General features: G+C 44.2%; 6 protein-coding genes and 1 long non-coding RNA gene across 12 annotated transcripts in view; 4 read left to right on the forward strand and 3 right to left on the reverse strand.

Annotated features, from left to right (window-relative positions):
- LOC8065932 (mitochondrial dicarboxylate/tricarboxylate transporter DTC) lies at window positions 2,914–6,658 on the forward strand. Its single transcript, XM_002439397.2, has 6 exons — window positions 2,914–3,254; window positions 4,215–4,298; window positions 4,691–4,752; window positions 5,350–5,711; window positions 5,885–6,099; window positions 6,207–6,658. The coding sequence occupies exons 1-6, from the start codon at window positions 3,108–3,110 to the stop codon at window positions 6,261–6,263; spliced, it is 927 nt and encodes a 308-aa protein (XP_002439442.1). The 5' UTR covers window positions 2,914–3,107; the 3' UTR covers window positions 6,264–6,658.
- Window positions 16,407–21,502, reverse strand: LOC110430054 (gibberellin 2-beta-dioxygenase 1-like). Its single transcript, XM_021446914.1, has 3 exons — window positions 20,899–21,502; window positions 17,643–18,015; window positions 16,407–16,932 (listed from the first exon to the last, which is right to left on the reverse strand). The coding sequence occupies exons 1-3, from the start codon at window positions 21,366–21,368 to the stop codon at window positions 16,663–16,665; spliced, it is 1,113 nt and encodes a 370-aa protein (XP_021302589.1). The 5' UTR covers window positions 21,369–21,502; the 3' UTR covers window positions 16,407–16,662.
- Window positions 29,360–33,176, reverse strand: LOC8055739 (mannosyl-oligosaccharide 1,2-alpha-mannosidase MNS3). Its single transcript, XM_002440737.2, has 6 exons — window positions 32,848–33,176; window positions 31,007–31,956; window positions 30,619–30,880; window positions 30,299–30,496; window positions 30,023–30,171; window positions 29,360–29,942 (listed from the first exon to the last, which is right to left on the reverse strand). Exons 1-6 carry the CDS (start codon window positions 32,944–32,946, stop codon window positions 29,672–29,674), a joined length of 1,929 nt encoding a protein of 642 aa, XP_002440782.1. The 5' UTR covers window positions 32,947–33,176; the 3' UTR covers window positions 29,360–29,671.
- On the forward strand, window positions 36,265–40,477 carry LOC8065933 (nudix hydrolase 15, mitochondrial). Its single transcript, XM_002439398.2, has 4 exons — window positions 36,265–36,714; window positions 36,811–36,953; window positions 39,673–39,792; window positions 39,927–40,477. Exons 1-4 carry the CDS (start codon window positions 36,411–36,413, stop codon window positions 40,152–40,154), a joined length of 795 nt encoding a protein of 264 aa, XP_002439443.1. The 5' UTR covers window positions 36,265–36,410; the 3' UTR covers window positions 40,155–40,477.
- On the forward strand, window positions 40,766–41,556 carry LOC8055740. The gene is made up of 2 exons (XM_002439399.2): window positions 40,766–41,022; window positions 41,119–41,556. Exons 1-2 carry the CDS (start codon window positions 40,907–40,909, stop codon window positions 41,240–41,242), a joined length of 240 nt encoding a protein of 79 aa, XP_002439444.1. The 5' UTR covers window positions 40,766–40,906; the 3' UTR covers window positions 41,243–41,556.
- LOC110430347 lies at window positions 52,724–58,209 on the reverse strand. The gene is made up of 2 exons (XR_002447799.1): window positions 54,196–58,209; window positions 52,724–53,042 (listed from the first exon to the last, which is right to left on the reverse strand). It is a non-coding gene; the product is annotated as an uncharacterized LOC110430347 (long non-coding RNA).
- Window positions 59,837–70,722, forward strand: part of LOC8055742 — a 17,570-nt gene continuing 6,684 nt past the window's right edge. For 5 of the 6 annotated variants that reach the window (XM_021447553.1, XM_021447552.1, XM_021447557.1 and 2 more), the window contains exons 1-3: window positions 59,837–60,038; window positions 60,130–60,381; window positions 60,465–60,609. The gene's annotated coding sequence lies outside the window, so the exon portion shown is untranslated. Of the gene's footprint in view, window positions 60,039–60,129; window positions 60,382–60,464; window positions 60,610–60,869; window positions 60,872–70,722 lie in introns of all 6 variants that reach the window. The other variant, XM_021447554.1, reaches the window with a different exon arrangement.

Genomic DNA, 70,722 nt, shown 5'->3' on the forward strand with positions numbered 1-70,722 from the left:
TTCTGAATGCAATATATTTTATGATTTATATCTTATCTTAGTGTTGGATTTGTTGTGATTAGTCACGAGATTGTGTAGACCATACAACCAAATCACCATTAATTTTGATAAACACAAGTGAGATAGTCTCTATGTCATAGACAAAGAGTAGATCTTAATAGTAGGCAATTTAGATTGCTGCCTAAGCACGGTCTCAAGGCAAGATAATTCATAAAGAATTAAATGCAGCCTTTGCTTAGGACTCTACTACCTTGTGTATAATCAAAATTGTATGATGATATAACAATCCAATACCTTTATTTTGGATAAAACACAATGTAGGTAATCATCAAATTTCAAAGAAAATGATGTAGACCTCTCAGTAATAGGTGATTAAATCACTGCTATGGCACGATCTCTAGGCAGAATAATTCATGAAGAATTAAGCGCAGCCTTTGCCATAGACTCTATTACCTTGTGTATATTTAACCAAAATAATCAAGATATGTATATTGCAATTTTTAATCTTATGGTAATCTAGAAATAATTCTGATTATAAAGATGTCATAGTTAAATTGTGGCTAAGTCAAAATAGAAATTTAACTTATATGTGGTGCAAAATTTGTGGTTTGGGGCACCAACATACCCTATTTCTATTATAAAATTCCAATTGTAACTTTATGTTAGTGCAAAACAGGGGGGTTTTAGGTGCACTAACAGATCACCAAAATAATTATCAAAGTCACAAATATATGTGGTGCAAATGGGTTTGTGTGCACCACATATATCAAAAATATAATAGAAAAGCCATTGCATCACAATATAATCAAGCCACAAATTAATATACAATGATAATATCCAGCAGTACAAGCAGGAACATACAACATAAATAATCTGATGTTCTGCAGAGGATAAACTAAATAAAGCATAGGCTAAAACAGTTTATCCATTTATTTATTTACCACTACTGCTGAAAGAAATAAGAAATAAAAGAAAAGAAAAGAAATCAGCCATGGGGCGGCCCGACAGCCAGCCGTCTGCGCGGCCCAGGCGCTGGCCAGGCGCGGCCCAGTCCGCCGTGGCTATATAAGCCGACGGTTAGGGTTGAAAACCCTAACCACCCAGCCCAACCGCCTGGCCGCCGCCGCCAGCCGCCGGTGCGCTGCCGCCGCCGCGCCATCTGCCGAAGCCCGCCGTCTTTTCCTCCTTCCCCCGTTGCTCCTATGGCCGATCAGAGCCCCTGCTCTCTCCCCGTCCATGGAGATCGGCCGGCAGGGTGAGCGCCGCCCGTCCCCGGCGAGCAAGCCAAGAAACGGCGGGACCCCCCCCCCACCGGCCCCGCTGCCGGCGCTCAGGAGCGGCCGGTCGCCTCCCCCTTCACTGAGGAGGAGATGAAACCGGCGCCGAGGGCGTCCACGAGTGGGAGAGCGCTTCGGTGCCCGTCGATGTTTGCAGCCGTGACTGCGGCGTAGGAGCGGCCTCGGGTCGATGGTGTCCTGATCGGAGAGAGCGGCGGCGGGCTTGGAGGAAGGTTGAGCGCGACGTCGAAGTCGTAGGCGAAGCCCGGTGGCCAAGCCGGCATGTCGTCATTCCGGCGCACGGTCGCAGGGCCACCACCTTCGTTCCACGGGCGAAGAAGCGAGGACGATGTCGGGAGCAGCGCCGTTGGAGTCGGCGCCGGGAACGGAGACGGCTTCGGCAACGACGACGGCTTCGGCGAGGCCACCGATGTTGCCCCAACCCGGCGGACGAAGGTAGTCGGGCCGTGGCGGGGGCAAACACCAGTGGTGTATTGTGTCCGCGATGAACGCGGGGCTTGGCGTGGCGTCGAAGGTCGGCCACCGGCGTTTGGTCCGGTGGTGAGACGGCGGCGAAGGGCGATACGGTGCTGGCCAATGTCCCTGAGGACACGGCGGATGGCGCCCTGAAGGATGAACCTGCGGAGTCCTCCAGGGTGGCTGGTGCTATGGGCGATGGCGGCCTCCACGGCGTCGGTGACCGCGTCAACCATGGCGTTCATGAAAGGGAGTGGAGGGGTCGTCATCTTCTACCTCTCCGGTGAGTCTCCGGTGGAACTCCGGCGAACTCTTTCTTTCTGGCCTACTTGCTTTCGAGTGGACAGAGCACGTGGCTGATAACGTGTTTAGGCCTTGTTTACTTCCAAGATTTTTTACAAAATATGAATAATGACACTTTCGTTTGTATTTGACAAATATTGTCTAATCATAGACTAACTAGGGTCAAAAGATTCGTCTCATCAATTTCGACCAAACTGTGTAATTAGTTTTTATTTTCGTCTATATTTAATACTCCATGCATGCGTCTAAAGATTCGATGTGACGGAGAATCTGAAAAGTTTTGCAAATTTTTTGGGAACTAAACAAGGCCTTAGCGAAAGTGAAAGTGATGGATATAATGATTGATTATTACTGTTGTGTACAGTAGATGTTTATACACAGAAGAAGACGGTTAATCATTGGTGCCGAAAGGGCCTATCCGAAAGGGCCTGTGCGGTTGTACCCTTCCGAAGAGGTCTATACAGTTATACTATCGATGATTACAGAATTACAATAATTGATCACTAATTATTATTCCTAATAATAATTCTTAACAGTTTTGACGGAAGCCTAAAGGGCACGGGCGAGCGCGGACGTGAACCCCAGTGCGCCCCCCCTGACCCACACTCGGCTGCGTCTCCCACCGTAGCCGCAAGTTGTATCTGTCCTTGGAGCCCACTCCGGCGCTCCCCAATCGCACTCGCTCTATACACCAACCCCGTACACCACAGCTTGCCTATTGGCTCTTACGGTCTTGCCTCCCGTACTGGACCCCGCACCGTCCGTGCACCGCGCCCACGCGCCGAAACGGCGATCCCGCACGCGACGTCGCCCACGAGGCCGCGGCGGCGCACCTTTGCTTGGCTCCAACAACCATTTCTTTTTTTTCTTTTCTTTATACCTATCTATCTCGCGCAATAAAGCGCGACGCCACCCAGCGATCTAGGCCGCCGCCTCCTCCTACTGCTCCATCTCCCTCGCTCTCGCCGCCTCGTTCGCTTCGCCTCCGCTCCGCTCCCCTCCGCCCCCCGAGCCGAGCCGAGCAGAGCGCAGCCCGATCCGGAGGTGGGGATGGCGGACGCGAAGCAGCAGCCCCAGCAGACGGCGGCGGCGGCCGCGGCCACCACCGGCGTCTGGAAGACGGTCAAGCCCTTCGTTAACGGCGGGGCCTCCGGGATGCTCGCCACCTGCGTCATCCAGCCTATCGACATGGTCAAGGTACCGTACCACCGCGCCGCTCTGCCAGTCCTCTCCGTTCGGCTTCCTTTGTAGTGCTCGTGTCGTGTGTGAGCTGGGGTGGGGTGGCGGGATCGGGGGTTGGCGGGCTTAGATCTACGGGAATGGTGGTTGCTTGCCACGCGAAGCAGTCGGTCGGATGCGTACCCGCGGAGCTTGCGCTCTTTTGGTTGGATCTGATGATGAATCGAGCGTGGCCTTGGGGTCAGCGTGGTGGAACTGAGCTAGGTATTTGGGTGGGGTTAGCTTTAGATCCGTCGGAATTGCCGTGACTGGATCATGTATGCGTCGTGGGTGGGTGGGAAGGCTGGTGGGAATTGTAGTTGTGCGTTTTCTGGGCCGCGCGATCTGATTGTTATGGATGGGACAATTCGCTCGCTGTAGTTACTTGGATCCATGGAGATCGGTTTCTGTGCTGTGATTTTAATTCATGTGAGGTCGGCATCTGTGCGTTGCTGCTCGGTTCTCTTTTGGTAAGATCTGAGTATCTATGGAGGTCGTTAGCTGACCATTTAATGGATTTTCATTTGTAGTAGGTGGTTGTTTTTTAATGCCCTCTGATTTCCTCTTAGAAGAGGATAGACGCAATTTGTGAACTAGTCTTTGTCATTTGATTGCCTCTATGTTTGAGTGGACTCGAGCAAATGAAATATGTTATCATAATACAATTGTAATTTGTTGGTGAGGATCTACTAGTTGGAATTGTTTCAGTCCCCCACCCCCTGCCATGGTTTATTGATGCTTTCACCTAAAAGAACCTTAGGTCATAGGTAAAGGGAACCACATGTTTTAACTTCTATTCCAACTTGATAACTGGCTTAGTAGATGTCAGATGTCACTGTCAAAAGTCTTGATGGCATGCCTTTTTGGAGCTTTATACTCTAGGGCGCTTTGCAAGTGGAGCCCATCTTATACTAATTCTTATTATTGTTTTGGTTTCAGGTGAGGATCCAGTTGGGTGAGGGCTCTGCTGGTCAGGTCACAAGGAACATGCTTGCAAATGAGGGTGTCCGTTCCTTCTACAAGGTTTGTTTTATTTTCCTGGTGCTCTGTAACTTTTCCTTATAAAAAGTTCTAATACTTGCAACTTTGTTACTGACTCTATGCTATTGCAATTGAAATATTTTATTCTAGAGAAACTGAACCATGTATTAAGTTTGAGTATTTGACCTTGTGAACGCCTATTTTGTTCTTAGATGTTTATCTATGCATATTTTCAATCCAGCACATGATGCTGCATACTGCAACACTACAATATTTGCTTGACCTTAAATGCAATCCAGCATATGGCGATTTTACTCTATCCTCCACATTACAAGACATTAAGCCTGCATAATTGTGTTCATCTGACATTTGCAATTAATTGGTAACTTGGATTGACATATAGCTTAATTTTCTCCGACGCTTTTCATTGGCAGGGTTTGTCTGCCGGTTTGCTAAGGCAAGCGACGTACACGACTGCTCGTCTTGGATCATTCAGGTTTGTATAGTCTGTTGTTTTACGATCAATCGACCAGTCATTACTTTTTGATTTGCTTGCACAAAAAATATCTGAATCAGCTTGTTGTAACATATGATTTCCATTTGAATGGGTGCCTGTTGTAGCGTTGAGATTGCACCTACATATTAGTAGCTAGTGGTTAGCCCCTGTCAGATATATGGTTGCAAATACAACTTTGTTTAAGCTGTGCTGTCTTCAAAATGACTTTACCCTTTGAGTGCCTTGACCCATGAGGTTGATGGTTGTTCATTTATCTGCACCTTCTTTTGTACAAAGTTTTTCTTGAAGGAATGATGCTACTTAAAAGTTTTGTTTGATGTGAATATAAAATTCTGTTCCACAAAGGGGCTTATATTTTTTATTTTTTTTATTTTTGGTGTTAGGTGAACTGTATGATCTTGGAGTTACTTAACTACTATATAGCGTGAACAAATGTTGCAATGTCCAATTAACTACTTTTATCAAAGTCATGAATGCAGATCTAAAATCAGCAGTGAATATTGGAGTTATTTTATCTTGGTTTCCAACTATAACTAGTATTTAATTTTAAACGAATATCTCGGATACATTTTTCAGGGTTCTAACTAACAAAGCAGTTGAAAAGAATGAAGGGAAGCCGTTGCCTCTAATTCAGAAAGCTTTTATTGGTCTGACTGCTGGAGCAATTGGTGCTTGTGTTGGTAGTCCTGCTGATTTGGCACTCATTAGAATGCAAGCTGATTCGACCCTGCCAGCTGCACAACGGCGCAACTATAAGAATGCTTTTCATGCACTCTACCGTATCACTGCTGATGAGGGAGTCCTTGCGCTTTGGAAGGGTGCAGGTCCAACTGTTGTGAGAGCTATGGCACTCAATATGGGTATGCTTGCTTCCTATGACCAGAGTGTCGAGCTATTTAGGGACAAACTTGGTGCAGGAGAAATTTCTACTGTTGTTGGTAAGATTCTAGTGCCTAGAAACCTTGTGCATTTTGTGCTATTGTTATTGAAATTGAATGCCCGTTTTCTTAGCTTATGCAACTGTCTTTGTGCTTAATTTCATCCATTTCTATATGTAGCTATGTTAGGCCTGCTGTCAGCTTCCTGATGCAATTGTCCAATTTGATTACAGGAGCCAGTGCTATTTCTGGATTCTTCGCCTCAGCTTGCAGTTTGCCCTTTGACTATGTGAAGACACAGATTCAGAAGATGCAACCTGATGCGAATGGCAAGTACCCATACACAGGGTCTTTGGACTGTGCCATGAAGACCTTCAAGAGCGGTGGTCCATTCAAGTTCTACACTGGTTTCCCAGTGTACTGTGTCAGGATTGCACCCCATGTCATGGTAAATAGAGAATGCCTGGCTATACTCTGCTGGACAAGTCCACCTTTTACCTTATTTTCAATCCGTTAACTTTATAGCATATTCATCCAATGATAATTTGAATGCAGATGACCTGGATATTCTTGAATCAGATCCAGAAGCTTGAGAAGAAGATTGGCATATAGGATTGCCAACCGACCAATACAGGGTTGACCGCTCTATGCTGTTATGGCTTGACTCCTATAATAACGTTCCAGCTGCTTTTGCACCATGGTAGATGGTTTTGGTAGAGACAAGTCTGGTACAATTTTTACCTTAGCTTACTTGCCAATTGTTATGTTGCAATAATCAAATTATTTGTTGTTGGCGGAAATTTTTGGGGGGCGGGCTTTGTTGGCTGGATGCAGCCATGAGGACAGGGGGTAATACATAGTTATGCCATTGAATGGAATTGGACCATATTTTATACAGATTTTTTTTTGCAGTCAGGCTTCACTCCTTTTGAACTCATTGCATTTGGGACATTATTTTTTTGTAATGAAAATTGATGTTTATGAATCGGCTGGGAGATTATGGGCGCGTTTGATTTGTGTCTAAAAGGTGGCCCTGGGCCCCTCAGCTGCAACTTCTCGTGTTTGATTTTCTTGGCGCATCAGCGAGCTCGGCCCATGAGATGCAAAAAAACACTCTCGTCTGGCTCCTAGGAAACGCTCTGGAGCTTCTTTTTTCGCTTTGTTTCTTCGCAGCCAGGCTCGCTTTAGTGCTGACAGAGCGCCGAAGGACCGCTCAAGACTCACCTCCGACTTCTCACCTCCCGCACCGTGAGGCTGTGCGAGCTCCGCGGCGGCCTGCGCACGGATATGCAAGTGGCGGATGCAGATGGCAACAACTACATCAGCTTGCCCATGGACATGGCCTCCGCTGCCACCTTGCAAGCCGGTGGCGAGCAAGTGCGGCAGCTGTGGGTCACGAGCGCAAGCAATGGTGCTGCTCTCTATTCAGCCCAGCATATGTTCGATGAAATGTCAAAGATAAGATGACAAAAAAGATGTATGGGTAACGTTACCAGTTCTACATGCAAAGGTCTTCGTATCTTTCTGAGTAGACAAACAAACACATCTGAGCTTGGCTCTACAGGACAAGGAGAATCAAATAGGGGTACTTGGCCTGGCCCTGGCTGGCTTGAGCCTGGCTCACGGGCCTGGCCTCCCATAGCCTCAAAGGGTGCGTTTGCGAGGGTGGCTTTGGGTAGCTCGGCCTGCCCCCTAGGCCCAGGCCAGGAAAGCCCAGTCTGAGTTGCTGCAAGTGGCCATGTTTGTGGGAAGCCCAGTCTGAGTTGCTGCAAGTGGCCATGTTTGTGGTAAGGGCCTGTTTCAGCCAGGTCCAACTTTGCTGGTGTTTGTGGGTTGGTTACCAGTCTGGCTGGCTAGCCAACTAACTCCAACTACCAAACTCATACTGTGTTTGCTTCTCCAAAACTGAGCTAGGCTGAACATGAGCATGAGCAATACAGCAGCATCAGCAATACAACAAACTCCAATTACGAAACATCATTGGCCAATTCAAACGTACATGATGCACACAAATTTGTGCCCAGCTACAACATAAGTTTTGGGCCTCAGTTACAACATCATAGGCTATTGAAATTAACTTTTTCAGCATACAGTACTCAATCTGAAAGCTAGAAAAGCAGCATCTGCTGCATCCCTAGTTTTGAAACCCTGATACAAGTTACTGTCTGTAAGCCCTAGTTTGGTTTTGGATAATTGATGAAACCTCTATACTAACCTCTATACTAAGTGTGTGTAGACTTAATGAGGTTGGTACATGCCAAGTGATGGAGCAAGTGATGATCATGGTGATGATGGTGATGACCACAAGATGATCAAGTGCTCAACTTGGAAAAGAAGAAAGAGAAAAACAAAACCCTATGGAGATCAAGGCAAAGGTATTGCTTAGGGTTTTGGTTTTGGTGATCAAGACACCATAGAGGGTGTGATCACATTTAGGATAGATAGCCGTACTATAAAGAGGAGAATTCTTTGGCTAAGCGGTTATCAAGTGCCACTAGGTGTTATTGTTCATGTGCATGCATTTAGAACCTAGTGAGCTAACTTAACTCCTTCTAAGAAAAATATTTGTGAAAATGCTAACACACGTGCACATGTTGGTCTACACGTTGTGGTGTTGGCACACTTTGAGAAGGAGGTGGAGTTTGAAGGGTAGAGAGAGGATGAGTTCCTCTCTCCCTCCCGCCGAGCTTGCGAGGCGGGATTCGGCGCTTTTTGAGAAAATGAAGTGTATATTTTCTATTGCGCCTGTGGGAAGTTTGGAGAAGTCACGGGTGTGTTTCTCGCTGAGAAAACACTCACCGGACGCTGGCTTCTGGAGCACCGGACGCTGCGTCTGAGCGTCTGGTGCAGACAGTGCCTGGCCCAGCTAGGGTAAGGCACCGGACGACAGGCACCGGACGCAGGCCTGTGCGTCCGGTGGTCCGTGTCCGGTGTGAGGAGGTTTTGCAAACCTCTCTGCGCATGAGTTCGGTGAGCACCGGACGCTCAGTGTGCGTCCGGTGGCTCGCGTCCGGTGACTCTGCGAGTTTGCGGAGCTCTCTGCGTATAGGTTCGGTGTGCACCGGACGCGTCCGGTGGAAACTTGCTCAGCGTCCGGTGCACTGCTGGTTACCGTTAGACTCTGACACGCGGCTGACCTTGGAGCACCGGACGCCGGTGTTGAGCGTCCGGTGCCCCTTTAAGAGCGTCCGGTGACCCCGTGTTTTGCCCAGTGAAAGAGCCAACGGCTCTATTTGCTTGAGGGGCTATAAATACGTGTTTGGCCGGCTTAGGGCTCACTCTCTTGGCATTCTAACATACTTGACATCCTTGTGAGCCTAAGCAAACACCTCCCACTCATCTCCTTCATAGATTATACATCTTTGTGAGATTGGGAGTGATTCCAAGTGCATTTGCTTGAGTGATTGCATCTAGTGGCACTTGGGGATCGTTCTAGCTGCGGTTTTCTTGTTACTCTTGGTGGTTGCCGCCACCTAGACGGTTTGGAGCAGCGGAGGAGGATTGACACGAGTTGGTAACTCTAGTAAAGTGCTCGTGTCATTGAGCTACCTCACTTGTGGGTAGGTTCTTGTGGTGTCCTAGTGAGGACGAGGTTCGTGCTACACCTCTTAGCCACCGAACCACCAAGTGTTGGTCGACACAACGGGGACGTAGCGTGCCGGCAAGCACATGAACCTCGGGAGAAAATCGTGTGTCTCCATTGCGATTGTACTTTGGGTTTCTCCCGGTGATTGGACTTCATATTTTTGATTGGTTCATCCCCTCTATGTGGTGGTATAAAGTTCAAACCTTCTCTCTTACTTTCTTGCAAACTAGAGTAGCTTACATACTTGTATAGAAACTTTAGGTAGCTCTCTAGTGTAAGTAGAGACATAGCTCTTGTGTGCCTAGTGATTATATCAACTAGAATTGTTGAATAGGTGGCTTGCAAACACCCGTTTAGAGCTAGAGCAAAAAGCTTCGCTTTGTTTTTTTTACTAACCTCTTGCTCTAGTGAGTTTGTAGAATTTTTAAAATAGGCTATTCACCCCCCCTCTAGCCATATTAGGACCTTTCACTGTCCCCATCATCAAGAGCCAGACAAAGTTGTATCCAGTTAGAGTAGACACCAGGGTGCCTACCTCGGTATAGAACATACCAGGTCACCATGGAACAGCTGCAGGGCCTACTTATTTGTAGGACAAGTGCAAGAACAGTTAGATACATACATTAGCATGGCCAGTAAAAGCACAAATACAGATATGGCTATAGGGAGGAAGATGTTCATCCTAGCAATAACTTGCTTGGGCTCAATCATGCCTTGTTGATTTGGAAACACTTTGGTTTCCATGGCATCTTCATCACAACCCATGTACTCTAAGAAAGAGGCTAATGCCTCTTCCTTTGTTGCAAACCCCTGGTAGCTGTTCCTTTAAAACCAGCAACTTGTGCATTGCAGTCAGTCCAGTGTGCATACACTCCAGGCTTGTAGCCCTTGTACACAACATACCAAGTCATGTTCCTTCAAAAAAACCCGAACATCAATTTAGATTTCAATTCTGCTAGTTTTTGAAATGGAACTCAAGAAGCCTCAGTCATAAAGAACCAAATTGAAACAACTATGACTGCGGCATTGAAGAACTCCAGTTTGGTTTGAACCAAATGGAAGTTCTTCCATGCCGCAACCATATGGTGCTTCATTACTACATCATGTGACATCATAGGCAGCAAAAGAACCACTTAGTTGGGGCCTCAGACATTTATGTTTTTTGCATACATTTACCTTCAAGTATGGATTCCACCTATGACTTTCAAGAATCTTAGGGTTGGTGCCACTGCTAGGTGCCTTGATGATTTCATCCCTAAGCTCACCAACAGCATACAACACTTGATGAAAGTGCTTGTGGACAGTTTGAATAGATCTCCTAAAAGGATGGTGTACAACTCTAAACCTCTGGTTGTGCCCAACAACATGGAGAAACATGGCAACTTGCTCCTCCACTGAGACACCCTCCCTGTCAGTCACCAGCTGCCTAACTCTAAAAGTACTGCACAATGCAAAAAAGGTACTCTACTCATCCTAAGCATGGAGATGCACTCTACATCAGTGGAATGGTAGATGAGGCTCAAAGACAACGTGTCCGTTGTCTGTGTTGCTCATTTTGTTCCCTAATAATAGGTGCTAGAGGGTCAGGCTATGTTTCAGAGTCAGGCATCTTTCTTTTCAGCCTGGTGGTAACAAAAGACACCATCACTACTGTCAAGGCAGCAGCTTGTCTACGCATCATGTCATGGCTCATAGAGGGATCCATCTACATCCAGATGAAATAAAAATTACTGTTCAGCTAAAGAAGCCCTGCCAGGCATCAATAAGCTTGCCGATGAAATAATTCAAAGAAAAATGCACGGCTGCAACATCGAAATGAGGCCTCCAGGTGCACAGATTGGACAACATCATTGACCATACAAACAAAAATACGAACTTAAGCAGCACACAGCCATAACAACAGCATAATCTGAAACCCTAGATAAACAACAGCATAAACAACAGTATAATCTCAAACGAAGCATGTATCCCCCCAAACCCTAAATCAATCATGACCCAAGAAAAAACAGCAGCAGCTCGATTTCACCTTGGGCTCGGGGTCGACGAAACGGAGAGGAAGCAGATCTGGAAGTAGGGGAAGCGGATCCGATGGGAGTGGACGAAGACGAGTCGGAGAGGAGGAAGAAGAAGCCACCAACTCGGAGTCCCAGCACAGGCAGCACCAAGGCGGCGCAAAGGTTCTAACGCCGGGAACGGAGACAAAGCCGACGCTTGTCGCCTCCGTAGCCGCGCACTGGTCACCGCCGCCGGTCTCTCACGAGGTAGGGTTAAGGGATTTGAGCTCGGAAGGGGAGGAGGAGAAGCGCCAGGGCGGGTACTACTTATAGCCGAGAGGTTTCGCCAGGTGAGAACGCGCGCGCGGAAGTTTCACCTTCCCGCGCGAGCTCCCGCCAGCCACCCTCGACGCCCGCCCTGCGCCCCGAAATCGTCCGCCGCGCGCCGCAAGCGACCTGGCTGCGAAGAAACGAACCCTAGCGGTGTTTCCCCAGGGTTAGGCGGAGACGGCGCTTTTGGCTGCCAGAAGCCAGGCTTCAGAATGGGCCAGGGAGACAAACACGGTAAGTTGCTGCCCAAAGGCGCAGCCGAGCCGCTGGGCCGCCCCCGCAAACGCACCCAAAATCTATGTTCTCGTCCTGCTCGAGATCTTACCAGAAAGGGGAACGGCGTGACAACAAGCAAATTCGTGCAGATTACGGGATTGTTTATATTCACTTGATGCTTAATGTCTGCATGAGTTTTTTTTTTCATGATACAAATTCGTGGCAGCATGCAAATTCGTGGAGACAAATCTTGTGCTGTGTTGCGTCGATATGTAGGACCTATATATACGAAAAAAGAACATAGTTGCAAAACATAGAAATGGACTATTCGAGCCTTTTGGATTGTAGTTGGATTGTAGGAAACAAATTGCATGATCAAATATCCACCAAGCGATAAAACGAGTTTTTTTAATTTGTTTACGAACAAAAATACTCTTTTCAGTTTTCAGTTCGTTTATTTATTTTGAAGGTGCGATTTGTGTACTTATTAGATGGTCGTCATTTAGCGTAATATACTGATTAACAATTGTCTCATACTCAATAAAATAAAAAGTTCTCTCTCGCACCCACAGGCCACAGCTGCACGTAGTTTTGTTCTCATGTGGCTCTCGAGTCTCGACCTTAGGAGCAGCTTCATTGTTGAGCAAAATCGAATCAATATATATATATATATATATATATATATATATATATAGATGACTTGCAGTCCTTTTTTTAAGAAAACTACTATATGACACTATTGAAGAATCATCATCATCACCACACTATGAAAGAGTGAGTTTTTTTTGGGAGACTATCCCTCTTTTATGACCATATCATTTTTACGCCAGGTTATACCCTTAAAACAACCTTCCCAATTCCCTCTGTCACGTGTCATCATACCTAGGTCTTATTTAGTTCTTACAAATTTTCAAGATTTTTCATCATATCGAATCTTTGATACATACATGAAGCATTAAATATAGATAAAAAATAACTAATTGTATAGTTCGAAATATTTTAAATCTAGTTAATCTATAGTTAGATAATAATTATCAAATATAAATGAAACTACTATGATTATAAAAGTCAAAAATTTTCGCAAACTAAACTAAGGCCTTAGCCCTACGCCCATGAAACTCAAGTTCGGAGCGGTAAATATAGTACTTTTTCCAATATTGGAAGCATGCTCGTTTTGCGCATGGACTTTTGCATGTACGTGAGGAGTAAACATACTTAATACTGAACTCAGACTTCAATGTCCATGCTCGCGTTGATCGCCAAGTTTCTAGGCATAGGCTGAGCTAGCATGGTGATACGTTGTGCTATGGGCCACCATAGAATTTTAATTAATGTTAAAACTACAGTATAAATGTTCTATACTACAATGCAGATTGCATTTAGAAACTATTATTTGGCTTATTAGGCCAGTCTCAATGCATAGTTTTATGATAAAATTACCAAGACTATAAACTAGATAACCAAGCCACATGAGTTTCATGGAGATGAAATTTTTCTCTCATCTGATGAAACTTCTTCATTTAATGACTCTGCTAAGTCAGCAATTTTGCTTATGTGACATCTTATTTAATATGCATGAAACTCTCATGAAACATGCATTGAGACTAGTCTTATATGTAGATGGACTACCCTTACACTGAACCCTAGACCCTAGTTACGCCATTGTTTGTAGGTAGAATTGATGGTGTGCTTGGACCGATTGGTAAGCTAAAATTGAGTGCCAAAATCTAAACTGTCCATGTAGCAATGTACTGATTAGGGATGGAAACGGATTGGATTCACATGGAATCAGATCTGGTTGTCGTCGTTACCATATTTATTTTTGGATTCAAATACGAATACAAATCTTGTCAAATACAAGTATAAAAAGAATATCTTGGATTCAGATTTCTATTCAAATATTTACTCAATTCAACAAATATATAATATTATCAATTAAGTTAGTTTTTTTACAAGTAATCTCATTCATTGATTAACAATAAGAAGCTGTTAGAACCATTTCAGAGTTTATGGTTATATATAGATTGGAGTGCCATGAGAACTGGACACTCTTGTACATGTTGAGGGTAGTGCAAACCTCTGAGAATTTAATATGATTGGTTAGTTAATAATGTTTATCAATTAAATCAATATATCAATTAATAAATCATTAATTTATATAAATATATATCATGAAATTATAAATTGCGTCAAATAATTTACATCAACAAAAAATAAATTAAAGTATTAAAACAAATTCTTTTTTTCACATTTCTTTTAGTTACATGAGTCGACCGACTTCTATCCTTGACTTGCACCATCTCCTTTTAGCCTAAAAAAAGAAAAAAAAACGTTGTTTACGGGGCCAGGCCAAAAAGAATAAAAAAACATAAAGTTGTTTAGATGGACCTACTGAATAAAAAATACTAGATCACAGAAGTATGTGCTAGTAGAGAAAAAAAATACTTTCCTACTTTTTTTTACTTGATAAATTAATTAGTTTAGTAAGTGAATTTTAGAACGCTCTTGAGATGCTCTTAGGCTGAAGTGGAAGAAATTCAAACTTAATCGAAGTTCATTGAAACATGATCCAAAAATTGCGAAAAAATTCACCAAAGATGTCGAGCTGAGTCTCATCGGACTACTTCGGGTTAGTTGGATTAGTCCCATCTAGTCGAACTTAGCAAGTTTAACCGCATCTTCTGTTTTTGGACCTTATAAGATGGATTAGGCCCATCTATCTTTACGACACATGAAATTCTTGTCTTCTCTGTAGTTGGAGTTTTTTCGGGGCAATTTCAACGCTGCAATTGTTCGGGGGTGTTGAGATAATTTTGAGATTTTTTGGAGCATTTCTGTTTTTGTTTTTTAGACTGTTTGCTTGTCTGAAAAGTTGTGGCTTAAAGTATTGTTCGCTGATTTATTATAAGAGAAAAACATTATTGCTTAGTAGAAAAAATTGTGGTAAAACAGGTGTCTTGTGATAGCCAACCTCGCGCGATTTAGATGGATCCCCTTGTATTACTATTTTTTTTTAAAACGCCCTTGTATTACTATTACAGGAGTAACAAAGAGTTCACGTGTTGTTTGTTCCTTAAGGCCAGTCTCAATGCATGTTTCATAAGAGTGTCATACACATTAAATAGGATGCCACATAAGCAAAATTGCTGACTTGGCAGGGTCATTAAATGAAGGAGTTTCATCAGATGAGAGAGGAGTTTCATCCCCATGAAACTCCTGTGCCTCGGTTACCTAGTTTATAGTTTTGGTAATTGTGTCATTAAACTATGCATTGAGACTGGTCTTAGAGCAATTTTAATAATGCAGCCCACTTGCTGACTGTATATATGATTTCTTGTAGCCTTTTTTCTAGCACACTCATACAATAGTTAGCTATTCACTATTAATACATGGCCCACTTATCTCTCTCACAGTTTCTTAGTTTCTGTGTCTAACCTGGCTGTAAATTTACAGCCTGCTTCTCTTCTCTCTCCTTCTTTCTCTCCTTCACCTCAACATTTAGCCACCTTACGACCCACCATAATACTTGCTTTTATAAGCAATGAGATCGGAAGACTTAGGTCATCCTCAATAGGAGTTTCATGACACAGTTTTCAACACATCAATATTTTAGAAACAGTGCATAAGAGTTGCATGGGGATGAAACTCTCTCTACTCCCATAAAACTCTTATCATCTCTCTCTTCATTAATATAGCATTTCTGTTTTTGTTTTTTAGACTGTTTGCTTGTCTGAAAAGTTGTGGCTTAAAGTATTGTTCGCTGATTTATTATAAGAGAAAAACATTATTGCTTAGTAGAAAAAGTACGGCTTATAAAGATAAGCGAACAAAATTGTGGTAAAACAGGTGTGTTGTGATAGCCAACCTCGCGCGATTTAGATGGATCCCCTTGTATTACTATTTTTTTTAAAACGCCCTTGTATTACTATTACAGGAGTAACAAAGAGTTCACGTGTTGTTTGTTCCTTTAGGCTAGTCTCAATGCATGTTTCATAAGAGTGTCATACACATTAAATAGGATGCCACATAAGCAAAATTGCTGACTTGGCAGGGTCATTAAATGAAGGAGTTTCATCAGATGAGAGAGGAGTTTCATCCCCATGAAACTCCTGTGCCTCGGTTACCTAGTTTATAGTTTTAGTAATTGTGTCATTAAACTATGCATTGAGACTGGTCTTAGAGCAATTTTAATAATGCAGCCCACTTTTAATAATGCAGCCCACTTGCTGACTGTATATATGATTTCTTGTAGCCTTTTTTCTAGCACACTCATACAATAGTTAGCTATTCACTATTAATACATGGCCCACTTATCTCTCTCACAGTTTCTTAGTTTCTGTGTCTAACCTGGCTGTAAATTTACAGCCTGCTTCTCTTCTCTCTCCTTCTTTCTCTTCTTCACCTCAACATTTAGCCACCTTACGACCCACCATAATACTTGCTTTTATAAGCAATGAGATCGGAAGACTTAGGCCATCCTCAATAGGAGTTTCATGACACAGTTTACAACACATCAATATTTTAGAAACAGTGCATAAGAGTTTCATGGGGATGAAACTCTCTCTACTCCCATAAAACTCTTATCATCTCTCTCTTCATTAATATAGCGCCACATCAGCATATTTAATGTGCATAAAACTCTAATAAAACTCCATTGAGACTGGCCTTACACCAGGGATTTCCCCGGCCTAACTATATAGTACGCCGAGAGGCATCACGTTCCAGTTCCACCAATCTCTCTACAAATAAAAGCGACGAACTGACCAATACCTTACCAGCCGCCTTTAATTTGCATTGACAGAAAACTATACGACACGCAAACATTTCGTTCTACACTACACACACATCAAAAGGTAGCCGACGACACATTCAAAACTCAGCGCGGCTAGCTGGTCGCGGCGGCGGCGGCGGTCGTCGTCTCGAAGTAGCAGAGCCTGTTGTCGGCGAGCTTGGTCCGGTACGCCGAGGTCTTGTACTCCCTCCACGTGAACTCCCTGTACCGTCGGCGGCCGCCCTCCCTGTCCACCAGCCCCGGCAGCGGCGCCAGGCGCTCCCGCGGCGGCGGCCCGCCGAAGAAGATGACCGACACCCGCGGCCGCCCGCTGCTCACCATCACCCGGTGCCGCACGCTCCGGAACCGCCCGTTCGTCAGCACCTGCGTGCATGCATGCACATCATGCATTATTGTTGTTGTGTTGTAACCGTGTGCGCGGGACATGGTTTTGTTCTGTCAGTCATCTGTGATGAATAGGGCAAGCACCGACCCCCCACCTGCAGCAGTACCGTACGGGTTTCCCACGAAAGAAAAAGGTTTTTGCTTGAACGCCACCAAGGCATCTTGTTTAATTCTGAAAAGATTTCGGATTTCGGTATTGTAGCATTTTTATTTTTATTTAATAAATATTGTCCAATCATAAACTAACTAGGCTTAAAAGATTCATCTCGTAATTTATGGACAAACTGTACAATAAGTTTTTATTTTTGTCTATATTTAATACTTCATACATATGCTGTAAGATTCGATATTACAGAAAATCTTAAAAGATTTTTGGTTTTTGGGCGAACTAAACAAGTCCCAAGCAAGATTCCCTCAAACATCACAGGTCACAGCCAATTGGACACGGATTGACACTGAACGCAAAGGACAGCAGGTGAGCGAGCATCGCCCCCGTGCCGTACAGACTACAGAGGTACTAGTACTGTAGTACCAAAGCTTTTTCGCATCGCAAAAAAGGTAACGGACTTGATGTGTCGGGTCGGGGAACTAGGCACTCGCTTTCCATTTCAAAGTGTCATTAATCAACTAAAATAATAATGTAATTAAACCAGAGTTTAAAGTACTACTGCTCCGTACTACTACAATACCTGCAATGCGTCGCCGACGTTGACGAAGAAGGATTGGGTGTCGGAGGGGACGGAGACCCAGGAGCCATCCCGGAGCGAGATCTCCAGCCCGGCCGTGTCGTTGGACCGGAGCACGGAGATGATCTGCGGGTCGGTGTGCTCGCCGAACCCCGTCAGCCGCGGCCGCCTCACCTCCGCCGGCTCGCCGGCGGCGGCGGCGGTCTCGGGCCGCGGCGGGTAGTGGTTCACCCTCAGCATGGAGTCGCTGTCCCGGTCCAGCACCAGCCTGCTGAACACGGCCGTGTCGTCGTCCAGGCCCAGGCCTTGCGCCATCAGCTCCAGCACCGTGCACGTCATGCGTCGCACCGCCGCGATGTACTCGTCCAGAACATCACTGCACGTATACGAACGAAACGTTGTTAGGACGCAGGCAGAACACAAAAGCGAGACAGCATGAGTTTCACATTTGCTTGCCACGTTGAGCAGGTGGTACGGTACTGGTCTTGTTTTGTTCTGAATTCTTTTTTTGTTTTCGCTACTATAACATTTTCATTTTTATTTAGTAAATATTGTTTAATTATAGATTAAAATTACACTCAAATGATTCATCTCAAAATTTATATATAAACTGTGTAATTAGTTTTTATTTTTATCTATATTTAATGTTTCATGTATATACCTAAAATTTGATGTGACAAAAAATTTTGAAAAGTTTTTAATTTTTAGGGTGAACTAAACAAAAGCTGGAATGGATGCAGAGACGATTGGACATGAGATGAAGAAGTCGGCAGAAAAGGCTCTCGATCATCAAATTCATGCCAGCTCGGAGTAGGGCACACGGTTGGGTAGGGGCTGCACACGTGCACCCGGACTCCTATCGACGCGCAAACCACACGTGACGCAAATTCTACCACTCCTGCTAGCTAGCTAGACCTTGTTTAGTTCCTAAAAAATTTTACAAAATTTTTCAGATTTCTCGTCACATCGAATCTTTAAACGCATACATGGAGTATTAACATAGACGAAAATAAAAACTAATTACACAGTTTGGACGGAATTGACGAGACGAATCTTTTGAGCCTAGTTACTCCATGATTGGACAATATTTGTCTAATACAAACGAAAGTGCTACAGTGTCGATTTCCCAAAATTTTTTGGAACTAAACAAAGCCCTACTCGCCCACTTCCGACACGAAATGCATCTGGTCGGCCAGCTAGCTACCTCAAAGTTATTGTTAGGAGTATATTATTTCGACTTTACAAAAAAGCCATGCATAATAATACGAGAACAACAAAAGAAGATTCAATTCACAATGCAAGAGAGAGAGAGAGAGGAGAAAATGGATAGGAACAGTGACTAAGCAAAGCAGGGGGATGATGAGCATGGAGGGAGGCAGCCGGCCCAGCTGACACGTACGCCTGCGGCCGATCTGCCGGCCGTGAGCAGGAGATGAGTCATGTGATGGCCGCCGAGGTGCATGCATCGGACACCAGATAGTTGTATTGTACTACTGTCCGTTCTATGTTTATGCAGACAAACTCTGTCTACGGCCATTTCCCTTCGTTTCAAAGCATATCGTTAGGTTTAGGTTTTGTTTAGATTTAAAAAGTTTTTAGATTTTGATAATGTAATAATTTTATTTTTATTTGATAAATATTTTTTAATCATAGAAAGGTTTAAAAAATTGTCTCATAATTTACAGATAAACTGTATAATTTTTGCTTTTATCTATATTTAATGCTTCATGCATGTATTGCAACATTTAATATGACGGAAAATCTTTAAAAGTTTTTGGTTTTTTGATGCAAGGCGTTACTCTCGGGCCTTGTTTAGTTCCAAAATATTTTGTAAAATGTGAATAGTACCAATTCCGTTTGTATTTGACAAATATTGTCCAATCATAGACTAACTAGGCTCAAAAGATTCGTCTCGTCAATTCCGACCAAACTGTGTAATTAGTTTTTATTTTCGTCTATATTTAATAGATACTTCATGCATACGTATAAAATTCCGACCAAACTGTGTAATTAGTTTTTATTTTCGTCTATATTTAATAGATACTTCATGCATACGTCTAAAAATTCAATGTGACGGGGAATCTGAAAAATTTTGCAAATTTTTTTTTTAACTAAACAAGGCCTCGGATAGACGGATGGATTCGAGTTTCTCACGATGGGACACTAGATTGCACCATCTAAGGGTTTCTCGCCACATCACCTGTTTTTATTTTTGGGTGTTGCTGGCCCATGGAGAAGGGAAAATTATAAAAGCCACCATACATGTAACTACAGTTTAAGTTCCTCTATATACTTAGCTCTGCTACAAATACCACCCCACAATGCACCCACTCGGCCGATTTGGTTTGTACTTCGAGTGCTACAATTAACCTAAGCTGTCATCGGGGAAAGATGTACGGATCATACTCCTATAACAAAATATATAATAACTCTAAGGCCTTGTTTACTTCTCAAAAAATTTTGCAAAACTTTTCAGATTCCTCGTCACATCGAATCTTTAGACGCATGCATAGAGTATTAAATATAGATGAAAATAAAAACTAATTGCACAGCTTGGTCGAAATTGACGAGACGAATCTTTTGAGCCTATTTAGTCTATAATTGGATAATTTTTGTCAAATACAAACGAAAGTGCTACAGTGTTGATTTTGTAAAATTTTTTGGAACTAAACAAGGCCTAATAGAGACGAGTCCAAATTGCTGAAGCTTGAAGATGGTTAAACCAGCTAAGCGTGTAGTGTTCGCCGCATGTTGTTTGTGTGTCACCTCTCCCAATCCATGTCTCTGCTTTTATGGCACGCTTCGTGAAATCGATGGTCGGATTTTTCTTTTTCTTTTTGAGAAATGTGGCGTCCTACATCACATTTCCCGTTTGAACTACTGAATTGGTAGTATTTTCTGAACAATCATACGTATTTACCGAATGTTGTATCCACAATGTGATACAAGTTTTACACTTTGCTTGCTTTGCTATTTGCCGTTACGGCATTTTCTATTGATAGAGGTCATCATATATTTGCCTAAAGAAATAGACAATGAGCATAATTGCACTCATTCATAAAGGAATAGTGCCCACGTATAACAAAGCATGTGTAAATTTATGCGATTATAGCAACCGCTGATCTAGTAAGTCTGTACGGACGGCTGGACCCACAAGCAGAGACTGCGCTCTTGCTCTTGTTGGCGCCAAGCAATGCGCCATGGCCATGACACTGCAGAATTTGATTTTACTACCAACTAAAGAGTGATGAAAACTCACCGGAAACAACAGGATGGCGCGGCGCCCTCGGACGCAGACGACACTGGCGCGGCGGACAACGCCGAGGGTGCAGCGGCGGCGCCGGCGGGGGTGACGCCAAGCAGGAGGTACTCAACCCAGCCGAGATCGCCGTTGCCGCCAATCCGCTTGCTGGCGTACCCAAACGGCGGGCTCCCGCCAACAGCGGCGGCCGCGGCCTTGTCCTTGTCCCGCTGCGGGAGCGCGAAGAAGGCGGCGGCGGCGGCCTCGAGGCGCGCCAGGAGCGGCGCCGGCACGCCGTGGCCCGTCACCTTGAAGAACCCGTGGTCCTCGCACGCCTTGGCCACCGCGCGCGCGGCCGCCGACCGGGCGGCGACGGACGCCGCCGCCGCGGACAGGTCGACCTCCGGCACGAAGGCCAGCGGCGGCGCCGCGCGTTGCACGGCCGGGAGCGTGATCTGCTCCAGCTCGCCCTTGGTGAGGACCACCATGGTTATGGTTATGGTTACAGACTGGCGCTGCAGCTGCACTGGGAATGTACGTACGTCGAAACAGAGGAGGGAAGCAGAGAGAGAGAGAGAGAGAGCGAGGGGGGGGGGGGGGGGGGGGGGGGAATGGTTTTGGTCGAGCTCGATCGAGAGAAAATCTTGGATGGGGCGGAATGGAGGAGGTGGCCTCTGTTTATATAGGCATGGATAAGAGAGCACAGCGGTCAGAGGTGTATCATACTGTTTCAGATTTCCGACAGTCGCCTGCTTCTGATCTGCGGTACTGTATAGGATACAATGCACTGTTCAGCCACGCAGTTGTATGAATGAATATCTTGCATGCCTAATCTACCTTGTGATTTGTCGATCGAGTGGTGGAATTCTGGGAATTTTTACAGAAGAAGGATTGGTCACCATCAGCCAGACCAAACAACTAGTAGATGGATATGGAGAAGTTTTTGTCGATCGAAATACAAGGTCTTTTGCTGGCTCTTACTCAAAGACAGACTTAGCATAAGAAATATTCTGAGAAGACAACATATGATCTTGGAATCTTATAACTATGAATTTTATGGACAGGGAGTGGAAGAGTCAGTTGATCATCTTTTTCTTCACTGCCCTTTTTGCACCATAATGTTGGGGAATGATAAACTTGATAGTCTCTGATAATATTGGGATCATAGAGAATTGTGTTGCTTTTAACATCCGGTTAAATTCTCAATTCTTTATAGTAGCCTTTATTCTAATGGCTTGGACAATTTGAAAAGCAAGAAATGATATAATCTTCAATAACAATAAGATGAATCTACATAATTGCAGGGTTTTCTTTTTCAAAGAAGTAAAACTAGTTGAACTACGTGTAAAATCAAGTCTGTCACTCCTCTTCGATCAACGGGTGCACTACTTAGAAATAATCTAGTCATCTCCTTTAGTTTTATTTTCTTTGTTTCTTTCTTTGTTTTCTGATCCCCTTCCCATGTTTGCTGGTGCTAGCTTGTTGTTCTAGCCCTACTTCTTTGTATCTTGTAGTTCTGTTTCCGTTTTGTTACTCTTACCTTTTTCATGAATAAATCTCTAGTTTCATAAAAAAAAATCTGGGAATTTGCCTTTTCACTGTTGGACTTTTTCAGCTGTGGAGCTGTTGTCCGGACCAGTGCCGATGAGAGTGAGAGCAAGAGGTTCACAGTGGAGATGGAGCTGGAGTTTTAAAGTTAATCCATTGCAATCAGCTAGCAGGTATTAAGGCAATCGAATTGCGGGAAGTTCTCTAAGGGGTAAGGATCCATCTGGTGAGGTAAAGGATGGATACAAAGCGGAGATATTTGCTGGCTGAGTGATGAGTCACGAGTGATGAGCAGATAAAATTGAGGGTTGGAGCTTCAAATCAACTGTAGCAGCGACCGAACGAGCCCCAAACCGAAGCAAAGCGAAACCCATCTCTATACGTATTTTTCTAGTCAACAAATTTGACCGATAAGTCATGACAAAAAATATTATTCGTTAATTTGTTATAATAGAAAAAATATTGTGAAATACTCCCTCCATCTCAAAAACTATGTAAATCTTAGTTCCCGAGGAGTCAAAGATTTTTAATTTTGACTAAATACAAATAAAAACATATTGATGTTTATGACGTATAATGAGTATAGTTAGATTAGTTATTAAATATAGTTTTATAATAAACCTGATTAGAGATTCAAATGTAAAAAACATGATTTATAAACTTAGTTAAACTTAAAAATTCTTTGACTCAATTAAGATTTATATACTTTTTTGAGATAGATTAGGCTAATAAACTCAAGCCAATAGACCAGGGCAGACACAAATAGAAACGCGAGACTCGCTGGCTGGCGGTTGGAGCTCAGGCTCGGCTCGGCTCGGCTCAGCAGGGTCCCCCATGGCCCAAAGTCGCGCGCAAGATCCGAACGCCGCGTAACGAAACCGAGCCGGCGCGACGGACGCCCACGCGGCCTCTCGCCGCGTGTGCGTGTCCCCAGCCAGGCCACCGGGGGAATCGGCTGGCGTGCGCGCGTGGGCACTGGGCAGTCAGTCAGGCGGGTCGGCCGTCGGCGTTGGCGGCGTGGTCCATAGCGGCCGGGACGCGCGCCACCACCACGGCTCGCGAAAAAAGGCTGGCGGGAGCGTGCGTGCGTGCGTGTGCCCGGGACAGCGAGGCATTGCTCGATCGGCCGCCCATCCTCTGCCGGACCGTATGGCACCCCGCGTGGACGAAGAATTGCGGCACGTTGCCACGCGACAGGGTGGGTGCTTGCGAGGCACCACCACGCCGGCCGGCCCCCGCGGCGCGCGGGGGCGAGAGAGAGAGAGGTGGGTGGGTGGGTGGGCCGTGGGTGGGAGACGTGGCCGCTGCGGGTCGCGGTCGGCGCGGGCGATGCCGCGTTGGCAGTGCTCATGGAACGGACCGCATCCGACCAGCGCGGTTCCATCTGCTTGTCTGGTCACCCGGCGGCGCTACCGATGCTGATGCTGCGCACGTTGTATTTTGCGTCGCTTGCGCGCGGTTTCCACCTATGTACGGAGTTGTTTCAGAATTTGATCCTCCAACCCCTGTGAAACCAGGCGCGCGCGCGCACACACACGTATATATAATATAATTTATATATAAATAAATGCATCTATATCTTGAAGCATGTTCACTGATTTATTATTATAAAAAAGACTACTAGTTGGCAGAAAAAAATACGAAGCGAACAGGCTCTAAGTAGCATATATGTATGGTTACCATTTTAGGGATGTGTCAACAAATTCTTAATATGCTTTTTAGAACATCCTTATCTCAACGGGAGATTCACTGATTAGGCATGCTAGATCATCTTGGTCAATCTCCAGTTCAAACACTGCAAAACCTAATTCAATTAAATAATAAGAACGATTACAAGCTAACAAAAAAAAACTATAGGAATAGAAACGAACAAGATCCAGATAAATTCAAATAGAACATCAACAGATCGAAAACTTTTTTTTCATAAAAAGCTTGTTTCATACTCTCTCTATTCCAAATTAGATTCCATGCAAGTTGTTAACTTTTCAAACAAAAAAAATTACCACCTTAACAAGTTGTTTCTTGGTTGGTTTTGCTCACTTGGCAATGGAGCCCACATGTTAGGTGCCTTTCTTTCTTTCTATTGCATAAAAATATCATATTTCATACCAAGTTATATGAATAGAAGATTTGTATTAAAATTGTAGAGCTCAACGTGATCTATAACTTATGTGATTTACAATATTATAGTTGGCAATTTTTTTATGTAAGACAATTAAGACATCAAAAAATTTGTTTTGAGTTCTCAAACTACCTTCAATGTTAACATGGTCTATAACAAGCCGTAGACCTCAATGTTATCCATTACTCTATAGACTATACTTCACAACATTTTTACCTGTGATCATTCAGAAATTCAAATATTTATTGTAAGTTCTCAGATTTTGAAATTCAGATTATTTGAATTTTGCAAACAACCTTGAACATCAGTACGGTCTATAGCAAATTTGTTGATCTCATTGTGATGATTTACTTTATGATCGGTATTTTTTTTGTTTGAGATCGTTAGAGCAAATCTTTGTTTTAAAGTTCCTTGATTATAAAATTCAATTTTTTTCAAGTGACCTCTGACACACTCTATATTAAATTTTTAGTGCTTGACAAGATCTAGAAACTACCAAACTGAAAATGTTTTCATTTAATATAATTTAGGGTGTCAATATTAATAAAAGATGGCATGCCTAAAAAACAGAGGCATGCGGTGCAGGACACTCACAATGCAAGACTCTATCATAGAGTCCAAGACAATTAATTACATATTATTTATGGTATTTTGCTGATGTGACAACATATTTATTGAAGAAAGAGGTAGAAAATATAAGACTCCAAGTCTTATTTAGACTCTAAGTCCACATTGTTCGAGGTAATAAATAACTTTGGACTCTATGATAGAGTCTGCATTTAGCTAAACCACCATGAAAACCATTTTTAAATAGTTATAGTTATGGAGCCAGGAGTGAGTGAGTGAGTGTGTGTGGGGCGTGGCGGGGGAGGGGGGGAGCGAATCAGACTTCACTCGTGAATTAATAATCTTCCAACCTTTTTTTATGGAAAATGCAATGGATTTGCAGCTTTACGAGAAACGGGAATACGAGTTGGTCATCGGGACATACATTTGCATTGATAAGAAACATAGCAATGCTCACGGTACGTCTCTGTTCTGTGATGGGAGTATGAAATACCTGACTTGCTTATATTATGGCGCCTTCCAATGCCCAACAAGTTATAGTCGATGCCATTGTGAGAGTTTATGACTTCTATGGTATCTTCTATGCAGTTGATGTCATGGTGACTTTGTCACTTGTGTAAGATCCAGAGCCGATCCACCTCAGTGATAAAGTCACCATGATTCGAGTACAGAGGAACCTCGTTCCAATAAGTTTCGATCCCATCTGTCAAGCCTCCTCCTGTAGGCCGTCATTTCTACCGGATTGACATGGTTTTCGGGCCCATTTCAGGTGATTATTGCAGCCTATTTTCAATCCAGATGAAAACTAAAATGTATTCGTTTCAGATCGACTTAGAATGAAAATTGGTCCGAAACCAAAACTGACTTCTTTTTTCTTAGTCTCCGTAGCATGGAATAAAACCGGACCTTCTGTCATTCGGATCAGTTTCTAGCCCAAGTGGAAGAATAAGTGGAGGAAGTGGATCCACTTGATCCTGGCCCGAAACTATTCAAGGGCTGCAACGAATCCTATGGAACCGAACAAGGCATAGTGAAATCAAAAAAGTCCAATGTAGAGAAACCTCATTCCAAGTTATGGTACAACTCTTGCTCATCTGGTCATACAAGGGAGTGCTCCATAATTGAGATATGTGTAACTCTCACGGGTGTGAATTTCAACTTTTGGCACTTTGGTACTGCCTCTTTTCAAAAGTCTTCGTCGTTTAAGCCCTGTACGCAGTGACAGCCACAAGTGCCGATTTTCATTTAATCGCCATGCACGTCTTAATGCCCAGCATCCCATCATTTGCCCGAGTAAACACCGCTGAAAACGCCGTTAGCGCGCTCAAGACCACACACCTGCACTCACGTACACAACCCCGCCCTCCCATAAAGGTTTGCATTCTAAGGCTATCTCAAACAGGTTATGCATCTTGCAACCTATACCCAAAATGAGTGATTCACAGGTAAAAAAGGCCCTCCAACAGAAGAGGCAAACAAATGACCCATTTTGCGTCCACTATGAGAGGAGACCCAATTTTGTGTCCTTCTCTCTCTTAGACGCAAATCTTTGGAGGCAGAGGTCGCTGGGGCGACTGGATGGGGAAGAAGAAGACAGTAAGGCTCACCGTGGATCCACAGCGGCTCGAGCCAGAGTCGGAGCCAAAGCCAGCGAAGGAGGCCGTAGCAGGGCATTGGAGGCCATGGCGGGGCACAACCGGCTCAGTAAGGCGAACCCACGGCCCGCGAACGACGACGACGACGAACAGAGGGTGGCCTCGAGGACAGCATGGTCAAATCGAGCTCGGGCTCACCGGATCGAGCTCGGGGCTCGCCAGATCTACGACGCACAGCCGGCGAGGAGCAGCCCGACGTGGCGAGGTAGGCGACGCTTGGCTGGGCGGCGTTGCGTGTGGCTCTTTTGCGTCTGGCTGTTGGAGATAAAAAGTTTTTGGGTCTCTAACCTTTGTGCGTGGGAGACCCAAAGAGATAAATGTCTCTCCAATTTAGGTGCAGACGGTTGGAGACAGTCTAAACTGGAAGAAACAATAGGGCCAGTGACAGGCAACGGCGCAGCAGTGAATGCACACGCGTACGAGGAGCCAGGTGGGCGCCTCGGAACGTCGTGAGGGCATGGTCCCGGACTTAAACGACGGAGACTTTTGAAAAAAAAAATTGCTAATACGCTGGAGACTTTTGAAAGGAGGGAGTATTTCCCATCAAACAAAAGAAAAGACCATATTGTTTCCATGGAGTACGTAAGGCAAATAAATAATATAAATCCGTCACTTTGAAACTTCTCCATTGTGCATGCTCTAGAATGAAGAATCTACACTGCTAGTTGCAGCGTCATTGATTTGGTTGTCACTTGCCATGATCGTAAACATGTACACCAGAATAAACTGTTTTTTTTTTTGAAAATCCATCCGCCAAGCTTTATTCATCTGAGAACATTGTTACATCATTTGATAAAAGAGGAATAATACAATTAGGGGGTTCATCCACCCAAATACATGAAACTTTTGACATAAACTGGTAATGTTAGCACAATCAAGTATCAACAAATCTAAAATAGGACATGCATCAGTTACAAAGTCCAGTTCATGCCAGGTGAAGTAGCACACATAATCATTTAATCCAATACGAGCACAGCTAGTTTAACTTGTAAGGAATACCATTCAGCAAAGAAAAAATGATATGGAACAAGTTTATAGACTTTCCCCTTCTATTTCCTTGATTTCATACCATCATGTCACAATGTATCATTATTAAGCTCATGGAACAACTTTGATAGATAATGTAATGTGCTTCAGTCAGAAGACGCTCAAGGTGATGGAGAAACCAACCCGTAGTTTCAATGGCATTTTATCAGAAAAACGAGGGTCAAGAGGAAAAGCAAAATTTGTACAACAGATGATCATCTATTCATCTCAAGGAATTACACAAATCAATTAAAAAGACGATAGCAAGGCAATCATTTCCAGACAAGCCAATTTGCCAGAAAAAATTAATTAGGATGAAAAGGGGGAAATTATACTGAAGCAAATTAAAACAATAAAAAAGAAAAATGAATGTCTGCATCAGATTCTTCAAACAATAGGTAAAAAAATCATCTTTCATAAATAGAACATATCTGCATCAACAGATTCTTCGAACAATCAGTAAAAAATCATCTTTCATAAATAGAACATATCTGCATGAACAGATTCTTCAAACAGTTGGTAAACAAATCATCTTACATAAATAGAACTGCTAGCTCCTACAGACACTCTTTGTTACAAGGATAAAATATGCCATCTACACAAAATAAGTAATATCGAACGGTTCATCTATAACCGACTGAGCTACTGGAATACACTGACATAAAGATGTCAAATGATTCACCTTATTTGTTTAATCGATGAAGTCAAATGCCAGACATTCCTTGACTGCATGCAGAGGGCCTGTTTGGAACGAAGGAATACAAAACAGAGGAATAGGGAAAAACACAGGAATAGGAAAGGAATACATGTGTATAACAGAGGAAAGAAAAACGTAGGAATTCTAGAGGATTTGGTGTTTGGAACAAAGGAATATAAACAACATAGAAATGAGTACTTGGCTGTGTATCTCCATAAAAGCCAAGAACAGAAAGTGAGTATTAGTGTGCATGAGCCTTGGACTTCGTGAAGGAATTGAAACCAAGAGCTAGAAGTGGATTCTTTCTTTCCTTCAAAATGTACATGCGCAGGAATTTTTCCTTTGGAAAGGAACTTGTGAATCCTTCATTCCAAACACTGCTACAGTGTTTTAAACTATAGGAATCTGGTTCCTTTAGAATTCCTTTGAAAATCCTGTAAACCAAACAGGCCCTCAAAAGACTAGTCACCATTTAGCTAACTGAGAGACACTTCACCACTCGGTGGCTAAAATTTTAAGTGCTGAATCTAAAAAGCAATACTTTACCATTTAACCATGGCTAAAGCGTAAAAAAACAGTGAAATGGTTCTAATTACAACTAATGCAAGCACTCTGAGATATAATTCTTAAAATAAGGTCAAATATCTGGACAATTTAGTGCAATGCAATAAGATAATTTTATAAAAGAAAGGTTCTTAGTTAATCTTGAGATTAAGGAAATTTACTTGCAATATCCCACATTATGATAACACTGGGGCAGCCTCAAGAAGAGATGAGTAATGTATTAGCAATTACTGGAGATGACAAGGATACTGCTAGTACTTACCAGCTACATGAAGCAATTTCGTGGAACACTGAAGGACAAGAACGAATGGCTGACGCATGATCATACAATTCTTGAAGATAAAAATCTTGGTGTAATTGCTAGCTGATTTCAAAATTTCAAGTTAGGTAGTACAGACTACAGAGTACAAAAGTTGTATGGCCTTCCAATAAATACAAGTAAAAACCCCAAATCCTCAAATCAAGCATGACGTTTCCAGAATCATGAGTTTGCCTCCAAGAACAGGTCACGCAAGGGATTCTCAATTTCTCATTCCTCCAACTATGTTGTGAAGTATATTTGTCACAGATCTGTACTTCTCACCATAGTACAACAGCTATAATCTTGGGAAACTACACAGAATGTGAAGCCCGTTCTGCAGACCGCATAACTGGAAGAGGATGGGCCTCTGTATTGAATACATACTTATCTAGGGGAAGGGTATTGTTTTCATCAAACAGCAAATACAAATACTTCAATGTTTCTCCAAGGAAGAAAGTTTCCATTTTATCTCTTGTAGAAGGAGGTAGGCTTGTGACATCATCCAATGATGTGTAACCACCAGAATCAACTTTTGTGTACTTCTCAAAAGCCTGAAAGATCTGCCAACCCCACTCCCTATACCTGTTCGTGGAAAATGAAGAAAAATATTAGCAAACAGTGACTGATGCAAACTGAAAAGTAGGCAGTCACCAAAATCTTACTTGGGATCCTCTGTGATTCTATACAAAACAAATAGTGATTCCACAGTCTCTGGGCGTAGAAGATTGTGACGGTCAAGTGGTTTTATTATGATATCATTGATATACTTGGAGCTTTTATTCCCACCATCAGGCCCCCCTTCTGTATCACCCTGTAGAAACCCAATATCATAAGTTATTCATACGCAAAATCAAAATATTGAAACAACATTAAATATAAGGTAATTGACCAAAGTCAGGAGTATATTAGGATGCATAGTGACTCAGCAAACCGTTTACCTCAATGTGGAAATAAGCTATTTCAGGAGCAAGGCCGGTAGAGGTCACAAAGTACATCTCAACACATGTTTTGGCAAGATCTTCAGCAAGCTGGAGATTTTCTTTATCTTCATCAGTTAACAAGTTACTTTCAAGAGCTTTTCTCTTTGTGATACCTTTAGTTGCACCAAGAGCAAGGGTACCAGGAAGAAAACACACCTGCAATATGAAGACATTCAGTGCTACCACAACATTAGAAGGTCGCAAAATCTTGGCCAGATAAAGAAGAGACTATAAGAATCTGAGTGCAAGAAAACAGATGCTAAGCGACAGCTGCATACCAGGTGATCCATTTTAGGACTAAACCCACCATTTTGTCCAGATGGAAGTTCCCCAACAAATACCAACCCATTTGGAACAGTTTTCCGAACAAGAAGATGCTTGACCCCTCTCATTGCTTCAGTATACATTTCAAATAGATACTTCAAACTACTGTCACGATATTCCTCTTGCTGAACCCACACTTTTAGCAGATACTCATAATAACTGTCCCCTCGAGATCCTAATCGAATATTCTCACCACTAAATTGACCAGAGGAGGGGCTGCATATAAAGTGAAAAATGAGAATATATAGATTTCCTTTAAAACTTGATGTGTTTGAAGACAATCCAATGTAATGGCATTATGATGAATTATTTGAAAAACATACAAGGGTAGAACAGGCATACTTGATGTAAATAGGCACCAGACCCTCCACCTTTGGGAGTGTATGCATATGCTCTAACACCTTCATTGCTTCCCTGTCATACTTAGGATCCCCTGATACTTTGCTGAGGTAACTGAACTCTAGTTGCAACGTTGAAGCCTCTGAAGTGCTGCTTAAGCCATCAGGGGCTGCATGTGCAGTGTGGTCACGAAGTATAACATCACTTAAAGGTATAGCTGTTGGGCTTGATGTAAAAGCCAATAATAACCTGTCGGCTAAATCCTTTGAAACTTCCAAAAGTCGCTCTGGATTAGCCTTTTTATATGTTACTGGTACTCCGGAGTCACCTGCCCCTGGATGATGACCACCACTCAAATGGTATGCACTAAGAAGCCCTCCCAAGACACGGATGGTAGTCTCGAATAAGTTAACCTGCCCTTTCTCACTGATTCTTTGCATTAGGTTGTCTTCAATCCATTTTGATGCTTCAGAAACAACATCATCAGCACCCATTATTATCGCAGTGTCCAGAGAATCCACAATAGTAGCTCCTAGACCACCTAACCCATCTGTGCCTCTGTGGCTCAGAGGCATAAGCTCATCATAACCCATTGCATACTTTTGGTAACCGGACCATGCATGTTCAAATGCTTCTTTAACTTTCTTCTGCCTGGATGTCCACTCAGATGGAGACTGCTGAAGCAGAGAATTATTTTTGTAGATTTCATTTGGAGGGAGGCGTGGGGGCAGCCTTGGTGGTTTTCTCCAGAATCTGCGTATATTGGGAGCTCTCCTGACGTTTTTATTCTGTACTTCTTTGCCATGTAGCTCACTGGATACAATACCCTCTGAGCCTTTGTGCAGAAATAAGTACAATAAGCCAGAAACCATCAACAGACTCAAGAATTTACCAACAGTGAACTTTCCACAACGGTATTTGCTGCTGTTAGTAGCCAAGGACTGTAGAACTATCTACATAGGAGAAAAAAAGGGCTTCGGCCTTAGGGAATAATAAGAACTAATGAGATCACAACAGCCTTGAATAAAGTTTCATAGTGTAAGAAACAAAAAATAACTGATATAAACAGATCTCGCTCCTCATCAAACAGGATAAACAAATATAGTCAAATTACTATAGTTCTTTCGCAGACATGAAAAATAGTATTCCAGTCCACAGATAAGTTTAAGACAAACAGCACTCAAACATATCATCCAAAGGATAATGGTCATTCTAATTAGTACTCCCTCCATTCCAAATTATAAGACGTTTTTCCTTTTCTAGATACATTGGTATTGCTCTGCACTAAGATATACATTATGTCTAGATACATAGTAAAAGTAATGTATCTATAGAAAAACCAAAATGTCTTTATAATTTGGAATGGAGGGAGTACTTCATTAATGAGTGTGTGAGCATGATCCTTCGGACTAATTAGAATGACCGTGATTAGGCGCGAGAGCTGCAGCAATCATATGAGACCAAACTAGCCACTGACGAAATAAACCACTCCAGGCCAAAGCTACCATTTGATCCAGTGAATGAGCTCAAGCAGATCGAAACAACATAGAGTAGCAGCGCCACAAAACAATTAACCATAGCAAATTCAACAGTGACTAGACCCGCAGATCCGAGGCCAGGGATCCCTCATTCCAACTGAAACCAGACACAGCCCAACCGAATTACCGAAAATCGACCAAATCACTCCACTCTATGAATCGACTCACGGCCGTAAACTCCAGTTCTCCACGGAGATCAAGCTACACACCAAACTAGAGCTAACTCTAGCCTTATTAGGAAAAGTCAGCATATATATATTTTTTTGTAAACAATGAGGGCTTGGGTCGGGAAGGGAGGCGCCGCACCTTGAGTCGAGACCGGTGGCGGAACTTGGCGTTGTTGTAGGCGCCGCCAGCGCCCACATCGCGCATCGAGTAGGGGAGGGGCCCCGAGGTGCCGCTCATCCGCGCGGGAGCGGGGTGAGGAAGGGGCCTTCTAGAGGCTTCTGGAAGGAGGCGGGGTTCGCCTGCGCTGCGTCGCGCGCGAGATCCGGGTGGGGAGTGGGACGGGAGCTGGACGCCGTGCGGACGGGAGAAGACCGCGACCGACGGAGAAGCCCGTTGCGGATCCGGTTGGATGTCCGGCTCCCTGTTTCGTTTGCTTACCGTCGTAATTTACTTTGGGCGTTTGATTTGTGTCGTTATTAGGAGAGAAAAATATCAGATTTTCTAGATAAGTTCAAGCGAACATATTTTGTTTGTATCGTTTGATTTCTTGTTTCTCTTGAGCCTGATCGAGTTTAGATCATGTTTGATAGAATGTGCATATAGATAGAATTATCTTGTATCTATAATATAGTAACGGTAGAGTTTGGAGTCGATAATGATAGAGCTTAGAGCCACCTGCGTGCACGATCACTGGGCACGGTTTCCTAGGTTCTAGCACATGACGACCCTCGCTAAGCTTGTACATGCCATGACCGTGGAGAAAAGAAGATCGCGCTATCTACAAAGAAGCGAAATTGCATTGTCTACTTCACCTCATCTTCCCCAGATCCGACGAGAAGAGGCTAGGCTCACTCATAGCGACCACATGGGAGGGGCACCACTACCACCATCATAGTAGGCATAAGGTATGTGCCTGATCAGGAGCCATGCTGGCGGCACTGCTCGTTCTAGGAAGCAGCGGTGGTAGAGCGCGCGTGTGGTGGTAGGCGCAAGGTGGACCACGTGTGGATGGGCATGTGTGGGTGGGTTCGTCGTTTTCATGGCGTGCATGCGGCAATAACGACAGGGCTGTAGTCGCGATAGCTGTGGCATGCCAAGGGCCAGGGTTGCACGATGGTGGCGACAACAGAGAAGAATACTCGGTGCGACGGCACCATGTACGCGCCCCGCTGACTCAGTGTGGCAGCAAAGAAGAAAGTGGTGGGCTGAGAGACATGACTCAAAGATAGAGATGTCAAAGGGGAATTCTCCGTCGGGGAAAGTGCTTCCCTATCCCTGTCTCCATGGTGAAGAAACTTCCCTCATCCCCGTCCGCGCCAAATGTCACGAAGGAGATTTTCTCCCCATCCCCGCCTCCGTGCGGGGAATAATCCCCGTGGGGTTTCCTGTATCCGCTTTAGTTTTTATCAATTTATGTGATGTTAACTATTCACATATTCACGAATTATTATTAATGGTATACAAACAAATTCTTTCTACAAAGATTCGCATTTGAGACTAAGAAAGTGAAGGATTAGGATTTCAACTTTGCTTATATATCATAATTATTAGACCTTGTAAGTATATGAGTCTTAAGAGTCGGGTCCCCGCAGGGGGCGGGAATGGGGGTATGCATACTATCCCCGACCCCGTGAATCCTGACGAGGACAACTTTAGCTCTGTTTAATTTTCTATAGGAGAAAAAATTATATCATTCCTAGTCTTTAATGGATGAATTCTCCGTGAGGAATCAGAGAACGGGAGGCCGTTTACATCTCTACCCATCTTAGGCTCGTGTACTGAAGCCAGCTAGGCCGCTAAATATGGATTTTGTTTCTTCGGGCGCAGGAGAGGGAAGGATTTGCATGCACACAGCCAGGGTCACAGGTGGACCCAAGAACCGTGTAGTAGAAAAGGCGAATTATTCTATTGAATTGACATTTTTTAAAACTTTAACTAAATACTTCCTCTATACTGGTATTAGAAGTCGCTTAGGACATGATTACACATACCAAGGAGTACCAAAGAGTGATTAATTAGGAGATAGTTTTCCTTCTTTGCCCTTATTAAATATGGCTTTGGGTGCCTCCTATACAACAGATGTTCGTAGCCCTAGTTGGTAAGTGCTCTACGGCCCAAGACTTGAGGTCGAGTGTTTGAACTCGTTGGCCGTAATTTTTTTTGAGATTCAGGCAATTTGCATGGCTGCACGCTTGCGGGAGGTCTCCATCTCCATCTCCATTTCCGTGGCGACCTCCTCCGAGTCCGGCGTGGTCTCCATCTCCATCTTGGACTCCAGCGAGGCATCCATGGTGCGGCGCGTGGCGTGCGGCGCGTGAGCAGCGGTGTGCGCGTGTGGCGTGCGGCTTCTGGCGAGCGGCAAATAGGAGCAGCGGTGTGCGGCTTCCGACGAGCAGCCAGCAGGAGCGTGAGGTATGCAAGGGGAAACCAATATAATACTCTACGACCCAAGGCTTGAGGTCGAGTGTTTGAACTCGTTGGCCGTAATTTTTTTTTGAGATTCAGGCAATTTGCATGGCTGCACGCTCGCGAGAGGTCTCCATCTCCATTTCCATGGCGACCTCCTCCGAGTCCGGCGTGGTCTCCATCTCCATCTTGGACTCCGGCGAGGCATCCATGGTGCGGCGCGTGAGCAGCGGTGTGCGCGTGCGGCGTGCGGCTTTTGGCGAGCGGCAAGTAGGAGCAGCGGTGTGCGGCTTCTGGCGAGCAGCCAGCAGGAGCATGAGGCATGCAAGGAGAAACCAATATAATACTCTACGGCCCAAGGCTTGAGGTCGAGTGTTTGAACTCGTTGGCCGTATTTTTTTTGAGATTCAGGCAATTTGTATAGCTGCACGCTCGCGGGAGGTCTCCATCTCCATCTCCATTTCCGTGGCGACCTCCTCCGAGTCCGGCGTGGTCTCCATCTCCATCTTGGACTCCGGCGAGGCATCCATGGTGCGGCGCGTGAGCAGCGGTGTGCGCGTGCGGCGTGCGGCTTCTGGCGAACGGCGAGCAGGAGCGGCGTGTGCGCGTGTGGCGTGCGGCTTTTAGCGAGCGGCAAGTAGAAGCAGCGGTGTGCGGCTTCCGGCGAGCAGGCAGCAGGAGCGTGAGGCATGCAAGGAGAAACCAATATAATAGTCTGTGGTCTGTCGCAAGAGACTGAAGAGCGAGTTCGCAAGAGACTGAACGGCGCGGCCTAGTAACGCGTGGCCGGGAAACCGATACGACGCCGCGCTATTAACGCGCGGCACGGGAGCCTAAGCGCAGGGGCAGCAACGTCCAATTTAGCTAAAACACGCCAGAACGTCTTCTTTTGATTCAAACTGTGCGGAGGTCGGAACGACATCTATTTTTCTAGTATGGAGGGAGTATGTATAGAAATATACTAATAATTATGGTGATGCATAATAATAATTGTTATATTAATAATTGTATATATTTTATAAAAATAGTATGTTAGGAGATACAAATGTAATATTTATGTAGCTTAATTAAAATTTTAAAATATTTGACTACGAGTATTCAAAAAACCAGATATGATTTTTTTGTGCCGGAACCGGAAGGTACAGTTGAGCACATCGATTGATAGCGGACCCAAATGGCGTTGGCCGTTGCGGGTCACATTCACAATCTTTGTGAGTTGCGACGGCGGCCGGCGGCGACCCCTCCAACTCCCACCTTGGTATCGCCGCTGCTGCGCCGTTATCACCGTCGCAGCCATGAGACCTCTCCTTACCCGCCTCTTCACCTCCACTCACATTGCCATGGCCTCCTCTTCCTTCTCTTCCTCTCCGTCTCGGCGGTTGGCCCATCTCACACGCCATCTCGCCTCCTCTTCTTCCAGCGAGCTCTCCTCAGTGGGCGCCCCTGCCGCGGCCGCCGCAGATGCCGTCCCCGCGAAAACCCCACGCTCGGCCCCCTCCAAGGTCCACGCCGCGGTGCTGGTCTGCCTCTTCGAGGACCCTAGCAGCGGGCCACGGGTCCTGCTTACAAAGCGCGCTTCCTCCCTCTCCTCCCACTCCGGTAGACACCATGATTCTGGCTAAAGCTTTTTCCCCTGTTGGATTTTTTTCTCTGGCCGATTCCTTCTGCTTCAATCAATTTCTTGACAATTGTAAGGGGAGGTGTCGTTACCCGGAGGGAAGGTGGAGGATGGGGACGCAGATCCGAAGGCCACAGCTCTACGGGAGGCGAAGGAGGAGATTGGACTGGACCCGGCCCTTGTTAATGTTGTCACAGTTCTTGAGCCTTTCTTATCAAAGGTAAGCTATAATTGTTGCTCCGGTACTAGCAGGAAATTTATGAAAGAGCTGTATGATTTTACTGACCATTTCTTGTGTAGAGTCGTATAAATATGGTATAGTGTAACAATGTATCAAATGAAACTATTTTTGATATATATAAGAGGATCGATCTCGACTCATTGCAGTGTAAAACCTCCTCAAGTATACATGCTTGCAGTTGCAGCATAGCAGAACAACAATTGTGATCAGGATATCTCTCTTGCTTGTTATATCATTTTGCAAATGAAAACATCAAAATTTGATGCCAAACTTTGATTGGAGGATTGAAAATTCTGATAGTAAACAATCAAATTTGCAAATGTTATCTGCAATTTCAATTAAAATCTTAAAATAAAATTCAAACTTAAATTCTAAAATTGTATGTCTTAATGTGGAAGATGTTTATGTGGTGGAATATTATTTCATTTTTCTTTATATATATCACATAACTTTTTGTGCTCTTTAACTAGATGCCATGTCACCAATTATATTAGGGCAGTCCCAATGGAATATTTATGATAGTTTCTATCCCTATTAAATGTCCTGCTAGCTAAGCAAAAATTTGATGTGGCAATCTAATTAATGAAGAAAGAGAGGGAAATCTGAAGAAATCGTTTCTTTAGAGAGAAACCAAGTCTACTCGTGAACCGAGGTACGAAGAAACCACTATTTTCACATTGCGAAGAAACAGGTGGTTTCTACGCCTACGTGCTGCTGCATTGTCGACCAGGCCACGGTTCTTGCCGCGCTCACCGCCATCGCCCACGCAGCGGTCACTGTGCCGCCGTCCGTCGTTGCCCAGGCCGCGCGTGTCCGTACAAGCCGCGCTCCGCAGTGTGGGAGATGAGAGCACGAGCTCATGCTGGTGACAGGGCCAAGCTCACCGACGATCTGGGAGCCGAGCTTTGCTGTGGCCGGTGGCCCAGCCCCTTGCCTAGTTGACGTCCAGCGGCCTCCCCTGCTGCTCCTCACCAGCTCTGCTTGTCTTGAGGAAGAAGAGAAGATGTGCTACTCCTTATCGTCAGGTGTCAGGACGAAGATGAAGTCCTCACCTGCTCTTCTCATGCTTATTGAGGAAGAAGAGAAGATGTGCTACACGGCTACTACTCACCGTTAGCAGATGGATTTGGGAGAGAGAAACAAGGAAAAAAAGGGCAATATTTATTAGAACCTGTGCATTGTATGAGATAGTTTCTATAGATGACGTAACTGCTATGGAAATCGTGTATAGTTTCTATCACTGGGACTGCCCTTAAGCCAATGGCCAGAATATTAAATGTACAAGTATTGAGGCCTAAGAGGTCGATCTGAATATTTAGGGATGCAAGTGGTATAAGCTTATTGGTTTAGTTTGATAAGAATTAGAGCTTAGCAAATGGTTTTGGCCTAGCCATTGAAACCATGCCTACGGTAAGAAGCAGGGGAAGCAAGTGAGCATAAGTGAAGGCATAATAGGCCAAACATTTTTTCAAGAACTATTTATATCAAGGATAAATTCCCCAGTGACAAAGAAACTCTAGGTAGCGTTTGGTTGGGAGACAAGGTAGAGTGAGATGGTCCTAAGACAGTCCTATCTGATATTTGGTTGAATGGGACAGGACTGTCCATGTTTTCTGCCTGACATGTGGGATTGGGGGCGGAGCTCGCCCGCGCAGCATGGACGACGGCGGAGCTCGCCCACCTACGCCCGCGCTCGAGCGAACTAATGCTTGTCCCTGGTGGGATGACTCTGTCCCTGAAAAAAAAAGAGAGAACAGGAGTCACACAATCTAGGAATCATATTCCCTGGTGGGACATCTTCGACTCTGCATGTCTCAGAATCAAACACCATCTCGAAGTGGGATATCCCACCTAGGATGTCCCCGTCCCTCGAACCAAACACTACCTAAGGTAGGGGACCAAGTAATGCAACCTCAGAAATTAAAGGATTACATGTGCAATTTTCTCAAAAAAAGGAGAAAAATACAACGTTGGGGAAGCTCAGAAGGAGGAAGGTATTCTGAACTTATGACTGCACAAAATACTATGAACAAGAAATAAAACCAATTCCACTTTATAAGGATGTAAATATCAGTATTAACCTACTATCAGGAAGAGGTGTACTACTGTTATGTAAAATCATTCAATCAAAATTAAGGAATTCTCAATGGTCATAACTGGTGAATATGTTGTCAAAGGTTTGTCTGCTGTCAAAGGGGGGTTGTTTCACCCTATTAATCATATCTTTTTTTTTTCTTTGCACAATCCACCCCTCCCTTTTGCGTGTTGATGTCTCTAAGAGGGGATGCTCAATGATCATTCAAATTCATGGGTTTACAAAGTCACCCAAGATCCATATGAAATACAAAACTGACCAAATGAAATCTTCCTCACCCTAGTCAAGCATAGGAAGTTTAGCTTTTACCTATGTCTGTATTACTGTTGCTAGCTGGAGGAAGCTTTCAGATTTTGCATCAGTCTTCCCTTTCAAAGCTTTACTCGTACCTTGGCTCCATCCTTTTGGAATTGGTGACAAGGAAAAAGCTTTTAATCAAATATTAAAAAAATGTCATGCAGGGATTGCTCCACTGAGTATATCAGTTTGACATGCATCTCTACTTTCTTATATAGTTATATCTATGATGTGGCACGTGCTTTTCTAATCTTTCAATGGAAATGCAAGCTGTCCAGTACTTATGCTGCACCTTTTCTTTTGCAGAACGGCCTCAACGTTGTTCCTGTAATTGGCATGATCTCAGATAAAGCCCTATTCAAGCCTGTCTTAAATAAAGCTGAAGTGGAGGACATCTTTGATGCACCTCTGGAGATGTTTCTAAAGGTAGTTGTTTCTCTACCATATGTTGTAGTGTAACAATGTTGTTGATGTTCCTTTCCTTTTTGCTTGTTAGTTTCCTTATAAGGTACGCATAAGAAAATTGCATCGCATAGTTTTCACTTGTATGGCATCAACAGGACGACCACCGGAGAACAAAACAAATGAGTTGGATGGGCATAGATATCCCTGTCCAGTTTTTCGACTACGAGGCAGATGGCAAAAGGTTTGTGATTTGGGGCTTAACTGCACACATCGTGACGCGTGCGGCGGCAGTCATTTTTGGGAGGAAACCATCATTTGACGAACTTCCCAGACCCAAATATGCAAGTGCACCTGTTGCTGGCACTAACGAGTCAAAACCCTGATGCAGCATAATCTGGATGTAAGGGGCTGTTTTGGTTCGGATCTTGGTGCGTGAACCTTGTTTGGTTGTAGAATTATGTTTCCCACTAAGTGATAGCTGGGGAAGGTACCTAGATTTGCTTGGTATATTTATCTACAGAATATAGATAGATGTAAAATGTATTTTGAGTATAGCACAGCAAATAATATTGAAACATTTGCCTGTCTCATTTTGAGGTTCAGGCCTGGCGCTGCATTGTAAGAGGAAATGTACAGTAAACTCCAGAAAATATACTTATGCCACACTGTAGAAATTGAAGCTTGTGATGGCTATCATGGTAGAAGAGTACCTGCTACCAATGTCCTTATCCTTAGATTTAATGTTATTATATTCAGATACTCTTAGTCAATAGTTTTGACTGGCACATTTGTAGCCGCCCATTCTGTTGAACCTGCTAAATCAGTCAATATAGGCGATCACGCAGTTTGTTGACGCGGAGGGTCCTCGCTGAAAGCGACATGGAAACAGCTCCCTCCACTCACTCGTGATTGATTCCGGTTGTTATTAAATCAAATAAAGGTTAAATTAATAAATGATAAATAATAGGAGCAATAGCACACTCAACAAGGCAAGTCACCCACTACCATATATAAAGTAATACAAAACAATGAGACCACCCTGTCAAATTAGATACAAACATTCAAGAATTGAGAAGGATCGCCTACAAATCAAGCAAGCAAAGGAATAGGGGAAAGGAAGACAAGGCAGCCCGTCATGTGCTGCTGCGGCGACGGCGACGAGTGCCGGCCGCTGGGCTGGCTGCTGGGGCTGCCGTTCGCGCTGCTCGCCGTCCTCGTCTCCATCGTCGGCGCCATCATCTGGATCATCGGGTGGGGTAACCTTTCCTAACTTTACTTCGGTTTTTGCCTCGGCTTCCATGCGAATTCTCAGCGGCGACAACATGCCTTTGCCTGTGATCCGTGCAGGCTGCCCATCTCGTGCATCTGCCCGTGCTGCCTCTGCGTGACGGTGGTGCTGGAGGCGGCGGTGGAGCTCATCAAGGCGCCGCTGCACGTCATGACCTGGTTCACCTCCAAGATACCCTGCTAGACAAAGTACTCGGAGTACCACGTCTAGGCTTCATTGTTTGCTACTAGCTCCATGTACGACGGGTCCATGTTAGGCGAGGATGATTCATGTGAGATAAATTGACTTCTGAATGTTTCTGTCGATCAGTATTCCTCTGCTTCTTGTGTTGTTTCCTCTTCTTCTTGTATTGTTTCCTCATGGCTTGATGATTTGAAGTTGAGAAGTTAGTCTGATCACTAATGCGACTGCTTATCGCAGACGTGAACAATCAATTTGTTGGAGGTGACTGGTAACTGAATTAATTATAGTTAATTCTATGCTTACCTTTTTTTTTTCCTTCGTTTCCGCTCTTGTCAGTTTCGATTGTAACTTTCCATGGTGATGAGCACACGGGGTTCGTCAATTGCTGACATGAGGGACATATAGCTTCGTATCGTAGCAATTCAGAGGCAGGAACAACGCTAGGATTCTACGAAGGCAGGAACCCGGCAGTAGCTAACTGCTAGTACTAGTAGCTACATACGAAATGGGTCAATGCATGAACAGGTTACACGAGGTTTCGGTGCAGAGCTGAATCTCAAGCGCGTCTAGAACGACAGAGCAGAGGAGGACTGCAATTATCCATCACCCTGCTTAGGCGCAGTTTTGGAGCAAAGTAGGAAAACAAGAGAGCTAGTTTAGGGGTTTGAACATCCAATATTCTAAGCCTTGTGATTTTTAGTGGCATACGTTATATATGAGGGTATGTTTGAAACAAAAACGGAAATGCAAAAATCTTCAAGCACAAAGAGACCCGAACTATCAAGTCCTGTATAAGATCAAAGATGAGGCAACCCTTTGGGTCACGGCAGGAGCTAAACATTTATCTAGACTCTTGTAGTAGTGTTCTTGATTTCATTTTTTTTCCTTCTACGAGGCGGCTTTGCCTTATGGTTTATAGAGTCTAGGGTGCCTTTCTAGGCTTTCTTCTCATAAATATAATGGGTAGCTCTCATTCTGGTTCCGTTTAAAAAAAGAATGCAAAATCTCAAAGCTTGTTTGGAACAAAATAATGCAAATTAGAGGAATGGAAACAAATACAGGAATAAAGTATAGCGAAAGTAAAAAATAGGATTCCAAAACACAACAATGCATCCGTTGAGCTCTTTGGATTGTAGGAACACAGTGGAATCATCAAATGTTCCTAAGCAACAGATCAGTTACAACCATTGCTGCATTTTAGCGTAAGTATGTGCCTTGTGTGTAGGGATGAAAACGGTACGGATATTTTCCGACCGTATTCGAGACCGAATTCGTTTAGAGAGATTTAGATCTGTCCGTATCCGAGTCCGAATGTTTAACATCCGATACCGTATCCGTATCCGAATACTTAAATCGTATATTTATGATGTCGACATCCAATCATATCTTATCCGACATGATTGACATTATCCGTATCCGAATCCGAATTTGATCAGAAATATAAAAATAAATATAATATCGGTGATATCCGTTCGTATCCGATCCGTTTTCATCCCTACTTGTGTGTATTGTACTTATTATAAATTTGGTTTGCTTATTCTAGCTCTCCATACTCTTGACTCTTGAGTGACACACTAACCCCTGTTTCAGGGGTTTGTTTGAAACAACTGGTTATCACCGAGCATGCTTTACACTCCAAACCTTTTCATTTCTACCTCCATTGGGACTTTTGTTGTCATTGATCACCAAAAACACTTCTATTACACTGCCTAGTTTCCTCTTCATGTATGGCGACAGAAGTTAGGAAGCCTTGCAGAACAATTGCACATCATTTTTTGACTGAACTGGAGGGGCCTGAGCCCCTGCAGGAATTTATTGAAAAAACAACAAGAATCAAAACATAGTTACAGAATTACAGGGTTGTAAGCAGAGGGGCAGGATTAGGAGACAAAGAAAGAAAAGAAAAAATATAAAAACATCTGGAATCAATTACAAATTTTGAATCCATAGATCAAAGGGCACTGAGAGACTTTGCTTGACCCTGAAGGATACAAGGCGTAGCTCCTTGAAGAAAAATTCCTTGCAATCTTGAATTGAGATCTGATTATTATTGAAAATCATCTCATTCCTGGCTTTCCAGATCGTCCAACATAGAAGTATTATAGCAATCATGAAGAATTGGCTGTGGATCTGGTCTTTGATGGCTTGTATGTTTCTGACCGTTCCTTCACCCTGCACTGTATGAATTCCAATGAACCCCCAACATTGCTGTGCAAAGGTGCAGTGCCAAAACAAGTGATCAACAGTTTCTTCTGTTGCCTGTAAGCAAAACTCGCAGTTAAAGGATGCAATATTCATTTGCTTTCTTCTGAGAATGTTACGCGTACTGAGCCTGTCTTTTAACAATAGCCAAGCAAAAACCTTGTGCTTCGGTTGGCAAGCCGATTTCCAAATCCAGGTTAAAGCCGGCTCAGTTTGTTGATGTCCTAGGAGCCTTCTGTAAGCATTTCCAGATTTGAAACTGGTGGATCCTCCTTGATATGTCCAAACATCTTTGATTCTTTCATCCAGATGCAAGACTTCCATTTTCTGCTGTATGCTCACCATCTGTTCATAGGCTACTTGTGATACCGGGAGGTTAAACATTGCTGAGATGTCATTGAAACTGAAAGCTTTGTGTGCCGTAATATTCTTGTTTCTTGCAAAGGAGAACGCCTGTGGAAACTGAATTTGTAAGGGTTGTGATTCCCAAGAGTCCTTCCAAAAGTGATACGTGATTCCACTATTCATTTTGATCGATGCCATTTGCTTGAAATGTGGTAGTAATTTTAGGACATCTCTCCACCAAAAGGAGCCCTTCCTCACAGTATCTGGCAGTTTGTCATTCTTGTAATGCATTTCCCATACCAAGTTTACCCAAGGAATTTCTTTCATATTGTAGAATTTATCTAAATTCTTCATCAACAAAGCCTGGTTCTACAATTCCAAATTGATAATACCAAGCCCTCCCTCACTTTTTGTCCTACAAACCATTTCCCATGCCGCCTTAGGCTTACTTTGTCCATTTATGTCATTGTTTCTCCAGAGGCAATTCTTCTGAAATTTGTCGATCTGTTTTATGACAGTTTTGGGAAGCTCCAGGGTGCACATATAGAATGTTGGAAGGGTTGAGAGCACTGCATTGGTTATTTGGAGCCTGCCTGCCAGGTTTAGCATAGAAGAGACTCCTCCTAGCCTCCTTTCGCATTTGTTTACGAGGGGTAGGAAATCCACAATTTTTGGCTTAGTAGTTCCCACAGGCAGACCAAGGTAGGTGAAGGGCAGGACCCCTTTAGAGCAGCCGAAGGTTCTTGAGAGCATGTCAAGTTTTTTCCCCACTTATATTAATAGGCAGCATCATGGATTTGCTGTAGTTAACTTTTAGCCCTGTGGATTCAGAGAAGTTTTGCAGAATAGTCTTGAGGAAGAATAACTGTCTAGGATCTCCCTCCATGATTATTAACGTGTCATCGGCATACTGAATTATTGGAAAGTCCTTCTCAATTTGTAAGGGAATAGGCAGATTAATTAGACCCATATCTTTGCCCTTGTTAATCAAAGATTGCAGAAAATCGGCTGCCAGGACAAAGAGTAATGGTGATAGTGGGTCTCCTTGCCTCACACCCCTTTTGCATTTGAATCTCTTTCCAGGTACCCCATTCAAGAGCACAGATGAGGTGCCTGTATTAAGGATGCCAGTAATCCAGGAAATCCATCTTTCTCCAAAGCCTAGAGCAGCCATGATAGTTGTTATAGCCTGGTGTTCTATTTTGTCGAAAGCTTTTTCAAAATCCAGTTTTAGGATGACTATCTCTTTTTTGACTTATGGCATAAGTGAATGTATTCAAAGGCCCAGGCGAGGCAGTCTTGTATGGTCCTTGATCTTATGAACCCATACTGGTTCCTGTGAATCAGAGAGGAAATTTTTAATTAAAGCCTGTTAGCCATCAGCTTAGTCAGAACTTTGATGGTGGTGTTGAGCAACGAGATAGGCCTGAAATCATTGATAGATTTGGCATCCTCCACCTTTGGGACTAGGGTGATGTTGGAGGAATTAATGCTTTGCAGGCAACAATTGTTAGAATGGAATTGATCACATAGGTAAAAAACATCTTCCTTGATTGTGTTCCAAGAGGCTTTGAAGAATTCATTATTGAACCCATCAGGACCAGGGGATTTGTTATTGGGGAGACCTTTGATCAGAGCCTCAATTTCATCCCTAGTGAAAGGAGATTCTAAACTGCCCAGATCAGAGCTGGCTTCCAATAGATCTCTTGGGTTTATAGTAAAGCCAGTGAACTCTGTAATTCCCAGCCTTTCCTTGTATTCATGCCAAAGTAGCTGCTCTTTCTCAGAGTGGTCAGCAACCGTAACTCCTTGAGCCGAGGATAGATGACTGATAAGTTTCCTCCTATTTCTTATAGTGGCATTAGCATGAAAAAACTTCGTTCCAACATCACCCAGTTGAACCCATTTAATAGAGCCCCTTTTTTCCAGTAGGTTCTCTGCTTATCTAAAAGCTCCAGCAGGTGTTTCTCTAGGATTTTATGAAAGTTCCACTCAGATAGGCTCAGATCCCTATATTCTGACATTACTTCCAGTAGCAGCAAAGTGGCTCTGACATTAGATATTACTGTTTTCAAACTCTGTAAAGATCTCTGCCACTCTCTTAGATTTTTCCTCAGTTTTTTCAATTTGGCCGATAAGAGTTTAGCTGCATCAAATTGTATCTGGGGGAGTTCCAGCTTTGAGCCAAGATATTTTGGAAGTCTTGGTGTTTAACCCAGTAGTTTTCAAATCTAAAGACTTTATTAGTTGGGATTTTGGTGGAAGGCAGGGGCAGTGGTCAGAGGGCACCATGTCAAGGGCTGACACAGAAGTTGTAGGGAAAGAGATAGCCCATCTATTAGAAGTGAAGACCCAGTCCAATTTCTGTAGGAGGGGGGAAGGCTGCATGTTTGACCAGGTGTATCTTCTGCCTTGAAGCCTAATTTCATTAACACCTAGTTGGCTTAGAGCCTCATTGAACCTAAACATTTCTCCTATGTCACCCCCTGGCTTATTTCTGTCCTCTGGTTTTCTAATCAGGTTGAAGTCCCCAAGTAAAATCCAGTCAGTATCAGGGTTGATCTGAAGATGTTGGAGCCAATCTAGGAAGTCTGCCTTTCCTTCAGGGGTGCATGGAGCATAGACACAAGTGAGGAGCCAAGAGGTATTGTTATGTTTGGAGCAGAATTCCATGGTGAGAGAGAAATTATTGTGATCTGTCATGAGGCCCGAGAAAAGACTTTCCTTCCATGCGATCAGGATCCCTCCAGAAACACCCACCGAGGGTAAAAAGACATGACTAGTAAAGGTAGCATGGCAAATTTTCCTGAGAAAGGTAGCATCAATAACTTCCTTTTTGGTTTCTTGAAGGCAAACAATATCACATAGAGAATCAACAATCTTGTTTCTAACCGAGTCCCATTTCCATGAGGAATTGATTCCTCTAACATTCCAAGACAGAACATTCCAGCTTCTAGTAGGAAAACTATTCATTTAGGGATTTGATAAAGTCTAAAGTGGTGCATAACATCCATCTCTGAGCAAACATAGCAGTTTTAGCAGAGGTTGCATCCTCGGAAAGTACCCTCTTACAACCGCAAAAGACTGATACATAGCTACTGAAAAAAGACTGAAGCAGGCTAAAAAGCTAGGGGCCTAAATGAACTGGTTTAGTGGTCAGCAGGGCCATCTTCTTCTTCCCCACCTTCTTCCCTACTCTCCTTGGTCTCCTTGGAGGGTTTGGGAGCTTTGCTTTTCTTCTTTACCACAATGTCCTTGATCTCCCCCTTTTTGCAAAGTGCCTCGTCCTCCAGAACAGAAGCATCCAGGCTGCAAAACTGAACCCCCAAGTTCTTAATTACTTTATTGGTTAAGGTGGGGGGGTTGCAAGATGAACACTTTTTACTAGTGCAACCATTGTATTTAAAACCTGCACTCCCCAGTCTTACTCTTTCACTTCTGCGTACCTGTGTGTCAATCACTGGTGTGATCCTCTTGGTGCCACTTTTCTTCTTCTTGCACCCTCCTCTTTCGGTTTCCAGAGCTCCCTCATGATCAATCTTTTTCTTTCCAAGTTCTTCTTTTTCTTTCCCTTTTTCTCCTGGAGAAGAGAATGATGGAAAATCAGAACACTGAGAGTGGCTGGTGCGCTTGGTGCCACAATGGTCTGGTATAGAGACAGGAGACATACCAGAGTCATCATCTAGGAAGGTTGAGGCCCCAGACTTCAGAAAAATCTCTTGCCCAGTCAAACTTATCTGTTGATGATAGCAATCTGTTAAAAAAAGGTATCCAGGCATTGGGGATGTGTACAAGGAGGGCCCCATTATTACCTTGGTTGTTGGAGGGTTGCCAAGCCGTGGGAGTATTCTCGGTCCCCTTAAAGCCTTGATTCATGAACACTGGGTCCCAATGCAGTTCAGGCATCAGAGCGAACCCAACTTGCAGATGGTGATTGTCAGCCTGATCAGGTAAGCCTTGTTCAGGCTGGTTGTTCTGAGGTGCCTGGCCCATGGGAGCTTGCCCAGGAAGAATTTGTTGAAGCTGCAAAGCTGGCTATTGGAAGACATGTTGCTGTGCTAATATCTGTTCTTGCAAGTGCTCATAAGCTAAAGCCATAAGATCCATCTCAGCTTGATTATGTGGCAGTTGCATGCCCCCATTAGGAAGGACAAGGAAGCCTTTCTCTCCTGGGCCGACCAGTAGGTTCAGATCAAGGTCGTCCTCCCCATCCACTTCCATTTGATTGAGGTCCTCAACTGGTTCTTCCTCATCCATATGATTATTGACTTCCTGCTCAACCATGTGTTCTTCCTATGGAGCATCTGCCTGTTCAATTAGTTAATCCATGGGGATCTCCTCCCCAAGCACATCAGGTAGGGGTGGCAGAGGGAAGCCCAAGATTTGCTGATCATTGAATCCTCCATTTGGAAGAGGATTAACAGCTGGCTGGTGGAGCTGGGGTATGTTCTCCTCAATTACTTCTAAGAGGTCATTTAACTCAATATAATCCTGATTGGGAGGATTAGTTGGGTTGATGATTACTTTGACTGGATCAGCTGGGTCATTGAGGTGAATCTGAGCCTGTTGTTGTAGAAAAGGGGCCAAGTTGAGGTCTAGAACATTTTGGGCCAGTTGCTGGGCTGGATTCTGGTCAGGCCAGGCCGGCCACGGATCCCATGGGTTAAGCTGTTGGGGCTCCCACTGAATCGGCTGCCCAAGAAGGTGGTCATTCTGGCCTTGACCTTGTATCTGCTCCTGTTGCTGTGGGCCGAGCTGGTGATCAGGTAGTGGCATCAGCTGTTCCCCTGGTTGATCGTTCTGTCCCTGCTGAGGAAGTTGATTCAGTTCATTTCCTTGCTGTGGGACCTGCTGGGGGGCTTGCTCCTGCTGAACAACTGGCTGCCCAAGTCCCATGAAATCAAAAGGGACAAATTTCCCCATTTCCAACTCATTTGGCATTGGGTCCTCTTCTGGAGGCTCATCTCCCAGGTCTTGACGTTGGACAACTTCACACTGAATAGTCCAAGAGTCCCCATTGATATTCAGGGAGTCAGAGTAAACGATGAACTGAGTGACACCCTGAGCACTAGTGACTTTGACCCTAGCCATGATTCTCCGAGGGAAAGCATTACTCTCCTCCCAAAGCAGCAGCCTTCCAAAGTCACTGACAGCATTGTGAATGTGACGTTCAGTCTTATAGTCGTCAGGAAAGCCCAACATCATGACCCAACAATCATCATTAAAATAGACCCTCCTCCAATTTCTACCCTCATTATGCTTCACAAAAGAGATGTTCACATTTCCAAAGACCATGGGGCTCTTATTGACCATCTGATCTCTTTCATAGGCGTGATTGAACCTAACAGAAGCTTGGCGGCAGAAAAGGCCTTGGGTCGGCGCGCTGGAAAGCCATGGGCGCCGCCGAAGGAGCAAGCTCCTCGGAAGGAGCCGACGGAGAGGCACTCAGCGGGGTAGACTGTAGCAAAGCGGGGTTTCCACCGGCCGGGACAGGAGAGCCGAGGAAGGGGAAGAGCCGAGGGATAGACTGAGGGGATCGTTTGAGGGAGCCAGACTTTGAACAGTGCTGGGCTTGGGATGGCGCAGCACATTAACTTCAGGCTCGTTTCCCCTAGCGGCCCAGGCGGAGAGGGAGGGAGCAGCTTGCGGATTTTCGTCGGAAACGATTGGTCCAGCCCTAGACGGCCCAACCACCGCGTTATCAGACCAACCAGCGGCCATCTTTTTACCAAGGACAGTAAACTGTCTCCTCCCCTTCCCGCCTTCGGTCAAAAATCCCGGAGGAGAAGCAGAGTGAAAATCGCACAAGGCAGCAGTGTGTCCCCATCTACGGCAGGCAAGGCACCTGATAGGGGAGTGGCACTGTGCTCTGTAATGATCGCGCGCGAGACATCGCTGGCAAAACGGAAGCAGGGGCGTGTCCCCAAGGTAATCATCTGAAGATTGCACGGTCGGAGCGCCCTTGACTGAACGCTTGCCTCTGTCAGACCCGGAAGAACCGGGCAGGATCAGGGGTCGGAGAACGGACCACCGCGGGCTGAAGGCGCCTGAAGACAGAACGCTTGGCCGCCAAGGGAACGGTGTTAGCGCCGGTGAGCGGCAACCCGGGGGCCAAAGAGGAACGGCGAATCGACAGCGAGGTCAAAGGACGCTAGTGCGGGGCTGAGTCCACACATGAACGAACAGCATCCGCAAAAGAAAAATTAGAGCGAACCAAAGTCGGCGGGCGGGGGGCCGGACGACGGTTGCGAGCAGGAAGCCAGGAACGTTCTTCTTCAGACAAGAAAGAGAAAGCTCGCGCCTCCAGTTAGGGCCGCCATTGCCCCAGAGGTGGAAGAATAAGGAATATTCAGGGCAAGAAAACGAGCACAGCTTAACAATGGAGAAGCCAACAGGCTTGGAGGAGACATAGAATTTGAAAGCACGCCCGGCTAGGTGAGAAACACGAAAGTAAGCAGCACATCCTCCAATGGAGGCTTGGAGGATGATACTAACAGAGGAGGTGTCGAGACGAAACTTGCAGCGAGAAAAGGAGACAACAAGAGCAAAGGACCGCGAAGAGGAAACTGGGGAAGAAATGGGAAGGCCAAGGGAACGCTCCACGATAGTCGAAACCGATTCTCCCGGGGCGAAAGAGAGCCAGGGAAGAGTTGGAAGAACCATGACCAGAATGGAGCACACAGCAAGGAGCACCGAGCAGGAGGAAGGAGAAACTTACAGGATTACAGGGAAGCTCCCGGCCTCATGGCTTTGGGGTCCTAGCCTGCGACCATCGCGGCGAGACCGCCACCACTCACCTCGCGCCGGAGTGGATCAGCGGCACGGCCGTCACGCCCAAGGTCGACGTGTACAGCTACGGCATGGTGCTGCTGGAAATCGAGTCGGGATAGACAGAGTATGTAGCTAGGTGGTAGCCTGATAGAGGATAAACACGCACGATGGTCAGTGAATTCTTCACAATTGCACATCATGATATGATTCCATGGGATTATACTTGCCTACTTGGGAAGTTGGGACCATGTATGGCGTTAGAAGCTAGGATGCCTTGCACAACAATTGCACTGCATGACACGATTTCTTGGGCTTATACAATGGATGGAGGTGTTTAGTAGTTTGCTGTTAGTCTTATTTGATCTCTCTACTGTTAGTCTTATAATAATAAATGGTCCATTTTAAAACTTTTATAGAGGTTGAAGTAACAGTTTCTTTTTCTAAAAAATATTTCGGATTGTTCTAATTTCAGCCTAGTCTAAATAGACACGAACCATGCGACACACTTTTGGCACAGTTATTTATTTGGAGAGATTTTGCTAGACTATGGAGACCTAACTGGACGCACTTCAGTCTTGACCATTTTGACATATATATAGAGAGAAAGAGAGAGGCACGTTAACTTCTTTGAATATGAACCACTTCAGCAGTACTTTTTAACGAAAGCTGAAGAAACAATGTTTTTTTGTTGCAACAAATCAGTATTAGCTAAATTTTAGCGAAGCGAACATACATGCCTAGATCGAGACGATCTTTATTCGCTCGTCACTGGCCGACGGTCCGACCAGTCATAGCCATCATAGGCAACTTTCATTAAGCAGGCCAACTATCCCTCTAACGGATTCATGAATCCGTTGTCCTTTTAATTCTACCAACTCTGTCTTCTCATCAACACAAAATCAGTAGCCACATAATCAGTTAATCACCTGTGCTACATGCCTTTTATTTGATCGCTCTAATCCAGCTGGGGCGAGCAACAGTGGATTTGAGTTGCAGATCTGAAGGCGGCTTTGGCCAGACCGCCAGAGGCTATATAGTATAATATATTCCCTGATGCAAGGACCTTTCATTAGCCGCCACCTTATGATGACTGATCGATGAGAGCAATGTGCTGACAGTTGTATATTATACCTGACTGAACCTGTATCGTTCTGTCAAAGTGTGCATGAGCTGCTGTACTTGGAGAGACCTGTGCCGGAAGAAGTGCATTGTCAACAGTCTAATGATACATGTCTGAATTCTGACGATGCTTTCGAACTCCTGCTCATTGCAGGCGCTTGATGCCCAGCCTTGTTCAGATCAAAGCCCCGGAACAGGCAGAGTCGGTATGTCTGCTACCCAAAAATAAGATAAAGGTCGTACACGTTGCCTATAGGGAAATTCCTTTCTACATGTACGTGTATATCTCTAGATTTAAGGTGTATATAACCAAACGAAATATATATAGACAAAGTATATAATCATATGATCATACTAGACCATCTAGAGTGATATGTATGTTAAGTATGTATGCATACATAGAGTATATGGTTATACTTATTGTATATAATATAGTAGTGACATTTTAGTAATATATTTAAAATATAATTTTTTTTGAAAAATTTTCGCGTGGTAAGATCTAGAGTATATTAATATGAGTATATAAACATACTCAAACCGATAAACAAGTATGAATACATACACAATGTAGTTTATTGAAGATGAGAGTAACTTCACGTACGTGTACAAAGGAATTATATATATATATATATATATATATATATATATATATATATATATATATATATATATATATATATATATAGCCAGACCATCTACGTGCACCACCGACCGCACGAGGCCTCCCCCACCAAACCAGCCTGCGAGCCGGCAGTCACGGTCTTTAATGGTAACAAATCATAATTACTGAGGCCAATTACCGCATGGTAATTTTGGAAGGTAGCTAATGGACTGAGTAGTTACCTTTTTGAGCGGACTGGTTACTGTGTAGATGCAAGCTAGCGTCAAGGAGACAGATTTTATTTTACTAAAATATTTACGAGAATTTCATTGGCTTGAGATTGTGACAACGATAGAGTTACGATAATTTGACTTCATATAGTGTTCGAAGAACCAAATAGTTACGAGAAAAATCAAAAAGCATATCGTTAATGAAGATGGGCATTAAAGTTACTATAATGTTTACGATAATGTTTTCAGGAGTTGCAGCCAATTTTACAATTCGTCTTAGTTCAAACGGGAACAATTTCACTTTGATCATATTCCTCCGAGTTCCAAATGACAAGTACTAGATACAGTACACAAAAGACAACATGTCATTCCGATAGTGCCATCTAGAGGGTAACTGAACACTACTCCATTCTAAAATTAGTTGCTTTTCTTGCACATTCTATTCAGCACAAATTAAACACATGCAACTTCAATTGGTCATGCCTGTTTGCTCCTCTGTAGATAAGCAGCTTCTGCTGGGAAGTCTAATTATCTGAAATCATAAAAAATATGAACAATAGTAAATAATATGATTCTTAACGTGAACATGTATGGATAAGCAGGCTCAAGATTGATTTTTTTGTTATTTACGTGAACAAAAAATATGTTAAGACAACACAAAATGGAGCCGGAGCATAATCATAATAGGGACAAGATCAACCGACCATGCCAAAGGTTGCTCTCTAAACTAAAAAACATGAACACTGCCTGCTAATTTCTCCTAAAGTTCCATCATCCCAAATAATGCATATGAAACAACAGCACAAACAATAGTAATTTTTTTTAAGGGATGACAAGCTTTTGCCACAATTTTTATTATACAAAGGGGAAAAAAAGGGTTGGTCCAGTTTTTTGAGTGAAAAAAGTGTAAAGAAACCACAACCGAGAAGAGTGTGGCACTCATCCTGTACAACTTGGGTATGACAATACTAATAATATTTAGAAGAATTTAAACTACTAATATTTACGAGAATTTTATATTATGAACTTTCCTTTGACAAATTTACATCGATATTTACACAAAATGGGTACAATGAACATAATAATTTACGAGAATAAAAATGAACAAGAATGAATGAAATTATTGTAACATCAGTATAAGTTACACAATGTTTATAAGAATTGTGTTTACGGCAATACTAACAATATTGACAAGAATTTCATTAATAATAATTACAAGAATTCTATATTATGATTTTTTTTCCTTCAACATAACTTACACTGGTATTTATGAGAAATGGGTACTATACGAATATAAGTATTTACGATAATTTTAGACTATGGTTGAGGCTTAAAAATCAATAAGGATGATCGAAATTACCATAATGAATATAGGGAGCTAGCAGAATTTAGTGTCATGGTATTCTGATGCTAGTCAAATGAGGAGTCCAATAGGCTGTTAAGTAATTACAATAATTTGAATCACTAATTTAGCTAGGGAGTAAACAAAATTTTGCCTCAGATGATATATTATAATATATATGTCCTTTATATATGAATCACTATAATCAATTAATAGTGAGATACAATAATTTTTGAATGAACTACTCTGTATTTCTTAAGTACGAGTCATTAACAGTTCAGGCGTAGGACCAATTTTACCAGTAAGATGTTCTATATCAAAAGGAGGAGGAGACAACAATTACCTCCCATTGCATGAAGACTATCAAGCACTGGTCCATCTCACTGCCTATCCACAAAATGTTTTCTTAGAAGATATATACAATGACACCTGACAGACACCTCTTTAGTTCTATTTGTGATGGATGCTCAAGCAACCAACAGATCTACTAGAATAAATAAAACAAAAGGTACAATCTGCCCATAGGGTGAGTAGAAAATATACAATGACAGAGTGATTAGTTACCAAGAAAAATCATAATGTAAACAACTACGGGATACTAATAATGTCCGAAGAATGGACTAAAATGTGACTGCTTCAAATGTCTGAGCAGTAATTCGTGATAATTTGCATAAGGCAGCAATGCTTATTATCATAAGATTAATGTATACTGATTTAGTGCACACAATAGTTACGATATTTTGTAGTAGAAACATAGGAATTTACTAAACAAGGGATCTGACATTCAAGAATTTGGTTTGAAAAAAATAGCAAACCTAACACAACCTAAAATAGATAGGATCTAAGTTACCATAAAAAGATATGATATGGATCTTTTTACTAACACAAGCAGTAAATAAAGCCATGGAATATATCATTGCAAAAAAAAAAAGAACGGCAATTGGAATGCTGGAAGCCAGCAGTCTTTCATCACCGGTTCTAGGTAAAATCATTGTTGGCCTTTTCCATCTTTAGTCTGAACAAAATCTAGTAATTGACCTCCTATGTCATATCTCCACTATAATTGAAAACTTCTTGGGCCGTTAGACCACACAAACTCACGCCCCAATAAACTCATCTCCACCGCAGCCCACTAATTCGGCCCACTAATCTCTACCATAACCAGACCAGGTCAATCACGGTTAATCAATCTACGTCTTGTGCTAACGACGACCGCCTGCTGCCGGATCTGCCGGAGCAGGAACGACGGGAAGGGCACCAGCCTGCGTGCACGACGGGAGCGACGAGGGCGCTGAGGGGTTCTACGAGGCGGAGCGGGACAAGGGGCAGTTCCTGTGCCTGGTGTGCGAGGGGAGCGGCGCCAGGGTGGGCAAGAGGTTTGCCGGGTGCGCCGCGCTCGTGCAGCACGCCAGGTCATTCGCCCGGAGTCCCGGACCAAGACGAAGCTGGCGCACCGCGCGTTCGCCGACGCCGTCGGCCTCCTTGTCGGATGGGGCGCAGGCCAGATCGCTCCTCCGCCGGTAAGCATCATGTTCTCTCATCGTGGTCCCGCGCTCATGTGCCGGTCTGCCAGATTGTTGAATGATTCGGTGTTTTGATCTTCTGAAATGCAGGCAGACACTGACAGCGATGGCGCTTCTGATCAAGTTGATCACGTAGAAATGGAGCTATCGTGACTCCTGATAACTGCAATCTACGGCAACAAGCTTTTTGTTGTTTTCTCATAACTACGCGGTTTTAGAGTGGAGACTGATCGGGATGGAAACAGTGTGTAGCATGGTTCCGAGTGCATTAACAATCTACGGTTAATCAATCTACGTCTCCCTTCCTCAAGCGCGGTATTCTAATCTAAATGGTGGAATGGTTTTTTTGAATTAGAGTGTATTTCATTACTCTCCGATCATAGCTGAATCGCTGAATCGCTGGACACAGAATCTAAAATAGCAAGAAGAAAATTCCGTTGCCTTCGGATATAGGTTCAGATGGGTGATGGGTGATTTCTGAACCTATATGCATGTACATCTGAATGGTTGCATATTTCTGTAGTAAGTAACTAATAAAAGTGTATGAGATCATAGTATAAGTCTCTGACTAATCATGCAACATCTAATGATAAAATTCATGAATGCCCTTTTGCAGTTCCTTTTTCTTCATTCAGGAGGCTTCAATGTCTACACCTAGACATACACGCGATGCGCTAAGCGACATCACCAACGTCACAGGTATGCTTTTAATAATTGGGTGTTTTTTCTAATTTTGTAATCTAATCCAAATTGGTCAAAATTCTTGCTAAAGATGAGGCCTCGTCGAGGCGGGCTCAAACATCGCAAGGTCGCAATCGTCGTGCTGAGATAAACGATGAACGAAGGGAGGATATAAATAGAAGACAACGTGAGTATCAGCGTGATCGTCGAGGGAGGATGACCGAAGAAGAAAGGGAGTATCAACGTGAGTATTTGCATCAATGAACGATTAAATATTGACAAAATATTATCTGTCATTCACAGCTATCAAGATCACTAAGGACGGAGTTCTTGGCTGAAATTTTGGCGAGTCGTGCAAACCAGTGCTACGACAACATCCCTGAAGATATCCAATATTTGATTAAAAAGTTAGAGAAAATATAAAGATGTCTTTATGTACTGATGATTCCTAAAATATATATAGACTTAAAAACAATTAACCAAAATTAAAACTCTAAAAAAATTAATATAGCATTCCCTACAAAAAAAAACCGTGGCGTTAGCACGGGCATTATACTAGTGTAATGAAATTGATTCCAGAAATAAACCTATAAACAAAAGCAAGAGAACTGAAAATAGTACAAATGCTAGGCTAGAAAAAAATCATCATACCTAGGTCTATGTTCTTGCACATGAGAAATTCAGAAGAAAAGGGATATCTGACCTGGTTAAGACACTGAAACAGAAAATCATTGATCATGAAACTACATGAACACTCACTTTGTACTAGTGCTTCAGACCTCAGTAACATAAACAAAATTACTATAATATGCATTTCGATAAAAGAAGAGAAAGCAAGATTAATGGCCATATCAGTCATTGCACAACCTACCAAGCACTGATTTATGCCATTGCCTAAATCTGGTGAAAATGACAATATATAATCTAATCATAAAACATCTATATCATAGGAACACGCAGATACCTCTTTGTCCGAGAAACGTGAAGACTACCTAACCATGGTAACACTAATTAAGATAATTTGAATTGCTCAACAGTTGCCACTAGGATTACTAGAATTCCTCATTGTCATACCAACCACGAACTATTATAATAAATTTACGACACTTCTGTATTAAATTCTAGATAGTTACCGCAATAGTGGCAGCAAGTTACCACATTGGCAATTTACCAAATGATGCAATCAAATTACTGTAAAATGTATAAAAATTTACAGTAAACAATATCTTAGGCACTAGGTGGCTTGCGTATGGATTACAACAAATCTCATTAACAATATCTGAACTAACTAAAAAACAACATGGTGACCAGAATCATTACCATTGTTTTTGATGAGCAGTATCGCTACAATGATCAACAAACAGAGAAGTACAATTGAACCAAATAAGCTCACAGACACCAGTCCAGTATAATTTCTCATTCAAAAATAAATGTAACACATTTTTTTCGTAATTCCTGAATATGATTTACGATAAACAAAGTGGACATGCAAAATTACCATAATCCAACTCACTCCCATTCAACACGTCTACTACTCCATATGGGAAAACACATAAATAGTGGATATACAGTGAAGCAATAATTCAAAATCCAAAGTAAATCGGTTGTAGGTTAAACGAGGGGGAGGCAGAATGGCACAACTGCTCACCTCAATGTCGTGTCTACACTAGACGAGTAACCTGTGGAAGGAAGCAAAGCATGCCACCGGGAGGGGGAGGGGCGTTGCGTCCATGGGCCGCCATCGCTGGGTGCCGTGGAAGGCGCTGCTGCTGAGGAGCAGAGGGAGGCATCGCTGTTCGGGGAGTGAGGCACCGTCGCCGGAGGGAGGCCGAGGACGTAGCCGGAGGGTGGACGGGGAAGCCACCATCCGCTGCCTCCCCGATGGATCCGCGGCGCCGGAGGAGAAGACGGGGAAGCCACCACGCGCCACCGTCCGTTGCCTCCCCGATGGATCTGCGGGATCCGTCAACAAGGGGACAGGGGAAGGCCACCGGGTGTGAGGGAGAGGGCTGTAGGGGCGGGGGACGAGGGGCGAGGGAGAGCAACGTCGGTGGTAGGCGCTGGGGCGATGAATGAGGCGCGGGGGCGGGGGACGAGACGACGAGGTAGCGAGGCGTGAGGGAGGGTGGCGTCGGTGGCAGATACAAGCTCAGGCGGTGAATGCAGATTCTTTAATCAAGATGAAGGTGCTGGGACACGACATGGTCAGACCGGACCAGACCCGGCGTGACGTAGCGACCCAGCTACAGAACAGATATATATATATATATATATATATATATATATATAATTCATACTTGTTTATCGGTTTGAGTATGTTCATATAGATCTTACCATACGAAAAAATTTCAAAAAAAATCATATTTTTAATATATTACTAAAATACCACTACTATAGTATATATAATAAGTATAATCACATACTCTATATATGTATGTATACTTAACATACATAGTACCTTAAATGGTTTAGTATGATCATGTACTCGTCTACACACATTTCATCGAGCCATAATACGTCCTAAATCTAGATATATATATATATATATATATATATATATATATCACAAATTTATTTTTTATACTATTCATGTGTTGCTACAGTTAAAATATAAAGTTTCATTACTTTCTTTGAGGATAGATTATATTATATTAGAGAAGGATAAATAGTTCAACACCCTTAATATTCTATCCATTTTTTTGTTTTTATATTTATATATAAAAAATGTAATAAAAAAGAGAAAAACAAAAGTCACGTAGAGAAGAATTGGATACTTGAGTAGTAGGAATGTTTTTTACGGTAAACGTTTCTATATCTCACGCATGGAGAAACACGGACGCAGTTTTTGATAGAGTTTGATTTGGAGAAGTCTGGTTTGAGAGAGGATTCTTTTCTTTCTTTTTGTCTCGCATTCGAGTCTCCACCGAAGATATAGATTGGCAGACACAATTTATGGTAAACTGAAATTTTGACAATTATATATTAGGGATAGATACATTGTCACACTCGGTTTTGATTCAAAGTTGTTGCACTCGGTTTATGGTCTAATTTTTTTCTATTCTCAATGCTCGGTTGATGTTTTCTTCTATATATAAGTGTCAAAAACAAATACTAAATACAACAATATGGACCTTAAAACCACTAACCCTTTATGAATAAATAAAGATGTTCACCACTAAAATGTCGATGTAGTTTTTATTAGAAAGAAAACATATTCTTATAAAATGTAGATCAACTGATGGTCCAACTAATGAAACCATAAAATAAAATTTTGAGCAGCCTAAATAAATACAGTATATTCTACAATCCACGAGAGTTGTTATATCAAAATCGAGAGAGAACTCTAGTCATAATCATCAACATATAGACTAAACCCTAACACATTGGCAACTAACTCCCTGCAAACTTTAATCAGGTACTAGAATTACATATTTTTATGGGTTGTCTCCAATAGAAGACCCATTTGAGAACACAAATCCAAAATGAGTCTCCAACAGGGTATCTATACAAAAGACTCATTATGGTATCGGGAGAGGCATAACAAAATTTTGGATATCCTATCTTCTCGAGACCCATTTGCATGTCTTTTAGGTCTTGTTGTTGGAGAAAACTAAAAATAGGTATAAAACCTTTTATCTACCTATAAAAAATAAATAGTCTGACTAGTATTAGGGGACGAGATATGGGCACGGGGGTAGGTTAGGGAATTTGCATGGTAGGGGTACTGGGGTAGGTTAGCGAATTCACGTGTACTAGGCAAGGGTAGGCACGGGATTTCCTATCGGGAGCTCAGATCTGAGCACTTACCTGCCGCAACGCCTCCTGCCTCTCTCCTGGCGGCGCCGCCCCTCACGCACTCAACTGCTTCACACACACACACCCGTCGCGGGCGTGGGAGAGAGGGGGGAGGAATCTGATGGGATGGGGGAGAAGAGCACCATGCATGTGGGAAAACTCTCTGCAGAAAGAGAGAGGGAGGCAGGTACGTAGGATACGCTGGGAGTACTTTTTTTGGTTGGTTTTAATCTTTACTTCCTGTGTACCCTCGGCGATTTTGACCGCGTCTCGTGCAGCTTTCTTCGGCTCGATGCACGCCGCCGGCCCAGATCAGATCTGTGAGGCCCCCGTACGCTCGTTCACCGGATCAGCGGCCTCCCCGGCCCCGCCGTTCCGTTTCTCTTCCATGGTCCGTAAGGCTGCTGCTGCTGGGCTAGGCAGCGTACTGGCTGTTGAAGCTATACAAGGGAGATTTGACTGACTGATTGATTGGTTGCTAGTATGTACGAGCACAGAGCCGATGGACGCACGTTCCAATTCATAGACGCGTGAGTATGCTACATCAAGTCTACCGTTTAGACATGATTATATCAGGGGTTATATTGTTTTTCTTTATGTTTTTTTTTGGCAGTGTAAAAGAAGGTTGGACATTCAGTTCTTGGTTTGTTTGGTGGGCTCACATTAGTTCTCGATGGGGGAGGCCCTGTATCGGCATAAGCTTGGTATTGATGCTAAGTTCATGTGAGCTTCATATTTGGCCCGGAGCAAATGCAAAGGTTAGTTGCTTGGTGAAATATGCTACTGGTTTTTTATTTCCCAATTAGGACACCATTTATTTTTTGACAATATATACTAGGGTAATGTTAGGCTGCTTATTTATTTGTAGGGGCTTCGACCCCTCCAGCTCCCTCAAAAAAAAAAATGTTAGGCTGCTTATGACTTTAGCAGCTTCTAGTTCATTTTGGGGAGCCATTTTAGAAATATTTCTCGATTGTACCCTAAGCTGGAGCTGTTTTAGAGAGAGAAATCCATCCAGAAGTCATGTATTATGCCTTGTTTAATTCACCCCAAAAAATCAAAAAAATTTCAAGATTTCCCGTCACATTAAATCTTGTGGCACATGCATGAAGCACTAAATAAACGAAAACAAAGACTAATTACACATTTTACCTGTAAATCGCGAGATAAATCTTTTGAATCTAGTTAGTCCATGATTGGATAATATTTGTTAAATAAAAACGAAAGTGCTATAGTACAGAAAACCAAAAAATTTTTGGAACTAAACAAGGCCTTATTTGGCCGAGCAATTCATTTACTCTTTTCACTTGCTTGTTCCATGCTTCAGCTTGTAGACTTTGTATTGTGTAGGTTTTTGGTGTTTCCTCGGGCCATTCGGATGTTCAGCAATTCGGTTGTTCTACCCACATGTTGTGCGTGGGCCAATGTTTTTTTAACTATCCATACCAAAAGTTAAATTACGAAACCCACCCGTAAGTTACTTTGAGTTTGAGATCCCAGACGTTTTGTTGCAAAGCCTCACCTCCTACATAACTATGTCGCAAAAACCAACCTGCTACACATTGTCTTCAGCTCTAGTGTCGAGCTCTGAACTTTTCGCCTTTTCGGTCCTGGTGGACTTTTGGCTTCTTAAACTGTGCTGTAAAAGACTTTGGTTTTTCGATGTTAATTGAAAAGCCGGGGCAATAGCCCTCAAATTCTAAAAACATGTTGCCGCCTCCTCAGTCCAGTGCACCCCGCCGCCATTGGAGCTCAGGCTGGCCAGTGCCGCCACCGCCGCCTTGCAGTGCACGTGCCGCCGCTAGAGCTCAGGCCAGCCTCCGCCTCCTAGCACGTGCCACCACCTCGGTCGACTCCCCCTCCAACACGTTGCCCTCCACACGCCACCATCGTGGCTGTCGGAGCCAGCGCCAAAGTTTATTTTTCAAATTTTTAATCTTTTTAGGACATCTATTTTTATTAGAACATCAATATATTTTAAATGTTTCGTAAGTTTTGGAGAAAAAAAATAAATTGTTTCCAAACATTGTCGTAGAACATTTGTGAACAATGTTCCACAATCTTGTGCTATACGAAATCCGCACCATCACCTCTAGCTTATCTAGAATGATGGACCTAACCGGATAGATTTAATGGGTCTGATTGGGCCAAGCTAATTAGTCAGAAATTTTGGATTGGATTGGGTTTATGCGCATAGCTGCTTGAAGCCGAACAAGCGTTGGTCCACGTCCACCTTAGCCCACCGAATGTTCGGCCACGGCCTCAACTCCAGCCACTCGGCTGTTTCCATCCCGAACTTACCTGAGGCGAGTCACAACATAACATACCCACCTTCATCCACTGTTCATCTAAATCCAAAGGCTACCATGGAAGAGGAAGCCCCTATCGACCACTAAATCTACGATCGTTCAGTAACTATTTCGCTTTCACATATGCAAAATAGAATTAATTCACATACAGGAATGCTTCCAAATCTGAGATTTGATGAACCAAGAAAGGTTAATTTGTTCGATTTCATGATAGGCCTATTAGGTGCTTTTAACTTTCCCCCCTGAAGTGTGTCCTATAGTCTGTCCAATGTTATAATCTAGCGGAGTCAGAATTTTCAAACACACATGTTTCCATCTACAATTTTTTTTTGTTATAGAACTAGTTGATGCCTGGGTTTTGTGAGCTTTTGTGGAAGCAAATGGCAAAATCTAATAAGAAGATACCTCAAATTGGTTTGAGGTTTTGAAATTCTGATGAGGCTTGGCAATTCTTGATATCCTATTATGGGCGTACAAGCTTTGATGTGAGAAAAAGGTACACCTATAAGCAAATTCGATCGTCAAGACACTTCATGTAGATATGTATGTGCCAACAAAGGTTATCAAAGAAAAGGGCAAATTGATCATGTGGCTAAGTGTTTTAGAGCAAAAGCGAGAACGGACTGCAAAGCTCGGACGACTCTTTAAAGGAAGCTATGAAATCACCGTCCTTGTGCTTAAACGCAACCACTTCCTTCACTGCCGAAAACTTGACACTTGATAGCATCACAAAAGAAAATTTTAGAATTGCAAGCTTCTGAATTTGAGAATTTCGATGATTTTGGAATTAAGCCAAAAGCTGCAGATGAGTTAGCTAGTCATCAAGTTGGTGGACCTCTTAACCTTTGCTACACTTGTCATGATCGCAAAAATCATTTACAGAGCAAGCAACCGAGGGTTGGCTTTTGGACAAGCTGATAGTATGTTGAAATATTTTCATGACAAGATCTCTGAGAATCCATCATTCCAATATGCCAGGCAGTTAGACTATGATGAGCATATCACCAACATATTCTAGGCTTATGCAAAAATGATTCTTGATTATGCACATTTTGGTGATGTGACATTTGACACACAAATAAAGAATATCGTCCATTTGGTGTTTTTGTTGGGCTCAATTTGTTTAAAGAAACCACTATACATGGTGCTACAATTCACTTCAGTGAAACCAAAGACTTATTTACTTGGCTCTTTGAGACCTTTCTAGCAGCTCATAATGACAAGCAACCTAGAACTATCAAACAGATGCTATACATAATATATTCATTGAATCATATCGTGGGCTGTGCACATTTCACATAATGTAGAATGCTATCAAACATTTATCTCTGATGAAGGGCCAAGAAGAGGAGGGTGAAGAAGAGAGTGAACATGAAAATGACAAATATCAAATTTTCACTGACTTTAGAGTTTGTATGTGTGGCTATGAGGATAAGGAATCATTCCAAGAAGCATTTGACATAATGAGATCTAAAGCACCATTTGGTACAACAACAAGAATACCTCCCCCCCGTGTTGCCCACCTGCACGGGCTGCTCAGTTGACAAGCAAAATAGCCACCACCGCTCCTTGCCTCGTCGCCGCCGCGAGGAACCGCTGGGACATGGAGAGCTCGGTGGCTGGGACACTGTCGCATCTAGGCAAGACGGGGGTGGCGCACTAAAAGGTTCTAATATGGCTAAGGGGGTGAATAACCTAATAAAAATTCTACAAACAACTAGAGCAAATTGTTAGTCAATAACAAAGCAAATCATTTTGCTCTAGCACTACAAAAGAATGCAAGCCACCTATCCAAATAATTCTAGTTGTTATAATCTCTATGTCAATCAATGGTTAAGTCTTTACTTACACTAGAGAGCTGCCTAAAGTTTCTACACAAGATAGCAAGCTACACTAATTTACATGAATATAAAAGAGTGAGATGTGATCTTTATACCGCTGTGTAGAGAGGATAAACCAATCTATATAAATACCAATCAATCACTGGGAGAATACTTAGGAGGCAAGAGAACGATTTTTCTCCCGAGCACACTAGGTTTCTAATGCATATGCTCATACAAATTCACCTAGTGGCATTTGATAACCGCTTTAGCTATGAAATTTCCCCTCTTCATAGTACAACTATTTATCTTAAGTGTGATTACACCCTCTATGGTGTCTTAATCACCAAAATCAAAATCTTAAGCAATACCTTTGCCTTGATCTTCAAAAGATTTTATTTTTCTCTTTCTTCTTTTCCATGTTGAGCACTTGATCATCACCACCACCTTGATTACCACATCTAGCTCTATCACTTGGAATGTACTAATGTCATCTAATTTATACACTTAGCATAGATGTTAGTACTTGGGTTTCATCAATTATCCAAAACTAAACTTGGGCTTTTACGCATGGAGGCTGCCGGGACGACACCACGACCAAGCGCAATGGGAGTGCCAAATGATAGAGGGATCTAGAAGGGGCATGATGTCCGAGCTGTCTGGCGGCAGCTCTATTACCCCTTCCACTGTTTCTAGATTTCTCGTGGCTAGGGCCGCTGCCGCCCTTGCGGATCCAGCCGGAGGATGCCAGTGTGGGTGCCTGGGTGGCGCTAGTCAGTGCCTATGCAGGGACACGGGCAACGGCATGGCTTCTTTCTTCTTCTCATCCGCACGTCCCCTTCCTCGATGGCCATGGAGGTTGTGTGGCGCCAGCCTAGGCTACCGGTCCCAGTGCTCGAGCTGCCAAATTTGTCCATCGGTAGCCAGTTCCATGCTGGGGATGGTGGCGACGGCGGCCAAGTACGGGGCCGGTGCTCTGGAGGCTAGGTTGGGCGGCCCCATGGCAGGGTCGGAGCCCATGAAGGTGGGGTATGCGCCTCGTGGCTGCTGGCGATAGGTCGACAACGACGGTAGCGGGTGCTAGTGCCAGCGACAGTCTCGACATGTGGCAGTGTTACGCGAGCGATGGAATCATGTCCGGCCCTATGCGTTCCTTGGTCGAAAGGGGGGGGGTCGACACAACTATGCGGCTGTTGTGTACAATCAATGCGTTGGTGCCCCTTTGAGCGACGGGACAACAACAATGAAGGTAATGGCTGGCAAGGGGTCTTGGTCCAAAGCCTTGGTGATGGCAACACTTGTGGTGCCGCTTTCCCTGTTGGGGGCATGATGTTTTCCCTCTAGCATTGTCATCCTATGGTGAAACCTAGTCCACTATGGACGTGCGATGGTGGCATCATTGGCGTCTCTCCCTTCATGAAGGTGTCACATTTGGATTTTTGTCACGGATTTGGTGCCTCCATAGTGATTGCTATTCTCTAATAGGGTCTGCATCTGCCAGGGGCGAGGCATGGGCTTGTGATCAAAAGTTGGACCTACTCTTTGTTGGGTGTTTGAGCTTGGCGACAATGATCGTTTTGTGGGTGCTTGCTTTGGACCTGTCAGTGGGTGGCTCGTGGGTGGCCTTGCATGGGAAGTCGGAGCTACTGGCAGCTTTGCTTCCATGCTTGGCAACAATGATCCATGCAATGTGTCGTGTTTGTGCTCAATCGTGTCGCATCGGTTGGTTAGCCGCTCGGAAGCCTCCTTTTCGCATATCATTTGGCTAACCTTTCTTGTACAAAAATTCTTTTATCTTAATTGAGCGGCAGAGCTCCTGTCATTGTTTTAAAAAAGATCTAATGTGTACAAGCAAACCAGATTAGATAGTATCTACAAGGTGAAAGAAAATGGGCTGAATGTTATATGAGGAGATGTCTTCAGTTTGGGAGTGAGAAGTACACAACTCAGTGAGAGCTTTAACAATGTATTAAAGAACCATTTGAAATCAGATTTTGATATTGTTCGATTTTTTGAAGCACTTTGAGAGGACTGTGGAAGATAAAAGAAGTAAGGAATTGGAATATGAATTTGAGGCAAGGAAAAGGATACAAAGAAGACTAATGTCCGCACCTATGTTAGTGCAAGCAAGCAAATAAAGTGTATACTCCGTGAAGGCAGAATGCCCACTGGATTTGATTAATTGATTGAGTGTTTACATAGAAGATTACAATATATAGAGGCCCAAGGGGCCAAAACACATGCAACCACATAGGGTGGCGCACAACTAAGTAAATAGCAGTAAAAGACTAACACAGTAACCAAAGAGATACTAGTACTGGATACTAGAGTAATCTAACACCCCCCCGCAGTCGGAACGTCGCAGCAGCGGACATTCAGACTGGAGCGAAAGTCTTGAAATACTGAAATAGGCAGCCCCTTGGTGAAGACATCAGCGAACTGAGAAGTAGTGGGTACATGAAGAACGCGGACAACACCGATGGCAACACGTTCCCGGACGAAATGGAGGTCGATCTCCACATGTTTGGTGCGCTGATGTTGAACAGGGTTGGTGGAGAGGTAGACGGCGCTGACATTGTCGCAGTAGACGAGGCAGGCATTGTCAAGGGGGTGATGAAGTTCTTGGAGGAGTTGCCGCAGCCAAGAAGCCTCAGTGACACTGTTGGCAACAGCCAGGTACTCAGCCTCAGCGCTAGAGCAAGAGACGGTGGGCTGCCGCTTGGAAGACCAGGAGACAAGACTGCCGCCGAGGAAGACGGCATAACCGGAGGTGGAGCGGCGAGTGTCCGGGCAGCCGGCCCAATCAGCATCCGTGTAGACGACGAGCTGTGTTGGAGAGGTCCGAGGGATGATGAGGCCATGATTAAGAGTCCCCTGGAGATAGCGCAAGATTCTTTTGGCAGCAACGAGGTGAACTTCCCAAGGATCGTGCATGTGAAGGCAGACCTGTTGGACAACATATGCAATGTCGGGCCTGGTGAAAGTTAAGTACCGAAGAGCACCCACGTGGCTGCGGTAGTCTGTGGGATCAACAATGCAGGGACCATCATCAGCAGATACTTTGGCGCAGGTATCAACGGGAGTGGAGCATGGTTTGCAATCACTCATGCCATGTCGGGCCAAAATGTCCAGCGCATACTGACGTTGGGAGAGGAACAGAGAATCACCTTGTCGCTGTACTGCCATGCCAAGATCCTTCATGGCGAATTCCTTCATCAGAGCATCAATAATTCGGCGAAGAAGCTGCTGGGAAGAAGCAGTGAGAACAATGTCATCCACGTAGAGCAGCAGAAAGACAGTCTCTGGACCACGGTGGTAGACGAAGAGAGAGGTGTCTGATCTGGCTTCAGTGAAACCCAGGGAGAGCAGAAATGTTGCAAAGCGGCTGTACCATGCACGTGGGGCTTGCTTCAAGCCATAAAGTGATTTGTTGAGTCTGCAAACATGCTGAGGGAGAGCAGAGTTGGCGAATCCTGTTGGCTGGAAGCAGTACACAGTTTCTGAGAGAGTCCCATGAAGAAAAGCGTTCTTGACATCAAGTTGATGAATCGGCCAATTCTAGGAATGAGCTATGGTGAGGACTGTGCGTATAGTGGCCGGCTTGACAACGGGACTGAAAGTTTCATCGTAGTCGATACCCGGGCGTTGAGTGAAGCCACGAAGGACCCAACGAGCCTTGTAATGGTCCAGAGAGCCATCAACATGAAATTTATGTTTGAAAATCCATTTTTCGGTGACCACGTTGGCCTTGGCGGGGCGAGGAACGAGATCCCAAGTCTTATTGTCCATGAGAGCTGCATATTCATCTTCCATGGCGTGACGCCAGTGAGGATCAGCAAGGGCGTCGCGGCAGGACCGGGGAATTGGAGACAGAGCCTCAGTATGCAGAATTCTTGGCTGAATGTATCCAGACTTCCCACGAGTCATCATGCGATGGCTGTTGTCAACCGGTGTAATGGGTATAACACTAACCGGAGGAGCATCTTTGACAAACCGTGGGGGTGAAGGGATGATGTTGGAGCGGCGAGGAGGAGCAGCGGGCGGTGATGATGGTGGTGGATGGGCTGCAGCTGGTGGAGGACGCCGAGTGTACACTTGGGTGATCGGTGGCTTCTGGAAAGTTGTTGCCATAGGAGCTGCAGCAGGAGGAGGATGCCGAGTGTACACTTGAGTGACTGGCGGCTTCTGGGAAGCTGCTGTCATGGGTAGCGCAGGAGGAGCAGTGGGTGCTGGGTCAGCAGCCAGTGGCAGCATGGAGGAGGCTGTGGGTGCCGGGGCTGCAGCCTGAGGTAACACCGGTGCTGAAGGTGTTGCTGTAGGTGCGTGGAAACCTGGTGGAGGGCGCCGGGGTGCTGGCCCGGCTAGAATGGGGGCTAGAGCGAAACCGGAGCGTCGTCAGGTAACTCAGGTGCAGCCTGCAGTGGGAACTGGGCAGGGACACCAGAGGTTGGCATGGGTGTACCTGCAGAAGAAGGAGCTGGCAGGAGCTCGTCGTTAGTTAAAAAATCAAGTTCGTGGGGGGCTGTGGTCCGGTGTCGAGAAAAGGGAAAAGTCGTCTCATCAAAGATGACATGATGAGAGATGATGACACGATTAGAAGAAAGATCAAGACACCGGTAGCCTTTATGATCGGAGGAGTACTCGAGGAAGGCACATAGGGTGGAGCGGGGAGCAAGTTTGTGAGGTGTGGTGGCAGTGAGGTTGGGATAGCATGTGCACCCAAACACTCGGAGGTCATGGTAAGAGGGTAGTTTACCATGGAGAGCAAAGAAGGGAGTAGACATGTTGAGAGTTTTGGTGGGGAGTCGGTTAAGGACATAGGTAGCAGTGGAGAGGGCGTCAGCCCAGTAAGAGGGTGGCATGGACGCCTGAAAGAGAAGTGTGCGAATGATATTATTGGTGGTGCGGAGAGTGCGCTCAGCTTTGCCATTTTGCTGCGAGGTGTAGGGACATGACATGCGGAGAGTGACACCGTGAGTAAGAAACAAGGTGCAGGAAGCAGAATTGTCAAATTCGCGGCCGTTATCACATTGGACAGATTTGATGCGGCACCCAAATTGAGTGTGGACATACGCAAAGAAATTAGAAAGCGTGGTGAAAGTGTCAGATTTAAGACGGAGTGGAAAGGTCCACAAAAAATGAGAAAAATCATCAAGGATAACTAAATAATATTTAAATCCAGATACACTGAGGACAGGCGAGGTCCAGAGATCACAATGTATTAGATCAAAGGGTTTGCAGGCCCTTGATGATGAACTGGTAAAAGGAAGACGCACATGTCGTCCTAGCTGACAGGCATGGCATAAGAGGTCATCCACGGGCTGGCTGCAGACGATCGAGGAGGAGTGAGTGAGGCGCTGAAGAGCTTCCTTGCCGGGGTGACCAAGCCGGTGGTGCCAAGTGGAGGATGAAGGTGTGGCGATAAGAACGCAGGGAGCGGAAGATGTTGACGGCAGCTGCAAGGTGTAGAGGGGCCCGGAGCTGTCACATCGGAGAAGAGTGTTCCTGGTGCGAAGATCCTTCACAGAAATGCCAGAGGGGTCAAATTCAACAGAAACATGGTTATCTGTGGTGAATTGGTGAATGGATAGAAGTTCTTAATAATGCCAGGAGTAAGAAGAACATTGTTTAGCCTAAATGGACTGGGAATAATTGAGTATCCGGTGTCAACAACAGGAAGAGTGGCACCGTTACCAACGATGATGGAGGTGGGAAAAGAAGGGGAAGATGTAGGGGTGACAATACCAGGGTTTGCAGCGATGTGGGAGGAGGCGCCGGAGTCGAAAACCCAGTCGGTGCTGCCCGGTGGAGTGAGCGATACTGTGCTGAATGCCTAGGCGAGAGACTGAGGAGTCCAGGGAGACCACGCTGGAGGTGGCGCCGGAGACTGAGGGAGCAGTGCCGCCGATGAGTAGGGGGCTGGTCCAGGAGGAGCCAGAACGCCAGAAAGTGGCGTGCCAACCATCATGGTGTGCTGCTGCTGAGTGGGAACACCAGGGCGTGCTGGTGGAGGACGAGGGGCGCCGGGCGTGGGGCCGGGCCACATATGAATGGACCTAGTCCACGGGTTGTAGACGGATGGCCATTGAGGGCCGCCTTGGGTGCCTTGATTGCGTCCGCCACGGCGACGTCGGCCACGATTGCTGCCAGAAGGACCCGGGGTCACGCCCTGCGGATGAGGATGGCGAGGAGTGGCAGAGTTGGGTGCCGGCGTGGTGGGGGGCAGCCTGCTGGTCGGGGTGGCGAGGAGGGCAGAAGGTGCGGCTGAGGACTGCGCCATGTTGAGCTCAGCGAGGTGAAGGTCAGCGCGAACATCTCCGAATGAAGGAAACGGTTTCTGCCGAGTGATGAGCTGAGCCATCAACTGGAAGCGCTCATTTAGGCCACGCAGGACGTTCAGGACCAGTGTACGATCGTTGATTGGTTCACCAAGGTCAGCGAGGGCGTCGGCCATGCCCTTCATCTTGCGGCAGTAGTCATCAATAGAGAGGTCGCCTTGTGACAAATTTCGGAACTCCGCATCCAGGATCAGGGCTCGAGACTCGCTATTCCCCAGGAATTGCTGTTCGACCCCGAGCCAAGCCACGCGAGCAGTGATGCCGTCATGTGCGTGGATGATGTCGAGGAGGTCGGGGGAGATGCTGTTGAAGATCCAGGAGACAACCACGCAATCCATCCGGTACTAGGCCGGATCGGCAGGGCGGCAGGCATCGCTAAGGACATGGTCCTTCAGAGAGAACCG

The sequence above is a fragment of the Sorghum bicolor genome, chromosome 9 (genome assembly GCF_000003195.3).
Source record: "Sorghum bicolor cultivar BTx623 chromosome 9, Sorghum_bicolor_NCBIv3, whole genome shotgun sequence".
Taxonomy (NCBI): domain Eukaryota; kingdom Viridiplantae; phylum Streptophyta; class Magnoliopsida; order Poales; family Poaceae; genus Sorghum; species Sorghum bicolor.

Coding starts and splice junctions, on each gene's coding strand:
- LOC8065933 (XM_002439398.2), top strand. CDS start 36,411: ATGAGACCTCTCCTTACCCGCCTCTTCACCTCCACTCACATTGCCATG. Junction 36,715..36,810: donor CTCCCTCTCCTCCCACTCCG/GTAGACACCATG, acceptor GACAATTGTAAG/GGGAGGTGTCGTTACCCGGA. Junction 39,793..39,926: donor CTCTGGAGATGTTTCTAAAG/GTAGTTGTTTCT, acceptor TGGCATCAACAG/GACGACCACCGGAGAACAAA.
- LOC8055740 (XM_002439399.2), top strand. CDS start 40,907: ATGTGCTGCTGCGGCGACGGCGACGAGTGCCGGCCGCTGGGCTGGCTG. Junction 41,023..41,118: donor GCCATCATCTGGATCATCGG/GTGGGGTAACCT, acceptor TGATCCGTGCAG/GCTGCCCATCTCGTGCATCT.
- LOC8055739 (XM_002440737.2), bottom strand. CDS start 32,946: ATGAGCGGCACCTCGGGGCCCCTCCCCTACTCGATGCGCGATGTGGGC. Junction 31,957..32,847: donor GCCACCGGTCTCGACTCAAG/GTGCGGCGCCTC, acceptor TCTCCTATGTAG/ATAGTTCTACAGTCCTTGGC. Junction 30,881..31,006: donor CTGGTGCCTATTTACATCAA/GTATGCCTGTTC, acceptor CTTTATATGCAG/CCCCTCCTCTGGTCAATTTA.
- LOC8065932 (XM_002439397.2), top strand. CDS start 3,108: ATGGCGGACGCGAAGCAGCAGCCCCAGCAGACGGCGGCGGCGGCCGCG. Junction 4,753..5,349: donor GCTCGTCTTGGATCATTCAG/GTTTGTATAGTC, acceptor TACATTTTTCAG/GGTTCTAACTAACAAAGCAG. Junction 6,100..6,206: donor GGATTGCACCCCATGTCATG/GTAAATAGAGAA, acceptor ATTTGAATGCAG/ATGACCTGGATATTCTTGAA.
- LOC110430054 (XM_021446914.1), bottom strand. CDS start 21,368: ATGGTGGTCCTCACCAAGGGCGAGCTGGAGCAGATCACGCTCCCGGCC. Junction 18,016..20,898: donor GCGCCATCCTGTTGTTTCCG/GTGAGTTTTCAT, acceptor GTATACGTGCAG/TGATGTTCTGGACGAGTACA. Junction 16,933..17,642: donor ACGTCGGCGACGCATTGCAG/GTATTGTAGTAG, acceptor GCATGCACGCAG/GTGCTGACGAACGGGCGGTT.